Source organism: Nicotiana tomentosiformis, chromosome 9, assembly GCF_000390325.3.
Source record: "Nicotiana tomentosiformis chromosome 9, ASM39032v3, whole genome shotgun sequence".
In the NCBI taxonomy this organism is placed as follows: Eukaryota; Viridiplantae; Streptophyta; class Magnoliopsida; order Solanales; family Solanaceae; genus Nicotiana; species Nicotiana tomentosiformis.
Window position 1 is genome coordinate 90,099,353 of NC_090820.1, and position 72,089 is coordinate 90,171,441.

The 72,089-nt window shown below is 39.0% G+C and overlaps 2 protein-coding genes and 1 long non-coding RNA gene across 3 annotated transcripts; 1 reads left to right on the forward strand and 2 right to left on the reverse strand.

Moving 5' to 3' along the window:
- Window positions 1–19,794: 19,794 nt before the first annotated feature.
- Window positions 19,795–20,973, reverse strand: LOC104092424 (receptor kinase-like protein Xa21). The gene is made up of 2 exons (XM_033655154.2): window positions 20,257–20,973; window positions 19,795–20,165 (listed from the first exon to the last, which is right to left on the reverse strand). Exons 1-2 carry the CDS (start codon window positions 20,933–20,935, stop codon window positions 19,822–19,824), a joined length of 1,023 nt encoding a protein of 340 aa, XP_033511045.2. The 5' UTR covers window positions 20,936–20,973; the 3' UTR covers window positions 19,795–19,821.
- On the reverse strand, window positions 20,958–23,446 carry LOC104102198 (LRR receptor-like serine/threonine-protein kinase GSO1). Its single transcript, XM_070185307.1, has 4 exons — window positions 22,639–23,446; window positions 22,346–22,561; window positions 21,078–22,245; window positions 20,958–21,009 (listed from the first exon to the last, which is right to left on the reverse strand). Exons 1-4 carry the CDS (start codon window positions 23,444–23,446, stop codon window positions 20,958–20,960), a joined length of 2,244 nt encoding a protein of 747 aa, XP_070041408.1.
- A 44,782-nt stretch (window positions 23,447–68,228) lies between these two features.
- Window positions 68,229–68,779, forward strand: LOC108944462 (uncharacterized). Its single transcript, XR_004506039.2, has 3 exons — window positions 68,229–68,359; window positions 68,441–68,557; window positions 68,635–68,779. It is a non-coding gene; the product is annotated as an uncharacterized lncRNA (long non-coding RNA).
- Window positions 68,780–72,089: the final 3,310 nt, after the last annotated feature.

Genomic DNA, 72,089 nt, shown 5'->3' on the forward strand with positions numbered 1-72,089 from the left:
TTGTAAAGCAAATCAAGAATCCGCAATCAATACACAAAGCCTCTTACACAGGACACTGATCTCCGGTGATGCTAAAGACAATACCAGCTTACTCTAACCATCTGAATCCTTTCTTGCTCATCCGAGCTCGTGACATTCTTGTCAACACCAAACTACAACTTTAATTTTCAACTTCCAATTCTCATGCTGCTCACTACACCTAACATACCAATATGCGAGAGTATAAAAAATTTCATCATAACTCCTGAATCACTAGTAGAATAAACCCTTCATCATACAGAAACCTCTTACTTGGCTCATTTCAGAAGAACCAATGCAACGCAACTGAATTCTCAAACCACGGGAAAACAAACCTCATGTCACGATCTAAATCGCCATGACTCGTCTGGAATCAATTTGCTCAACCTAGTCCTTAGAACCAAATACCTTTCAAATCAATTGAGTTACAGTGGCTGTCAAGCCACACACGTACCGCCAGAAACCACATATATAACTTAACACACTGAGATCACGACCACAATTACAGAGTTGGAAAATCGAAGGAAAGGCCTTCTTATCAATTGATTAAGTGAGATTTGAGGTAAGTTACTTGTCTAACCTTGCGTGGGGAAAATTCCCCTTAGGATTTGGTACTATATGGTAAGTTGCATTACGTGAAGACCGGATACGTGAGGTGATGAGTGCCTACTCGGGCTTAATGTTAAAATTTTAGTTTTTTCTAAGTAGTTCCTTTTATTTCCTTAATTGAGTTACTCTAGCACGTGTAGTCATCATGTTTAACCTAATGTCATATGTCTACGTGTCTTATCTCTTACTTGATATTTGTGCAACATGCTTAGTTGAATTACCTGCTTTCTGTGATTCCGTATTTATTCTTTAACTGTAGGATTATTTGCTTGTAACCTCATTATTTCATTTGTTATGTGTTGGTTTTGTGATTTTTGTTGAGATAACTGATTGGCTGTAGCACGAGGTTTTGCCGTGCGGAGTATTATTGTGACACGAGGTTTCTGTCGTGCGGAGTGTTATTGTGGCACGAGATTTCTGTCGTGCGGTTAATATTTTCTTGCACGAGGTTTCTGCCATTCCGTTGCGAGATATTTACTTTTGGAACTACGAGTTGGTACCTTGGGAGTGCCCATATTGTTTACCTCTATTTGTTGCATTGTTATTGTTGGTGTTGTTGATCCTTAACTTGTAAGATTATGCTTCCTTACGTGTTGTAATTATCTTCTTTGATTCCGTATTGTTATCTTCTGTGAATTTCTAGTATTACACATCTCGGTCACTTCATTACATCATTATATCTTCTGCCTTATTTTTTCTATTAATTCTAGTAGGGCCCTGACCTGACCTCGCCAATACTCTACCGAGGATAGGCTTGGCACTTACTGGGTACCATTGTGGTGTACTCATACTAATCTTCTGCATATCTTTTTGTGTAGATCCAGGTTCTTCCTACCAGACCAGGTAATAGTGAGCTACACCGTGCGTGGAGACTTCAAGGTATATCTGCCTGCGTCCGTAGACCTCGGAATCCCCTCTATCCTTATTATGTTGTTTTTCTTATTCTCATTAGACTCTGATGTATAGAGATATTTGGCATTTCTCTTTTGAGCTTGTGACTTATTTCTACCGAGTTTTGGGAGTTGTAACTATTTTGAATCGCAGTTTTTATTTATTTCAGATGATGATGTTTGAGTTTTAGTTTTATATTCAGTTATTCCTCAAAATTGTTAGACTTACCTAGTCTTAGAGACTAAGTGTCGTCACGACACCCTACGGAGGGAAATTAGTGTCGTGACAAGTTGGTATTAGAGATCTAGGTTCATAGGTGTTATGAATCACAAGCAGGTTTAGTATTGTCTCACGGATCGGTACAGAGAAGTCTATATTTATCTTCGGGAGGCTATGGAACTATTAGGAAAAGCTTCACTTCTTTGATTCCTTATAGTGCGAATCTTTTGACTTCGGATTCTAAATTTCTGTCTTTCTATTCTCTCACAGATGGTGAGGACACGTACAGCTGGATCAGATGATCACACACCCGCGCCCCAGCTAGAGCCACGAGAGGCCGGGGTAGAGGCCGAGGATGTCTACGTGGTGCAGCCAGAGCACCCGTACGAGCTGCTACAGAGGAGACACCAGTAGATCCAGTGGGAGGGCAGGCACCTGAGACGCCTGTTACTGCACCTGCCCTCCAGGAGACTCTCGCCCAGTTTTTAAGCATGTTCAGCACCTTGCCTCAGGCAGGATTGATACCACTTGCACCTGCTACATCTCAGGTCAGGGGAGGAGCACAGACTTAAGCTGCCCGTACCCTAGAGCAGCGGGTCCATGTCGACCAGGTTCTAGAGTTCATACCAATACAGCCGGTAGCCCTAATTCAGCCTGAGGTTAGGGTAGCAGTTTCTGAGGAGGAGGAGCTCAGGCTCAAGAGGTACAAGAAGTACCACCCTCCTACTTTCAGTGGCTTGGCATCAGAGGATACCCAGGGTTTTCTTGAGGTGTGATACCGTATCCTCCGTCTCAAATCTTTTTTAAACATGTTTGCAAAAAAGTGTGCTACCTAAACTGAGAGTAAGGAATAACATCTATTGGATAAAAAGTGTCATCAACTTCTCTAAAACAACCGATATATTAAACGATCTATTCTCTTGCAATATATTTGATTAAAAAGTTTGGGAAAAAAAAAACTGAAGAGTGAAACAAACGTGGTAGCTATAGTACACAGCTTTTCTATCAACAAAGAATAACAACAACAACCTAGTAAAATTATACTAATAGCTATAATATTCAACTTTTCTTTCAACAAGGAAGTTGGTAAAATTAAAGACAGTACAAAATATTTTGCCATTGCCGGCACTATCACTATTAGAAATCTGGTAAAAACTGACCAACGTTGGTCGGTAATGGCCAAAAATCGACCAAAACGCGATCATTTACATGTGGACGGTATTTTTGTGGTCGGAAAGGAATACCGACCAAAGTTGGTCGGAAATTACCGATCAACTTTGGTCGGTCAATTAAATTTAAAAAATAAAATATTGCAAAACAAACCGACCAAAGTTGGTCGGTTTTTTTCGACCAAAGTTGGTCGGTATTTTAATTATGTAATAAAAAGATTCACCATCTGGGAATCGAACCGGAGTCTGTACTGTGGCAGGATACTATTCTACCACTAGACCATTGGTACATTTTATTTTAAGACTGTCTTTTATTTGATTTATACTCTTTAATTATATTTTCGCACGAAAATAACCGACCAAAGTTGGTCGGTTTTTTAAATGACCCGCCGAATTAACCGACCAATTTTGGTCGATTTTTTAAATAATAATTTTTATTTATTTTAATTGAAAAACCGACCAAAGTTGGTCGATTTCTTGAAATATAAATTTTGCGGGACTCAAAAATAATTTTCCGTATTTTTGCGCCAAAGAAAACCGACCAAAGTTGGTCGATTTCGTAAAAAAAAAGAAGCCGTACACTTCTTCTCTATATGGTCACGCGAATGTACTTTTACTATAGAGAAGAAAAGTACACTCACGGATAGTGACTTCAGGACACCTACTTTGTCACATTGTCAAACTTGCATATATGGTCTCATAAAGATATTATTAAGCTACAATATATAATAAGTGACTAATATTTTTATCTTAATAGGTTAAAAATTAAATATCGATTTTTACATTATTAGGTTACCTAAAAAGTAACCATTCCTTTTACCATTTATCAACAAGAATGGTAGTGGAGTAATAAGTATTCGTTTTTCCTTAACCAAAGATGTTTTGGGTTTGGAGTCACCTTTGTTAGGGAGCGATTTACTTCCAATATTAATTTTTCGGCACGAATCAAAATTTAATTGAGGCCATATAGATACCAAATAGCGGGCGAAAAAACAAAAAAAACAAAAACAATGACACTATACAGCCGGACTCGCATTTGCGAGACAAGGCTCGCATTTGCGGAACAGGGAAGCTAAGCATAGGGTCGCATCTGCGGACATTCACGTCGCAGAAGCGACTGCGCAAAAGCGCGAAGGAAGTCGCAAAAGCGAGAAAGATCGCATCTGCGTTCATCGCAGTGCAGAAACGGGCATCGCACTTGTGTCCCAAGCTTCGCAGAAGCGAAGCTTCTCCCCTGGCCTCAAAGATGCAGAAGCGAACACGCACCTGTGGCCAAAATTGCGCAGGTGCGATGCACCAGAACCAGACATGTGTTCTTGAACAAAAATGGTCTGAAACTCGTCCGAAACTCACCGGAGCCTCTCGGGACCTCGTCCGAATATTTCAACAAGTCCCGTAACATAATACGGACTTACATAGGGTCTCAAATCACGTCAAATAACGCCGAGATTACAATTCACACCTTGATTCAGACTTATGAGTTTCAAACTTTTCACTTTACAAAACTCGTGTCGAAACGTATTAAATGTATCCAGAATGATTTCAAATTTGGCGTACAAGTCATAAATAATATAACGGAGCTATTCCAACTCTCGAAATCTTAATCTGAGTTCGATATCGATAAAGTCAAATTCACGGTCAAACTTTGGAAATCTTTAGCCTTTAGATTTCTAGTTTCCGTTAAATGGCGATAATTCGAGGTAGGGACCTCCAAATTCGATTCTGAGCATATGCTCAAGTCCCAAATCACGATACGGACCTACCGGAACTGTCAAAATACTGATCCGCATCCGTTTTCAATGACCGAAGTCAACTCAAATGAGTTTTGAAGCTCCATTTTATATTTTAATCAATATTTCACATAAAAACTTTTCGAAAAAAATATACGGACTGCGCACGCAAGTCGAGGACTGTTGAAAGATGCTATTCGAGGTCTCAGAACACATAACTGAAAGTTTAAAATTAAAGATGACATATTGGGTCATCACATGTACTCAACACAAAATTAAAAGGAGCTCTAAAATATAATTCCCTTGTAACCCAATATAATTGAATGTATGCTTGTTGAACTTGTATAAAAATATAGCGTCTTTTTAACTAATTTGTTGATAAAACTCATCCATTTCTCAAAAAAATTCCAATTCAAAAATACTGTAATTGGACAAGTTAGATTTAGCGGTAGAAGGTTTTTTCACATATTATTACACTAGATTTATTGGCAATAGGTAAACTGGATCCATACCAAAATTACATTTAGGTCATTAAGAGAAATTTAATAAATTCTCAGATATTGACACAGTATATTAGTCATGTTGCCTAATAAGGACCTGTATCTCGGGGAAAATATAGATAGGCAGTAAAAAGAATGAAACTATATTCTATAAACAGTGTGAACACTTCCTTTTGAGTTGATTTCCTTACGAAATTAACCAATAGTGCGTTTTCACAGGATCTTATTAATTTGCATCCAATTCTACTCATTTCTCACTATATAATAATGTTGATAGTAAACAGTTAACTTGTTAAATTACAGTGCTGCAGCTAGAGAAAATATGGGGAGTCCGTTCATGTCAAAGATGATTTTCCTATTTACTTTATTTCTTTTATCAACTGGTTTGTTTTTCTTGCCCTCCTCATTATTTTTTCATTTCATTTTTTTCTTCCAATTCTTATGAGTCCTTTTCTTTTTTCTTTTAGTCATTTTATTTTTTAGGCGGGGAGTAATAGGAGAGGAGAAAAAAAAGTGGGGAAAGCGTTTGTGTGAGATTTCTAACACTACATTTAATTTAGGCAATGTAAATTGCAACCACTAGATTATAACCCGAAGGCGGATTTAGTATTTGAAATTTAAAAATTTTGATGACTCCTAATCCACAACCCATTTATGCCAAATCCTGCCATAAGCGTGCACCTGACCCTAATTATTATAACTACATTATTCAATTAATCAACCAAGGAAAATCGTATATATTCATTTCACTCTACCAGCCGAATAAAAGGATGACTCGTAATTGATCCTGACTGTTTGACCCTGGTCCTACCCGGCCCTTGTATTTTAGTTGGTCGGGGAAGCGGTAGCTTTGTGCGGGTCCTTTCTTTTCAATATAAACTACATTACAAATGCCAAAATAATTACTGCTATATTTTGGCTAGGCCAAGAGCTATTTACCTACTACTACTACTTTATCCCTACCATCACCTTTCCTTGTCTATTAGTAATATTTTTGACTAAAATGAAAAAGAAATGAGTAAGATTTCGTGCGATAATAAAATTTGCTGGTTTATATATTTAAATTGCAGAAATATAAAGATATTTTTTTTGAACGCATGAAAATGCAGATTCAATATCGTACTGGTTTATATATTTAAATTGCAGAAATATAAAGATTTTTTTTTTGAACGCATGAAAATGCAGATTCAATATCGAAGGCAGCATTTATAAGGTGCTCGAACAATGATGACTGCGCAAACATATCTTGTCCACCAGAGGATTTGTTCTACTGCCTAAATCACAGATGCGTCTGCATGCCCACTCAGGATTATCACACACAAGTTTTATCCGACTGATTTCATTAAATTTCAATTTCTTGAGCAATTATTTGGTTCAGACTAACTCATATGTTGTCATAGCCATTGCTCTATGTTCTATTTCTGCACTAAATCGAGTAACTACATTCTGTTTCTTGCTCTACCAAGATACCAAATTTCCTCCTACTAAAACATAATATCCAGGCGTAGAACGTCAATCTGAAGGTGATCCTGCCCAATCAATATCTTAGTATCCAACGATCTGCTCATGACCTCGATCCTAAAACAGTAACCCCTTGCCTGGAGCCGATTTTTAATACCGAATAATGCGAACAACTGCATCACAGTGACTATCACAGGGAGAATTCATAAACTGCTGTGAGAAAATATAATTTACCAACCAGCCGCCTATAGCTTGCAGGATCGCTAAGCGGCTCCCCCTGTCCTGGCAGATGTTTAGAATTCGGATCCATTTGAGTGTCAACAGGTCTGCAACCTATCATCCATGTCTCCTCAATAATGTCTAAAACATATTTTCTTTGATAAATAACAATACCTGAGCTAGACTGACCAACCTCAATACCTAGAAAGTACTTCAATCTACCTAGATCCTTAGTTTGGAAGTGCTGGAAGAGATGCTGCTTCATATTGATAATACCATCTTGATCATTGCCAGTAATAACAATATCATCAACATAGACTACCAGATAAATACAGAGACTTGAAGCAGAGTGCCGATAAAATACAGAGTGAATAACTTCACTACGAGTCATGCCAAACTCCTGGATAACCGTGCTGAACTTTTCAAACCAGGCTCGAGGAGACTGCTTTAGACCATAAAGTGACCGACGCAAGCGACATACAACGTCACAAGACTCCCCCTAAGCAACAAAACCAGGTGGTTACTCCGTATAAACCTCATCCTCAAGATCACCGTGAAGAAATGTATTCTTAATGTCCAGCTGATAGAGAGACCAATGACGAACCACAACCATGGATAGAAAAAGGCGGACTCATGCTACTTTAGCCACGCGAGAGAAGGTATCACTATAATCGAGCCCAAATATGTGAGTATATCCTTTGGCAACAATACGGGCCTTCAATCGATCAACCTGGCCATCTGGACTAACTTTGACTACATAAATCCAATGACAACCAACAACAAATTTACCTGAAGGAAGAAGAACAAGCTCCCAAGTACCACTTGTATGTAAAGCAGACATCTTGTCACTCATAGCATGTCTCCATCCTGGATGAGACAACGTTTCACCTGTAGACTTAGGGATAGATACCGAGGAAAAAGAAGATATATAAAATCATAATGGGGAGAGGACAGACGATGATAACTTAAACCGCCATAATGGGGATTAGGATTAAGTGTGCTTCGTATACCTTTCCGAAGTGCAATTGGTGTACTAGGAAGAGACAAGTCCGCAGTAGGAGCAGGGTCAGGTGCAGGACGAGAACTAGTTGGGCCTGATGTAAGGTGCAGATGACAACGATAAGTCAAGAGTGGTGTTCATGTGGATGAAGATCTGGGATAAACAACACTAAACTCCTCAAAGGTTGGTATGGGTGAAACTTCTGTGGTCAAAAGTGGGGGGGAGGGGGGGAGCTATAGTAAACTCCTCAAAGGTAGGTATAGGTAAGACCTCAAATATATCATGGTGGTCAGCAGAGGTAAAGAAAGGCTTAGACTCAAACAATGTGACATCAGCTAACATAAGGTACCTACGAAGATTAGGTGAATAACAACTATATCCCTTCTGAACATGAGAATAACCAAGGAAGACACACTTGAGAGCACGAGGAGCTAACTTATCTTTCCCGTGGGCTAAGTTATGAACAAAACACGTGCTCCCAAAAATACGAGGTGGAAGAGAGTATAAGGGTGACTGGGGAAACAATACTGAATGCGGAATATGATCCTTGATGGGAGATGAAGGCATCTGATTAATCAAATAACAAGTTGTGAGAACTGCATCGCCCCAAAAACGGAACAGAACACGAGATTTGTGCGAGCAGTCTCAATAAGGTGCATATTCTTTCTCTCTGCAACTCTATTTTGCTGAGGGGTATAATGACAAGATGTATGATGAATAATTCCTTGAGAAGTCAAAAACTGCTGAAACTGAGAAGATAAATATTCTAAGGCATTATTACTGCGAAAATTGCGAATAGAAACACCAAATTGGTTTTTGATTTCACCATAAAAACTTTGGAATATAGAAAATAATTCAGAACGATCATTAATTAAGAAAAGCCAAGTACATCTTGAATAATCATCAATAAAACTAAAAAAATAATAAAATCCCAAGGTTGAACTGACTCTACTAGGACCCCTTATATTAGAATGAACTAAGGAGAAAACAGACCCTGTATGACTCTCAACACTATGCGGAAAAGAGGCTCGGGTATGTTTTCTAAGCTGACATGACTCACAATCTAATGTAGACAAACTAGATAAACTAGGCACCATCTTCTAAAGTTTGGATAAACTCGGATGTCCTAAATGACTGTGAATTAGGTCTGGAGGATCTGTAACTAGACATGTTGTGGAAGGACTCAGTGAGTTAAGGTAGTAAAGCCTTTCGATTCACGTCTTGTACCAATTGTCTATCCCGTACTACGGTCATACATAATAAAAGAATCGTCAATAAAATGTATACCACAATGGAGGGCACGAGTCAAACGAGTAACGGATGCAAGAATAAAATGACAGCCAGAGGCATAAAGAACGGAATCTAAGGTGATAGAAGACAAGGGATTAGCTTGTCCAACTCCTTTTGCCTTAGTTTGACATCCATTAGTTAAAGTAACAGTGGGAAGAGACTGTGAATATACAATATTCGACAAAAGTGATATATTACCAGAGATGTGATTAGAAGCTCCTGAGTCCATGATCCATGGTCTAAGAGTACTAGACTGGAAAACAAAAATAAAAGAATTACCATCAATAGAAGTATCAGTCTGAGCAACAGAGGCTACTTATGGAGATGTCTGCTTACTTTCTCGATACTAAAGGAGCTCATTATATTCTTCTTGAGATAAAGAAAATCTATGGCTACCTGTAGTCTCAGTCTAAGCAATGTAAGCATTTTTGGGTGGACGACCATGAAAGGAATAGCACATTTCACGTGTATGTCCAAGTTTGTGACAATAAGAACACTTGGGTCTAGATCTTCTAAAACGATCTCCTTCTCGTCTATTATCCATAGTTTGAGCCCGAACATCCACTGTCTAGGATGCGAGAATAGAGGAGTCAAGTATCTGTGATGAGATCACTGGGTGACTTGGTGCTACAGCAAGGTGGAGTAATCGAGAGAATAATTCATCAACTGTGGGGACAGTCAGATTAGCTAAAATCTGGTCGCGTACTGAATCAAGATCATTAGGAAGTCCAGCGAGGGTAAGAACTAGAAACATCTTCTATCTCTGCTATTGTTGTTTTTCAACACTAGCTGAAATATTCAGCAACTTCTCAAATTCCTCCATGACTGCTTGTATATGATCCAAGTAAGTAGACATATCTAATTCCTGCTTCTTTAAGTTTTTCATCCGCGATAGCACATCATAGAAGCCAGATATTTTATTAGTGTATAAGGTACGAGCCTTTGCCCTAACCAAATAACATGTCTGGAATAGATGAAACAAAGGAATCAACTTGGAATCAATAGATCACCACAAAATGCTACATAACTGAGCATCGATCTTTACCCAAAGTGCTATCACCTTTTCATCTCCTTCGCTAGACTGTTTGATTATATGATCTTGAAAACCTTGACCTTTACACCACAACTCGACAGATAAAGCCCAAGCTAAGTAGTTTGAACTTCCCATTAAAGTTTATGAGGTAATCATAACACTAGAGTCTCCAAAACTCATGTTTCTAGACCCAAAAACATCAAATCCCAAAGACATCATTGCAAATTATTACCAAATAAGAGAAAGAATCAACTGTAATTCACTGAAACAGAGTAAAGGAATACTATAGTCGACGAAAACTTACTGTAGCTGCCGGAAAACATATTGTTCACACCGAAAAAATATAAAAATTATCAGAATTTGCTGTAACCTAGATAGGTAGACTCGGAATTCCCTTGCGAATAATCTGTCCCAAAGAAAGTTTTTCAAAAAGTGACCAAAAAAGGCGTGTGAGCACGTGGAGGGTCTTCTGACGGAGATATTTTTATGGGTTAGTCGCCGGAGGTCACTCTACTTCGTGGTGGTGTTGGGTTTTTCACAACACTGAGGAAAAATGGCTTTTTTTTTCTGCGGCAGACCTTTGTTTGCCGAAAAAGAAAGACTTCTGATTTACTGATTTCTCTTCCCGGAGTCACTAGAATTTATGCACAACAATAAATATCTCACAATTGCTCTGATACCATGTAAGAAAGCACGGAAGTAAATATATTATTGATATTAGATACTCAATACAATACAAGATGTCCTTATTTATAGCTATACTCTACAAAGAAATATTACTCATATTCCAATGTGGGACAAGACTACATGATGTACATATCTGTAAACTAACAGTATCCAAGCATTTATCATTTTCGGTTACATCTTAAAGGGAAACAACTTGTTTCTTTTAAAGGCAATACATATATTAACACAATCATTAATAATCCAATGGTTAAGAAAACAATGTTGACAGAATTTGTTCAGATGAACAGAACTAACAAAGATGCCATAAAGCTTAATTTATTATACAAAGAATTTCCTGAACACTTTGTATAGTCAACGATAGACAAAACATGGATACTACGACAACAATGTTACGCCGTTGTTCGTATAGTAACATGTCACCCGACCGAAGGAGAACGATATTATCTCAGACTACTATAGCTAAATGTAAGAGGACAAAAATCATATGTAGATCTTCGAACTATAAATGGGGAACAGTTACATTGTTACATTGTTATAACAGTTTAATTGATTGCATGTTAGAGGCGGCAAGTTAACAAATGCCATATAGTTTAAGGCTTTTATTTGCTACATTATTATTGTATTGTTATCCAGCCAATCCAAAAGAAATATAGAAACAATTTGAAGAGTCAATGTCAAAAGATTACATAGTGTTACCTAATGTTGAAAGAAAAGATATCCAATATCAAGTTTTAAATCAGATCAATGATATTTTACACTCTATGGGTCATGTATGTAAATGTATATGAGCTTATCCCAGAAGGAGTTCGACCATCTATATTGGAAAAATAAGCGATTGAGGTATTCTTTGAAAGAACCCTCAGGGTTAGTGAAGAGCTTATATTGTTACACAAAAAACTGAACACAAAACAATTGAAAGCATATAATGTGATTATTGACTGATTATTTTACAAGAAACCAGGAGCTTTTTTTTATTGATGGTCCAGGAGAAACTGGAAAAACTTTCTTATACCATGCTTTATTAGCGATTGTACGTAGTAAAGGGTACATAGCTCTAGCAACTGCTACTTCTGGCGTTTCAAAATACCTATAGACATTGATGAAAATTTCAGCTGTAACATTAGCAAACAAAGCTCAACTGCAAGTCTGATTCATGATGCAAAATTACTTGTATGGGATGAAGTATCTATGGCTAAAAACGAATGCTTTATGTTTTTGACTTTCTCTTACAAGATCTTATGGATACAAATATTCTATTTGGGGAAACAGTTGTTGTTTTTGGAGGTGACTTTAGACAAACTGTCACGACCCCAAAATCACACCTGTTGTGATGGCGCCTATCTCGATACTAGGCAAGCCAACAACCTCAATAAATCACAGTTTCTTTTAAGATTAAAAATATAATATCTAAATTTAATAAAAAACCCCATACATACTGATATAAATATACTCCCAAAACCTGGTGTCACCGAGTACATGAGCATATATACATTACAAGTCTGGGAAATCCGGTCTATAATAATCCGAGGCCAAATACAATAAATAAAAGGATAGGGAAGGAGATACAGCGTCTGTAAAACATAGCAACTACCTTTGAATCTCCGAAAAATCAACTGCGTGAAAGAATAAACACTCACTGTGTCCGGGATCACCTGGATCTGCACACGAAGTACAGGGTATAGTATGAGTACAACCAACTCAGTAAGTAACAATAATAAATAAGGAACTGAAAGTAGTGACGAGCTTCTCAGCTAAGTCCAAATACATTACTTTCCAACATAAAAAGGGTAGGCATGTTCTCAAGTTTAACATTTAAAATTTCACATCAATTCTCATATCAAATTTGACTGAAACAAAAAAAAATGTTTTTCCGAAATTTCCAAAATAGTGATATATGACAGCTGAAATGCAACAAATAATGAAATCAATGCATCGTCTTAGAGTAACAGTCACTCAGTCCTCCTATTCACTCCAACCTCACAGTAACTCTTTCCTCACAATCACTCGCACTCGGCACTCCTCATAGTCTAACCATACCAATTTTACCAAAATCCGACCTCAACTCGATCCTCAAATCCTCAAATTAAACCAAGAGGATTTTCTAAATTTTTAAACATAATTCACACATTAAATGTTAAAAACAACCATGGATTTGGGTAATTTGACCAATAATGAGTTAAGAACACTTACCCCGTTGTTTTCCTTAAAAATCTCCCAAAGATCGCCTCTTCCCGAGCTCCAATCCATCAAAAATGGAAAATGGGACGAAGTCCCATTTTTAGAACTTAAACTTTATGTCCAGACCTCTCTTCTTCGCGAACGCGACAGGCCCCTCGCGTTCGCGAAGCACAAAATGGTGCTGCCCAACATTGCTCTTCGCGAACGCGAGACACTGCTCGTGAACGTGATGCTTCACCGAGCTCTTCTTTGCCAACGTGATCTCCCCTTCGTGAATGAAAAGGCAGAAACCCACGCCCACTCTTTTTCCATTCGCGAACGAGATACCCAATCACGAACGTGATGAACAACCTCGCATGACCCCAACTCCTCTTCACGAACGTGAGACCCTCTCACGAACGCGAAGGGAAAATCTTGCCTGCCTCAGATTCCGCTTTGCGAATGCAAGGACCCACTCGCGAATGCGAAGAAGGAAACTAGAAAAATACACCAGCAGTATTCAGCGACCAAGCCATGTCCAAAAATGACCTGTCACCCATCCGAAACTCACCCGAGGCCCCCGTGATCTCAACCAAACATACTATCAAGTACCATAACATCATACAAACTTAGTCGAACCCTCAAATCACCTCAAACAACGCTAAAACCACGAATCATACCCCAATTCAAGCCTAATGAACTTTGAAATTTTAAGTTTTCACAAACGATGTCGGAACCTATCAAATCAAGTCCGATTAACCTCAAATTATTTTTGTACACAAGTCATTAATGACATAACAGACCTATTCAAATTTTCAGAATCGGATATCGACCTCGATAACAAAATGTCAACCCCCCGGTCAAACATCCCAAAAATTTGACTTTCGCCATTTCAAGCCTAATTCCACTACGGACATCAAAATAATTTTTCGGACACGCTTCTAAGTCTAAAATCGCCATACAGAGCTATTGGAATCATCAGAATTAAATTATGAGGTCGTTTACATATAAGTCAATATCTGATTAACTTTTCCAACTTAAGTTTTTAATTATGAGACTAAGTGTCTCATTTCACTCCGAAATCCTTTCGGACTCGAACCAACTAACCATTGATAAATCATAAAATAACTGTAAATCATAAATTGAGCAGTAAACGGGAGAACGGGGTTGTAATACTCAAAACGACCGACCGTGTCGTTACATTTTCCCCTCTTAAACAAACGATCATCCTCGAACAAGTTTAGAATCACACCTGGTGTAACGACCCGATCGATCATTTTGCGCTCTAGCATGTCGTTCGGCGGTTTGAGGCCATGAGAAGCTTCAATTCAGGCATTATGACTTGTACGTGTGGTCGGAATTGAGTTTCAGGAAAGTTCAGAGTTAATTTGGAAAGAAAATTCTAATTTCGGAAGTTTTAAGTTGGAGGAATTGACTAAGGTATGATTTTTGAGTAAACGACCTCAAAATCGGGATTTGAAGGTTCCAACAGGTTTGTATGATGATTTTGGACTTGGGCGTATGTTCGGATCGGGTTTTATATGACTCGAGAGCGTTTCGGCACCTATTATGAAAACCTAGCATTTTTGAAAGAATTTCATAAATTTGGGTTGAAGTGCATTTCAATCTTATCGATGTCCGTTTGAGATTCTGAGTCTAGGAATAGCTCTGTATTGGGAGCTCGTCCAGATGTGGATTTGGAGGTCATTTTGGGGTCAATTGGCAAAAGTTAGAAATTTGAAGATTTTTGATAAGTTTGACCGGGAGAGGACCTTTTGATATCGGGGTTGGATTCCAATTCCGAAAGTTGGAGTAGGTTAGTAATGTCAATTATGACTTGTATACAAAATTTGAGGTCAGTCGGACATGGTTTGATAGGTTTCGACATCGATTGTAGAAGTTGAAGTTACGAAGTTCATTAAGTTTGAATTGGAGGGTGATTCATGTTTTTAGCATTGTTTGATGTGATTTAAAGGAACGACTAAGTTTGTATGACGTTTTAGGACTTGTTGGTATGTTTGTTTGGGGTCCCAGGGGCCTCGGGTGAGTTTCAGATGCTTAACTAATCGAGTTTTGAACTAAGGGAATGTTGGGATTTTCTGGTTGCTGGTAGAATCGCACTTGCGGAAATATGGCTGCAGGTGTGATGCCGCAAAAGCAACAGGGCAAGTGCAGAAGCGAAGGTTAGCCAAAAGTCCTGGGGCCATAGAAGCGGGCATAAACGCGCAGGTGCGCGAGCGCAGATGAGCATGAGGATCGCGGAAGCGGAAGCACAAATGCGCTGCATGGGGCGCAGATGCGGAGACTGTTGGACCGAGCTTGAACCACACCTGCGATGGAATTTCTGCAGGTGCGGAGCCGCAGGAGTGGCTATTGGACCGTTTGAGCTGTTGGAAAGGCTTTGGAACCGGTTAAGGAATTTCGGAGCGAGGTAAGTCTCCTTTCTAATCTTGTAAGATGGAATTAACCCCATAGGTAAATTGAATTAAAATTTTCTTCTATTTGTGGAGTCTACGTACGCACGAGGTGACGAGAGTCCTTACGTAGCTACTAAATTTGCTATTGTCCGGGTAGTCTAGGACGCATACCATGCTATACTTATAATATTGTATCCTACTTGTTAATTTAATTGCTTAAATCATATTGGAACTTCATAAAGGAATTTTAACAGGTTAAACTTCATTTTATTTTATCTTTAATGAGAATTGGTATTTCCTGGAATAATTTCCCTTAATAAATCTTGAATTGGTTGTTGTAAATGTATTTTCTCTTTTGTGGAGTTGGCCGAACGCCTCAGTAGCAGATAGATGCATCTATGGTTCGTGATGTTCGACCCTCGGTATTGCACAATTTAAATATTATGTTGGATCGGGCCGTACGACCTCGGCATAATTTGCGCATGATAAATCTTTGGAACCAATTATAATTGATATTGCTTCTTTGGCTTGAGATATAAATTGTTGAATGACGAGAATAAGTTTGGAAAGGTTTCCTATTAATAAAAGAATTGTCCACTCACTTCTTGCTATTGAGTTTACAGCTGTTTCATACAATCCATGCTTAAGTATAATATCGGTATTTACTGTTAGCCCATAGTAAGTGTCGGAGTCGACCCCTCGTCACTACTTCTTCGAGGTTAGACGGGATACTTACTGGGTACGCGTCGATTTATGTACTCATACTACACTTGCTGCACATTTTTGTGCAGGTACATATATGTCTAGTGGCCTTGTGGGCACAGAGTCGCGGTTATTGCGAGGACTTAGGTGAGCTACATTCTATACTATGATCCGCAGCCAGCAGAGTCTCCTTTAGAATTATTTATATCTTTCCTGTCTAATTTGTATTCCGAACAGATGTACTTTATTTTACTCCCTAGTTAATGCTCATGCACTTGTGACACCGGGTTTTGGGAGTGGTTATGGGTTGTTAAGTATTTTAGTTGCTGAAATATTATCATTTACTCCATAAGTCCTATCTTTTACTATTTAGTTGAAGGAAATTATGATTTGAAAATACTAAAATGAGTATTAAGTTAATTAATTATCGTTGGCTTGCCTGGCAGTGATGTTAAGCGCCATCACGACCTTTAAAGAATTTTGGGTCGTGACAACATAGTATCAGAGCACTAGGTTCACGTAGGTATCATGATTCATGAGCAAGTCTAGTAGAGTCTTGCGGATCGGTACAGAGATGTCTGTACTTATCTTCGAGAGGCTACAGGGCTATTAGGAGAACTTCCTTTTCTTGATCCCTCATCGTGCGATTTGATTCCTTTGAGGATTATGCCTTTATTTCTTTCCTATTCAATCTTATGCAATGCGAAGCGCTTGTTATCAATTGGGAATAGAGGAATTTTAATGGCACTACAGATGTAGTGCATGATGTTTCTCCCTGCATATTCGATTGGGCTAATGTCGTCGCCATGCGGAAGGATGTTCTTTTGTTCCAGCTCAATATCAGTATTTTCTATGATTTCGAGACTATGAACAGGTTGCTACGATATCTATGAGTTGTTATAGCACAACATTGATGTAATGGTAGGATACCTATCTACGTGTCGGGGTAGTGAATGATTCGAAAGGAGGTTTTACTCAGTGCATGATTCAGAGATTCAATATTTTATTTCCGGCGGAGGAAAGGCAATCACACTACGAATGCTCAGGTTTGGGTCAATGGGGTAACAAGACTTGCTATTTTTGAGCATGGTGGAATTCTCATCTGTGATGTGGCGTCGTTGTCCTTGTTGAATGCATTAAGGATCATCGGTGGTATGGTCTATCAAATTGCCTTTCGGGGTAGGGTATTGTGGAATGGTGCTTGAGAAACGTTGTCAGAGATAGCAGAGTATAGAAATTTAAGAATCGAATGGGTATTTCTAATGTTGATGGCTCGAGATGGATGATCTTCTAGGAGGCTTAGAGTTGGTGGTAATTTATTAGTTCAAAACCTACAGGGATGAATTCGGATGTGAGGCAACAATTGGGCAGCGAAGGACGAGGAAGGACATGTGGGAGGTGTTTTGCGATGGTTGAAATGCGAGAAGGTCAAGTATAAAATGCAAAAGTCGAGAAGTCGCTCAAGGGAGAGGGTTTGACCAAAGTGGGAGAGTAGTAGAGTAGCATATGGGTTCTGTGGTAGGATAACTGCACACCTTGAGGTAAGTTTAGAGTGATTTGGGGTTCATGGTGGGCAGTGGCTAGATCTACGGACTAATTTGGAATATTGGCTACTACACTAAGGAAGATTGGATACGACAAGAAGGAGTTGCTCGATATGAATAGAGATGTAACATGACTTCGGATTGGAATGTATCGTCGCACCTGTAGTTGAAGTCAATAGGGAGTGAACAGACTTATACAGCTGGTGGAGGGGCACGGGCTAAGAATGGTTTATTGGTTTTGTAATAATTGTACTCGGTACAATGTCGTTGAAAGAGGCCGGCATGGAATTTCCATAGGTGGGATATCTCTTGTGAGCAGGTTAATGGTTGCGTGGTGTTGATGAAGCTTCTACGAAGAATTTTACTGACTATCCGGTAAGAGGTCAAATATGTAAATGCGGCTAGTGATTTAGAATGTTCATGAAATGGTTAACAGGAAGATTTCGAGGAATTAGGCGGGTCGATTGTGCAAGGTCATATCAGTAAGGAAGAAGGAATCTTGGTAGGTTCCAGGGTTATGTAATGGTAACTTCAAGCTAAGTGGGAGAGCCCCACCGCCTATGACTGGATTGAATAGTTGTCTACTTGTGAGGTTTCTGGTTATCGGCATATTGGTCGGTTATTACGATTAAGGAAAGAGAACATCAGTGGTGATTTGAGCAAAGGATTTGAGGAATGTGTGCTATAATTGGCCTTATCGATTCATGTTCAGGTTTTGGGAAGACTCAGGATTTACGCTTCGTGTAGATGTGATATACAAGAAAGGTGATTCAGCCGGGTGCTTCTTTGAGAGGGCGTTCATGTGCTAGCATATCCTTGGAGTTTGACCATATTTTGGAACAAGTTAGAGTGGGTGACTCTCAACAATGGTCCTAGTCTTGTATGGTTAAGGATTTCGAGTCCGTAGTATGGTTAAGTATCGAGCTTTTACAATGGACTATGAAATGGGACTTGGACCGTTCTATGTTATCATTGGGTATGCGGTACAATATTGGAGGAAGGGAATAAGTAGCTTCAGATTCACGCAAGGTCTTACAGAACGGGTGTACCAGTTGGTGATGCTATGGTGCGCGTAAGGAGAATATGAGATGGTTTATGGGTGTTGAGACGATGTGGTCTCGTGGATTGGGTCACTCGATATGAGTGTTGTTGGGTTTCATTACGTTAATGAATGGAGCTTTTATTATTTCTAGGGCAAGTTGAGAATAAATTGGAAGAAGACAGATTGGCTAATAATGGTTGAAACATTACTAGAGTTGAGTCGATCCCATATTTAATTTCCCTATTCATTGTTTTCATTATTTCTTGCCATTTATATTTGAGAAAGTGTATGAAATCGGTTGTTGTTCCCCTAAAATATAAATTTAATTGATTTAACCTCTTAAACTAATTTGAGATTAAACATGTACAAATTCAATAATTAAAGGGAATTGCGATAGGGGATGTTATTAGAGTTGTTCAAAATTGAGAAGATTAACCAATAAGACTATGTGGTGAGTATATGGACTTCTTATCCTACTGACTATAAGGAAATAATTTTGTCATGAGAAAGGAAGTAATTATGAAGGAATATTTACTCAAAAAATATAAAACAAAATAAAGTTTCTCTCTTTGGAAGGAAATTAAGGAGGCCAAATAATAATATTTCTGTTCTTAATTGGTTGATTCAGAAAACCTTGAAGTAAGGAGGCTGTTTTTTCAATTATACCATTTTTGTTTTTTTTGCTATTGCCATTAATTTATTTGTTGTCTTACTGTTATATTTCTGCTAATAACTCGTAAGGAATTTTTGTTAATTATTTTTCAAATGTATCATGTAAATGTCTTTCCCATGTCAAATATTTATATTATTACTTGTCTATTTGTATTCACGGAGTTCCTCTAACAAGTTAAACAATACACCACCAAAGGTTGTGGTAAAGTGATAAGTGTTCATGTATCTTTAATCAGGGGTTTCAGAATCGAGCCCCAGGTACAGAGTCGCTTTTGGTAGGGAGCGCTTTACCCCTAAAAGTGAGACTTCTAAAAGCGAATTCCACTTAGTCAGGCCACAAAGCGGATACTAAACACGAGTAATAAACCAAAAGAAACATAAACAATATTAAAAGTTTTGCTTTATTGTTTATAAAATTTGTGTTACTACCAATATTCACATATTAGTTTCTAAGAACATTCTCAACATGCAAGAAGTTGAATCTTGATCTTCTTTAGCATCCCTACAACATCTTCCATGTCGATCCTTCTTGTAGCAGATTCAACACAACAATCTTGTGCCACTTTCATGATCGATGCCACACAATCTAGCTTCTTGTTTAAGTGATTATCCTGTGGTGTTACTAAGGTGGCATCTACAACACCCATTATTGCCTTTGGAAGTGAATAACTCACCCATTGCTTCAAGCTAAGATCCCCATCGAACATTTCATCATTAGGCTTTCTCCTTGTAAACGTTTCCATCAATATGATCCCGTAACTATATACATCACATTTTGTTGACACCAGTCCATCCAGTCCATGCTCTACACTCAAACAAATTAAAATATTAACATTTATATTGGAGGAAATAGGAAAGAAAATCAATGTTCAAAGTATAAAAAAAAAAAAAACTACCTGGTGCAATATAACCCAATGTTGCTAAGGTTTTAGTGTATAAATCACTCTCATTGTCACCAAGAAGTTTTGAAATACCAAAGTCGCTTCGGTGGGCAACCATATTCTCATCCAGCAAGACGTTACTAGGCTTTAGATCACAATGAATCACATGAGAGGAGCAGCCATGATGGAGATATTCCAATGCACATGCCACATCTATCATTATGTTCAGTCTCTGCATGATGTCTAAGAAGTAGTTGTGTGAATACAACCACTTATCGAGGCTTCCGTTGGGCATGTACTCGAGTACTAAAGCTTTAAAATCAATGTTGGAACAACTAGTGATGACTTTTGTGAGATTCCTATGGCGGAGGTTGCGCAAAACTTCACATTCTGTATCAAAACTCTTGAATGCTGCTTCCAATTGAAGATTGAATACCTTAACTGCAATAGGAGTCCCACTTCTGAGTATGCCTTTGTAGATAGAGCCAAAACTCCCAGAACCAATCAGATTGCTCTCACTAAGCGAATCAGTTGCTTGGAGCAATTCATAATATGAAATTCTTCCTCTTGTTGCAATAGACAATGAATCAGCTTGTTGAGGAGCACTATTACCTTTCCTATACCTTATCCATACAAGCACAAAGGTAATAGGAACAAATGATAGTGCAATTCCCAGTAGAAGAAATATAAGCATTTTTTTCCTATTTGATCTATGCTTAGAATAAATAGGGCACGGTGAGACACCAAATCTTCGAGAGCCACACAACGCTGTATTAAAAAGGAAAAATTGACTTGAGAGGTTTTTAAAAGGACCTCCTGAGGGGATTTCACCATACAATTTGTTGACAGAAACATTGAAGTACTTCAAGTTTTTAAGTTTCTCCAAAGACTTGGGAATGATTCCTGATATATTATTATGAGAAAAGTCTATGAATTCCAAACCTACCATGTTGCTCATTGAGTCGGGTATAGATCCTTGCAACTTGTTGTGTCTCAAAGAAAGGTTCACCAGATTTTGCAAGCCTCCGATTTCTCTAGGAATGCTATTTGAAAATTGATTCATTGACAGATCTATCCGTATTGCAACCTTTAGATTTCCGATTTCTGGAGGTAAAGAACCACCCATGTTGTTTGACAATAAGTCAAGAATCATTAGATCTTTAAGGTTCCCTAAGCTTGTTGGTATATTTGAACTCAATTTATTGAAACCCAGATATATCTCCCTAAGGGAAGTAACGTTCCCTAAACAATTAGGAAGTGGTCCTGAAAGTTGATTGTGACCCAAGTAAATAGCACCCAAATGATGAAATTTACATAGATTATCTCCCGTAATTCCTGTAAGTTTGTTATTACTCAACTTGAGACGCTGAAGGTTTCTTAAGTTGCCAATTGATCTGGGAATTGATCCAACCAAGTCATTTCCAGAAATATCAAATTCAAATAAGCTGCTTAAGTTCCCAACTTCATTTGGAATTCTTCCTTTAATTTTGCAATCTCTGGCCGAAACTTTTGTAAGAGATGTGGAAAGGTTACCTACGGAAGGTGGAAGCATGCCTTTTAGAGGGTTCAAAGATACAGAAAGAAATTTTAAATCTCTGCAGTTTGTTAAGTAAGTCAGGAAGCTTAGTGATGAGTCGCTTATTAAATTATTTCCTTGCAAGGTTAGGTACCGTCGATGAGTCAAATATCCAAGAGTAATAGGAATCAAGCCAGTGAGTTTGTTATATGAAAGCTCTAGAATAATAAGTTTTGAACAATTGGAGATTGAATGAGGAATAGTCCCAACAAGATTGGTCAAAGCACTCAGATAAAGACTTTCAATATTGGGTAAGATCGAGCCTAAATTTGATGGGAGGGTTCCTGATAGATTGTTGGCTGAAAGATCAACCAATCGCAAGCTTGATATGTTAAAGATCTCCATTGCAAGCGAACCACTAAAATTATTAGACTCAAGAGCAACTTCCTCCAAGTAAACGAGATTGCTTATCTCTTTGGGTATTTCACCTGGCAACACATGAAGAAAGAAGGATTATTACTAATGAGTTTAACTAGTTAGTTCAATCTAGTTTAAGTTGTATTTTTTGCTATCACTTTGAATACGTACCAGTAAACATATTTTCAGTAAGATGTAGAACCTGCAGCTTGGTTAAGTTACCAATCTCTCGTGGTAAGGATCCCTTGAGATTGTTCTTTCGAAGAGTAAAATATTGCAGTGAGGAGATATTGAATATGGAGATTGGGACATAGCCAGTAATCTGGTTCAACTCCATGCCTAACAACGCCAAGTTAATAAGATTTCCAATTTCTTGAGGAATTATCCCTGCAGTTCATGTATAATAAATATTTTATTGAAATAATTAGAAACAATAAAACTAGCATTCATAAGATAACACATACCAGTGAAATGGTTAGATCCGAGATACAAGAACTGCAAATTACTTAGACTTCCAATTCCACTATGTATTGGACCATCAAACTCATTTTCTGATAATGACAATATTTGAAGTTTTGAGCAATTTGACAAGCATGTAGGCATATGACCCTGAAGCTTGTTACCAGATAAATCAAGCTCTTTGAGTAATGAAAGACCATTGCATAAATCATTAGGAAGACTTCCTGATAAGCTATTGTTTGTAAATCCAATGGCTTCAATTCTGGAAATATTGAAAACTGACAATGGTATAGAACCTGTTAGCCGATTATCTTCTATCCCCAAAAGGTTCAAGTTGTGAAGATTGCCAATCCCCTCTGGGATGTTTCCTTGAAGGAAATTGTGAGAGATAGTTAAGGTCTCTAACCTTGAGGCATTTGAGAGAGTCAGCGGGATAGAACCTATGAGTTTGTTTCCGGTCAAGTCTAAAATCCTCAGATTTTCAAGATTTCCAATCTCCTTTGGGATTTGTCCCTCTAAGGAGTTGAGTGTCAAACTCAATGTTTCGAGTTTCGAAAGATTAAAAAATGAAGAAGGGATGGATCCAGTGAAACTATTATTCCTAAGAGTTACAACTTGAAGTTGGTGTAAAACACCAAACCAAGAAGGAACCTCCCCGCTAAAGTTGTTAGAATTTAAATTAAGAAACCTTAGTCGACGCAAACGTGTCATTTCTTGAGGCAAATTGCCATAGAAATTGTTGCTTCCCAAGTCAAGATAAACAAGAAATGTGAGGTTTCCAAAATCTTGTGGAATTCTGCCCGTAAGATCCATATTGGAAATATTCAAGGACTTCACTCTGTGATGGCGAGAACCACAAGTGACTCCGACCCAATGGCAAATAATAGTATCAGGCGACCAACTTTCATCCAAGAAATGAGAAGGGTCTGAAATGATTTGGATTTTAAAGAAAGTAAAGCTAATTGATCAGTGGAAATGTTGGTATGAGTCATGGCTGAACTGGCCATAACATAGTAGAGCAACAAGAGTGTTGAGATAAAAGAGGTGAATGCTTTCTTCATAATTGCATAAAATAGTAGGAAATGATATGGCTAGTAACGATGTGGTTTGTTTGAGGCTTTAAATAGCCATGAGATCTTGCTTTTTGGTCTTCATGATATTTAAAATGTCTTTTAGGAGATTCTTTTTCCATTTAAATCACTTTTTCTTTTTCTTTTTCTTTTTTTTAAAAAGGCTAGTTTTCTTCATTCATTCGGCATAGCAGTATTAATACAACTAATTTGGAGCTAAAAACAAATAAGAATCTAATTCTGTTAAGATTTTGCATAATTATATTTTAAATATTTATTTAACCTTTTCACAATTGCATAAAAAAAATTCGAAATTTTTACTTGTTCCAGAGTATGTTTTTATGAATTTTTATTATTCAAAAGATTACATAACATTAATTTAGGGAAATTTTTCAGGTTTATGTGGGCCAAAGAGACTTGACATACTGAAGAACACAAAAATCAACCAACTCTTGCAACCGTAAATGTGGGGGCGAAATTACTCTAATCTGTCCAAAGACTTTCCAAGTCAACCACGTCTTGCTTTCATTTTTCCAAATTGGATTGTTAATGTTGCAGTAGCATTCCTTGAACATTGGAATCTCGTTATGCATTACCCGTTTATCTCATTTTATGTGGCATGTCTTTTTTAGTATGCCGAAAAAGAATGATATATTTTTATACTGAAAAATTAATTTAATTTAAAACTTTCGATCTTCCCCTTGATGACATAGTTTTATAGACAACAAAATGTGGTGACATGTTTAAAACCAAAAATTTCAAAAAATCTTCTTTCCTTTTTTAAAACTCTAAATCCAATTAAACACCTTCATATAAAATGTGACGGAGCAAGTAACAGAGTAAAGTGATTTACGGAGAAGAATAAGTTAAAGAATGCTCATTCGGAATTAATGGAGGATTCAGTTAACTGTAACGACAAATGAGCAAAGAATGAATATAGATTAAAACAAAATCTCTACTTGAATATATAGCATAACCAAAGTATAAATAGGTTATTAGTCAACTCCGAGAGAGCATCAGAAAACATTAGTTTTAGATTTACTAGTCTTATGATACGTGTGTTATGCGTGTACATTATCTCACTGAGTAAATTTTTTTTAAATCATATAAATTTTGACAATAAGATGTTTGGTGGCTAACTTCGGTGCTCAAATTATTAAGCTTTCTTTATTATACCAGAGAGTATTTATTACATTTTCGATCCCAATTTGGTTGTCCTATTCTATTTTTTTCGATTATTATGAGAAAATAAAAGAATACGAATTTCTCTTTGAAATAATCTTTTTTAATGAAAACAAGGACTTCTATAGAAGTCATGAATGCCCGGTTATGTTTCCTTCTTCTATAGTTTGTTAAGAATATTTTAGTTATGTAAAGATTTCAGTTTCTAAATATTACTAGTTCTTACATAATTTATTAAAATTTTAGTTAATTTAAAAATTCTAAATAATAGAAAAATAATAAAATAACAATGACTATTTTGTCTAGTGTAAACTCTAATTTAAAGGGGTAAAAAAGACGAATGACATTTCGCTAACGGGGTGCTACTTTTGTCCGGTGCTACTTTTGATGAGGTTGTCGACATTGCTCGTCAGATTGAGATGATTCGCAGTCAGGAGAGGGTTGAGGGGGAGGCCAAGAGGCCTCATGGATAGGAAGGATTTAGCGGTGCTACTTCTGGGGATCAGTTCCAGCACGGTAGAGGTCGTCCTTGCAGACATGTTCAGACGGCTCGTCCAGTTCACTGTGGTGCATCATCTGGCCATGGTTCTCATAACTAACAGTAGTTTTGTTCATCTCTCGGTGCCCTCCCAGCGCAGAGTTCGTCCCGTGCTCCATCGGGTCAGGGTTCATCTATGCCAGGTCCTTCTGCCGGTTATCCCGGTGCTCGGGGCTCCCTTCAGTCCCCTGCACCAACACCGGGGAGTTGCTATGAGTGTGGGGAGTTTGGTCACATGAGGAGAGAGTGCCCGTATAGTGGGAGGTCCTGCTCCGCAGAGGAGCCAGTCTTTGTCATCAGCACCAGCTCCTCCACCACCCGCTCGACCGGCCCGGGTGGAGCCCAGTCAGCTAGGGGTCGCCCGAGAGGGGGAGGCAGATCAGGGAGTGGCCAAGCCCATTTCTATGCCCTCCTTGTCGATCATATGCCATTGCTTCAGATGTTGTGATTATAGGTATTGTCTCAGTTTGCCACAGAGATGCCGCTGTATTATTTGACCCTGGTTCCACTAATTCATATGTTTTCTCGTATTTCGCTCATTTTCTGGATATGCCCCGTGAGTGTTTAGTTTCCTATGATCATGTATCTACTCCTGTGGGTGATACTATTATTGTATACCATGTATATCGGTCATGTGTGGTGACTATTAGGGGTTTGGAGACCATAGTGGATCTTTTACTGCTCAGTATGGTCGATTTTGATGTGATATTGGGTATGGATTGGTTGACTCCATGTCATGTTGTTTTAGATTGTCACGCTAAGACTGTGGCGTTAGCAATGCCGGGGTTGCCGAGAGTTGAGTGGAGAGGTTCTATAGACTATGTTCACAGTAGAGTGATTTCACCTTGAAGGCTCAGCGGATGGTTGAGAAGGGTTGTCTATCCTATTTGGCTTTTGTGAGGGATGCTAGTGTAGAGACTTCTGCCATTGATTCTGTTCCGGTGGTGCGTGATTTTCCTGACGTGTTTCTTGCAAACTTGTCGGGCATGCCGCCTGACAGGGATATTGACTTCAGTATTGATTGGGTTCTGGGCACTCAACCCATTTCTATTTCACCGTATCGTATGACACCAGAGGAGTTGAAGGAACAGCTTTAGGAACTCCTTGATAAGGGGTTTATTCGGCATAGCGTGTCACCTTGGGGTGCACCGGTTCTATTTATAAAGAAGAAAGATGGTTCTGTGAGAATGTGCATTGATTACAGGCAGTTTAACAAGGTCACAGTCAAGAACAAGTATCCTTTGCCGCATATTGATGATTTGTTTGATCATCTTCACGGAGCGATGGTGTTCTCCAAGATTGATTTGAGGTCAGGGTATCACCAGCTGAAGATTCGGGACTCGGATATTCTTAAGACAACTTTCAGGACCCGATATGGCCATTATAAGTTCCTCGTGATGTCTTTTGGGCTGACTAATGCCCCAGCAGCATTCATGCAATTGATAAACAATGTGTTTCAGCCTTATTTGGACTCGTTCGTTATTGTATTCATTGATGATACCCTGGTGTACTCTCGTAGCCAGGAGGAGCATGCCCAGCATCTGAGGATTGTGTTACAGAGATTGAGGGAGGAGAAGCTTTATGCAAAGTTCTCCAAGTGTGAGTTTTGGCTCGGTTCAGTGGCGTTCTTGGGGAACGTGGTGTCCAACGAGGGTATTCAGGTGAATTCGAAGAAGATAGAGGCAGTGCAGAGTTGGCCCAGACTGTCCTCAGCCACGGAGATTAGGAGCTTTCTTGGTTTGGCGGGTTATTACCATCATTTTGTGGAGGGTTTTTCATCTATTGCATCGCCCTTGACGAAATTGACCCAAAAGGGTGCTCCATTCAGGTAACCGGATGAGTGCTAGGAGAGCTTTCAGAAGCTCAAGACTGCTTTGACCACGGCCCCAGTTCAAGTTCTGCCATCAGCTTCTGGTTCTTACACAATGTATTATGATACCTTGCGGATAGGTTTTGGATGTGTTCTGATACAGGGGGTAGAGTGATTGCTTTTGCTTCACGCCAGTTGAAGACCCATGAGAAGAACTATCATGTCTATGATCTTGAGTTAGCAACTATTGTTCACACCTTGAAGATTTGGCAGTACTATCTGTATGGGGTTCATTGTGAGATCTACACTGATCACCGGAGTTTACAACATCTGTTCAAGCAGAAGGATCTTAACTTGCGTTAGCGGTGGTGGTTGGAACTTCTCAAGGACTATGATATCACCATTTTGTACCATCTCGGGAAGGCCAATATAGTGGCCGATGCCTTGAGTCACCGGGCGGAGAGTTTGGGGAGTTTAGCATATCTTCCAGCAGTAAAGAGACCCTTATCATTAGATGTTCAGGCCCTAGCTAGCCAGCTTGTCAGATTGGATATTTCAGAGCCGAGTCGGGTATTGGCTTGTGTGGTCTCTAGGTTTCCTCTTTATGATCGTATCAGGGAGCGTCAGTATGATGACCCCTATCTGGTCGTCCTTCAAGACAGGGTTTGGCGAGGTGATGCTAGAGATATGACTATTGGTGATGATGACGTGTTGAGGATGTAGGGCCGGATATATGTGCCCAATGTGGATGGGCTTCGGGAGTTGATTCTTGTGGAGGCCCACAGCTCGCGGTATTCCATTCATCCGGGTGCTGCGAATTTGTACCAATATTTGAGACAACACTATTGGTGGAGGAGGATGAAGAAAGATATAGTTGGGTTTGTGGCTCAGTGTCTCAACTGTCAGCAGGTTAAGTGTGGGCATCAGAGATAGAGTGTCTTGCTTCAGAGGTTAGAGATCCCAGAGTGGAAGTGGGAGCGAATCACCATGGATTTCGTAGTTGGGCTCCCACGGACTTCGAGGAAATTTGATGCTATTTGGGTGATTGTGGATCAGCTGACCAAGTCCGCGCACTTCATTCCAGTTGGTACCACTTATTCTTCAGAGCGATTGGCTGAGATTTACATCCTAGAGATTGTTCTCCTTCATGGTGTCCCAGTTTCCATCATTTCAGATAGAGGCACACAGTTTACACCGCAGTTTTGGAGGGCCGTGCAGCGAGAGTTAGGTACTCAGGTTGAGTTGAGCACAGCCTTTCACCCTCAGACAGACGGACAGTCCGAGCGCACTATCCAGATATTGGAGGACATGTCATGAGCTTGTGTCATTGATTTTGGGGTTCATGGGACCAGTTTCTACCGCTCGCAGAGTTTGCATATAACAACAATTACCAGTCGAGCATTCAGATGGCTCCGTACGAGGCTTTATATGGGAGGTGGGTGTAGATCTCCGGTGGGATGGTTTGAGCCAGATGAGGCTAGGCTCCTGGGTACAGACTTGGTCCAGGATGCATTAGACAAGGTGAAATTATTCAGGAGCGGTTTCGCACGGCGCAGTTTAGGCAGGAGAGCTATGCTGACAGGCAGGTCCATGATGTGTCTTTCATGGTCGGGGAGAAGGTTCTGCTGAAGGTATCACCCATGAAGGGTGTAATGAAGTTTGGGAAGAGAGGCAAGTTGAGCCCTCGGTTCATTAGGCCTTTTGAGGTACTTCAGAGGATCGGGGAGGTGGCTTACAAGCTTGCCTTGCTACCTAGCTTGTCGAGTGTGCATCCAGTATTTCATGTTTCTATGCTCCGGAAGTATATTGACGATCCGTCCAATGTTTTGGATTTCAGCAAGTTCAATTGGATGGTGATATGACTTATGATGTGGAGCCGGTGGCCATTATGGAGCGGCAGGTTCGGAAGTTGAGGTCAAAGGATATAGCTTCAATGAAGGTGCAATGGAGAGGTCAGCCTGAGGAGGAGGCCACTTGGGAGACCGAGCGGGAGTTGCGGAGCAGATATCCACACCTATTTGAGACTCCAGGTATGTTTCTAGACCCGTTCGAGGACGAACGTTTCTTTAAGAGGGGAAGGATGTAACGACTGACTGGTCGTTTCGAGAGTTATAGCCCCGTTTCCCCTATTTCTGTTTCTTTTGTGCTTTACAGCTGTATTATGTCTTACCTAGTTGGTTGGTTCGGGTCCGGAGTGGTTTTGGAGTGAATTGAGACACTTAGTCTCTTAAGTTGGAAAAGTCGATCGGTTATTGACTTGTGGGAAAACGACCTCGGATTTAAATTTTTATGGTTCTATTAGCTCCCGTTAGGTGATTTTGGACTTAGAAGCGCGTCTGGAATGTGATTTAGAAGTCCGTAGTAAAATTAGGCTTGAATTGGCGAAAGTTAATTTTGGCGATTTTGGCCGGCAGTGGAAATTTTGATATCGGGATCGGTTTGGATTTTTGCAAGTTGGAATAGGTTCGTGGTGTCATTTTTGACTTGTGTGTAAAATTTGAAGTCAATCAGATGTGGTTTGGTAGGTTTCGACGTCGTTTGTGGAATTTGAAAGTTTAGAAGTTCTTTAGGCTTGAATCAGGGTGTAATTGGTGTTTGATGTTGTCTTCAGTGATTCAAATGTTCGACTAAGTTCGCATGGGGTTATATGACTTGTTGGTATGATTGGTTGAGGTCCCGTAGGCCTCGGGGTGATTTCGGGTGGTTAACGGCTTGATGAGAGTTGAGGAATTGCAGCTGAAGATGCTGGTACTGGTGTAACCGCACCTGCGGAGTAGGAACTGCAAGTGCGAGCCCGCAGAAGCGAAGGAGGAACCGCAGATGCGGCTAAAGAGGATCTGGGTAGAGGTCGCAGGTGCGATGGAATTCCCACATCTGTGATGGTCGCAGAAGCGAATTTAGCATGTGCATCCTTGGACCGCAGGTGCGATATGGTTCCCGCACCCGCGAAGAGCGCATATGCAGTAACTTGATCGCAGGAGCGGAGGCAGTATTTAGTGATTTTTCCGTAGAAGCGGGGCTTTTCCTGTAGGTGCGGCTCCGCAGATGCGGAAATGGAGTCGTAGGTGGGAGAAGTCTGGGCAGAACCTATAAATAGAACACTTCGAGATGTTTCACCATTTTCATCATTTTTTAGTTCGGATTTTGTGGATTTTGAGAGCGATTTTGGAGTAATCACTGAGGTAAGTTTCTTCTGCCTATTTATCTTCAATAATGGTGCTTCCCCACTGATTGTACACCTAGTTGGTAAGTGTTTGAGGTGAGATTTGAGAGATTAGGGCTTGGGAATTGGAGAGTGAATTTTGGAGTTTTGGATGGGCAATTGAGGTAGGATTTTGATAAATTTAGTATGGTTATACTTGTGAGTGAATGAGATTTCGGGTTTTGCGACTTTTGTCGGGTTTCGAGATGTGGGCCCGGGGGGCCGGGTTGAGCCGATTTCAGATTTTGGACTATATTTTATTAGTTTTCTTGTGAAATTGATCCTTTTAGCCAATATTGATTATCTTGTACTGTTTGCGGCTAGATTCGGGGCATTTGGAGTCTGATTCGAGAGGCAAAGACATTTCGGAGTAGGATTTCTACGCGGTTGAGGTAAGTAACAGTCTTAAATTTGGTTTTGAGGGTATGAAACCCCGAGAATTGGTATGATGTGAATATTTAGAAGTGACGCACATGCTAGGTGACAGGCGTGTGAGCGTGCACCGTGAAGGATTGTGACTTGGTCCGTCCCATGAGACTGTAAAGTCGAATAGCCATTCTTATTACTTGTGTTTCCTTGTCTTTGATCAATTGACTTCCTTTCATGTTAGAAACTATGCTTAGGCCATATGATATCACTGTTGGGACCCGCAGCGATCGTATACTTGTTGAATTGACTGTTAATTATTATCTTGTACTCAGTCACAATCTTACATGTATGTTATATCTCCATTCCCTCTTATTTCTTGTTGATACTTGTTGTATTCTCTGTTTGGGATAATTATTATGATATTCTGTGAGCCTGAGGGGCTGGAGAGGTTAGTGACTGAGATTGGGCCTGAGTGCCGAGCTGCGAGCCCTGAGCTATATGGATCGGGTTGCATGCCGCAACAAGCCTTCGGGCTATATATATATATATATATTATTGGATCGGGTTGCATGCCGCAATAATATTGGATCGGGTTGCACGCCGCAACAATATTGACCGGGCTGCATGCCGCAGCAATATAGCACTTGGGCTGAAGGAGCCCCTCCGGAGTCTGTACATCCCCAGTGATCACAAGTACCTATTGAGAGTATATATTGAGGGCTGAAAGCCGAGAGTATGAGCTGTTGAGATGAGTTGAGTGATTGCTGCCTTGAGAGGTTATACTTGCTTTTATTTATTGTTGTACTTAGTTGTTATCTGTTGTTGTTGTGAAAATTCTGGAAGATTCATATCTGTTTTACTTGAGCTCGAACTGATTTGATTTATACCACCGGATTTGAAAGCATGTTCACTTTTTACTGAAAATGTTTGAAATGATCTGTATTTTTATAGTTCGTCACTGCTTCTCAGTTCCTTACTTAATTCTGTTACTTGCTGAGTTGGTTGTACTCATGCTACACCCTGCACTTCATGTGCAGATCCAGGTGTGTACGATTTTGGCGGTCGCTGAGTTCGTGCGCGAGCTGATTATCAGAGACTTACGAGGTAGTTGTCGGCGTCTGCAGTTCTTGTTTCTCCTTTCTTATTATATTTCCTCTCTTTTATTAGCATTTGGCACAGACTGTAGTAGACTCTGCTTCTAGATTGGTTGTTAGATGCTCATGACTTAGTGACACCCCGATGTTGGGCTATTATTCCGCACTTGTATTTTGAGTTTTTACCCCGTTATTATGAAAACCTTCAGTTAGTTTAATTGTTTTAGCTTACTTCTGTTATATATTGAAAGCATATTGAGAATGTCGGCTTGCCTAGTTTCACGATAGACGCCATCATGACTGATTAGGTATTTGGATCGTGACAGCTACCTATTATTTCCATAAAGCTTGACTTCTTAAACAATATATAAAGTAAATATTTTTTTTTTTTAAAAATCTGGAATGGTGCAGAGGATTCGTGCCAAAATGTATATTTAGGATATGTGTGCTACCACAAGTAGAATCAAATCTGGACACATTTTTCTTCATTCATTCTGTCATATCAGTATTAGTACAACTAAATTGGAATTTTTGAAAATCTTACTTGTTTCAGAGCATATTTTTATTTTTAAAGAAAATTACACATGTCTTTGTTGGGAAATTTTCCAGGTTATGGAAAATGGAGAAGACCAAATCAACAGTCTTGCAACCGTAAATGTGGTGGCAAAATTTTCCCTCTAATCTATGTGCTTTCTTTTCTATGTGCTTCTTCAGGAAAGGGGCAGGGTCAGTTTTTAAGACGGGCGGGGCGGTCAAAGCTACGAGATTTTCAAAACTATATGGCGTTGCAGAGCTCAACTTAGGTAATAAGTAACCAAATCTTTTATTCAATTTAGCACATTTTTACATAGGATGGCAATGTAAATAAAAGAGGTGAAAGCTTTTCCTAGAGGTGAAAGTATTTATGGAAGGTCGGGGAAAAGGCCGCACCCCAAGGGATATGAAGTAGACAACCTACCCCCTAATAAAAGCATTAATGACTGCTTTTACGGCTCGAACCCGTAACCTAGGAGTATCAATGGATCTTTAAAAACTGATTAAATCGACTAGACCGAACCATACGGAACCGATTATTAAGTTTCTTTTAATAAAATCGTCGATTTTTATATAAACTTATAACCGTAACGATGGTAAGTTTATAATTTTATAAAAGTAAACCAAAAATATACCGAACCGTACTGAATAAATATATATGAAAAATATAGTTAATATCCTAGTGAAAGACTTGGGATTATAGTTCAAAACTAACAAAGCATTGATGTTTTTTTTCTTGGATCTTGGGATTATAGAAATGGCTACAAGTGACCAAATAATTAATATTCAAAGTCCCAATTATCACCAAACCTATTCTACTACTCATATCGAAACTAAATTAGTTCCAACATCTTGAGTAGTAAGCCACTAGATATACTAGCGATCTTCAGTAGCAAGTCACAAAGTATTAAATATCTTTCCTCTCGTATGATTTAGATTTCTCCTGTTGGATACTAATCTTCTAATAAGCTCTATTCTTGAGTCTCAACTTGATTAGTATCTTTTCACTCGTATGATTTATATTTCTCTTGTCTTCGCTTAATTTATCTTACGCTACTATAGAATAGTGGGATGAATCGCTATTCTCGACATCTTTCATGTTCCTTTGGTCATCACTTTTAAAATAGTAAAAATGTCTACAGAGTTTTGCTAAAGTCCTATGCAAGTACACATTTATTGCATTGTTCCTTCGACTAGCGACTCTTGCATGACGTTTTTTAAAAAAAATATTAAAAATTTAATTGAACTGTACCGATACCGAAGAGAAACCGAGATGATTGGAACGATTTCAAAAAGTCTAATTTTGGTTATACAAAATGAAATAACAGAAAAATTGGAATGATACAAATTTTATAAAATAACCGGCCGAACTGAACCATTGACAACCATACCGTAATCTATATGTCATATTGAGACAACTTTACCATTGCTACAAGGCTCCCCTCTAATTCCTGACCAAGGAATTTTCCCAAGTTTTTTGGGAAATTTTCCAGGTTATGTGGGCCCCGAGGACTAGACCAATTGGAAAAGACCAAAAATCAACCGAGTCTTGCAACCGTAAATGTGGTGGCAAAATTATTCCTATAATCTTTTGAATAATGTGATCACTTGGAATTTCGTTTTTCCAAACTGGGTCTTAAATGTTGCAGTAGCATCCTTTGAACATTTGAATCTAGCTATGTGTTTTTTTCTTTTACGTGGCACATTTTATTTTTTAGTTTGTTTCAAAAAGAAATACTATATTTTATATTTATAAATAGTATAACATAAGTTTTTTATTTTACTCTTAATGATATAGTTTATAGCTATCAAAATGTCATGACATATTTAACATCATAAGTTTCAAAAAAAAATTGTTTCTTTCTTAAATTCCAAACTCACTTAAACATCTTCACATAAAATACGATTGAGAAAGTAATAGAGTAAAGTGATTTACGAAGAAGAAAAACGTAACACTACTCATCTGGAATTAATGGAGGAAACTGTTCACTGAAACGGCACTTAAGCAATATTTGGCATATTTTCATATGTTTAATTTAATGTTAATTTATCCTCATTCTTATTGTCTTTGATGAGTTTTATGCGCTAAATATGCCCAATGATGTTAAAGTATTAATTTTCTACTAATGGGATGTAAATTTGATGCTTTAGGAGCAAAATGATGCAGTTGAAAACAATGCGAGAGTTGTGTTGGAGGCAAAAACTAAGCGAGCAAAACATATATTGCTTGTCTCACACTGCTTGATCATCAGTTCAATTTTACGTGTGAATCTTGAATTGAAGTTGAAAAAGAGAATTCTTGACTGTAACAAGTTTACACTACTAGAAAATCAAGAATTTCCGACGGAATCCGTCGGAATTTTCAAAAAATATCTCCTATGTATTTTTCAAATTTTTCCGACTAAATCGGTCGCAACTTTTGACGAAATATTTAGTTTGACTTGTTTGACTTCATGTCCGACCTATTTGTTCGGTACTTTTAAAAAGAAAAATTTTAAATGACTATTCCGACCAATTCGGTCCCTCTCCCCCGTCCCCAAGAACAAAACCTCTCTTTTCTTCCTCCTTCTTCTCTCATCCTCCTCCCCCCCCCCCCCCCTCTCTTTCTCTCTCTCTCTCTCGTCCTTCTCCCACGTTCCCAAGAACATAATTTAAATGTATGTTTGCTCTCTTTCTCTCTCTCTCTCTCTCTCTCTCTCTCGTTTCCTCCTCCCTTCTCCCTCTCCTTCCTCCTCCCTCCTCCCTCCTCCCTTCTTCCCTTAATTTATTAATTTTTTATCCGTTTTGCAGCAGTGGTTGGCAGCGACAGAAGCTCCTCAGATGACATCTTCGGCAATTTTTTCGTTGAGGTAAGTGTAGGACTCAACCGGTCGTTTTTAGTATTGCAATCCTGTTCCCCTATTTACTGCTCAATTTGTGCTTTACAATTTTTACGTGACTTGCCGGGGTAATTGGTTCGGGTCCGGTGAGGTTTCGAAATGAATTGAGACATTTAGTCTCGAAGATGAAAACTTAAGTTGAAAAGGTTGACCGGATGATTGACTTATGTGTAAACGACCCCAGAATAGAGTTTTGATGATTCCAATAGTTCCGTATGGTGATTTTGGACTTAGGAACGTGTACGAAAAATTATTTGGAAGTCCGTAGTTAAATTAGGCTTGAAATGGCAAAAATAAAAATTTAAGTTGAAAGTTTGACCGTGGAGTTGACTTTTTGATATCGGAGTCGGAATCTGATTCTGGAAATTTGAATAGCTTTGTTATGTCATTTATGACTTGTGTGCAAAATTTGAGGTCAACTGGACTTGATTTGATAAGTTTCGGCATTGATTGTAAAAGTTGTAAATTGTTAGTTTTGAATAGGCTTGGATTGGGGTGCGATTCGTGTTTTAGTGTTGTTCAATATAATTTGAGGCATGGACTAAGTTTGTGTCATATTATGGGACTTGTTAGTATACTTGGTTGGGGTCACATGGGCTCTGATGAGTTTTGGAAGAATTTTTGGAACAGTTTGGTGTTTTGAGCATAAGCATGTAATAATCCAAAGGTCCATTTTTAGTTCTAGAGATCGAAATTCAATTTTGAGACTTCCGGAATTTTGATAATGAATTATATGAGTGATCTGAAAAGTTTGGTCTAATTTCATAAAGTCGCGATTGAGATTTTAGCACAAAACATGAGTTAATTATTTAGCGAGCGAAATTGGCATCGCATTGAGAAAATGAGCTCTGAATTGAATTTCGATAGAATGACTAGGTTCGTATTATTATTATTATTATTATTATTATTATTATTATTATTATTATTATTATTATTTGTGACTCATAGGAACAAGAATCGTCGAATTCCGAGTTCGTATGATGGAGTTAGAGCCTTTTTAGTGAAAACATAACTGCTGGTGCAAGCAAGTTATGGTGTGGACTTTTAGTGACGGAAATTAGACTTTTAGTGATGGAAAATGGACTTTTAATGACGGATGGGCATAAACTTAAGGACCAAAAAAATTGTCATTTCTTTCATTTCGTTTTGGATTTTTGGAGCACGGTTCTTGGGCGATTTTGAGGATTTCTTCACGACTTCGACTTGGGTAAGTGTCCTATATCCAAAAGTGATTATATTTCATAAATCCATTGTTATATTCATCATTTATTTTGGATTTAAATGGAAGAAATCAAGATTTTTGTAAAACTTTTCAAGAATAAAAATTTTAGATTTGGAGGTTGAATTGTTATCAGAATTTTATAAATTTGGTATGGTTGGACTCGTAATTGAATGCGTTGTTGGATATTGTGAGTTTCGTCGGATTCAGAGACGTGGGCGCCACGGGCGATTTTTGAGTTAAATTTTATATTTTGTTGGAAAATTAGTATTTTCATATGGAAGTAATTCCTATAATTAGTATTGATTGTGGGTAGATCTGAGGTGTTCGGAGGCCGATTCGCAAGGCAAAGACATAGCAGAAAAAAGAATTACACAGTTCGAGGTTAGTAACAGTTCTAAATTTAGTCTTGAGGGTATGAAACCCCGGATTATATGTTATGTGATCGGTTTTGAGGTAACTCACATGCTAGGTGACACGCGTTTGGGCGTGCAATTGTGACTTGGTCAAATTTCATGAAATTGTGTAGTTGAATAATCTGTTGTTATCTGTGTATTCTCCATGTAGTAGAGAAATTGAACAACAAATCATATTTAGATTATATGTTGGCACTGTAGGGACCCACATAGGCCGTGTACATGTTGAACTATCTGTTTAATTATTTTTTGTACTCAATCACAGTTTACTTGTTTATTTTATCTCAGTCTCTATTGTTCAGCATTGATGCATCATATCATTGTTATTTGGGTTGATTTTATGATTATTGAGAGCCCGAGAGACTAGAGAGATTTATGACTGAGTGAGGCAGAGGGCCTGATTATGAGATATTATATTATAGCACGTGAGTTGTCGGTGCAGCACATGAGTTGTCTGTGCGGATCCATATATTATACTATAGCACGTGAGTTATCCGTGCAACACGTGAGTTGTCCGTGCAGATCCATATATTATACTATAGCACGTGAGTTATCCGTGCGGATCCAGATATTATACTATAGCATGTGAGTAGTCCGTGCGGATTATAGCGCGTGGGTTGTAGGAGCCCCTCCGGAGTCTATACACAACCCCAGTGAGCGTAGGTACTTACTAAGTGCGAGTGATGAGTGCTGAGTGAATGAAATGGCTGAGTGTCTGTGGTCCTGAGAGGATGCATTTGATTTCATTACCGTTGCACTTCACTTGTCATATATCATTGTTTATTTGGAAATTTTTGAGAGATATTATCTTATGATTCAATTGAACTTGAAATGAAATTACTGTTTTGGCCTTAAATGTTGAACTTGAAAGCATGTCTACCTTATTATGTTGGAAATTACTGTAATTATACTCAGCTGTGAAGCTCGTCACTACTTTCAGTTCTTTATTAAGTATTGTTACTTGCTGAATTGGTTGTACTCATACTACACCCTGCACATCGTGTGCAGATCCAGGTACTTCTGGACACGACAATTGCTAGTTCTCGGAGTTTATCTGTTGGAGATTATCGAGGTAGCTGCTTGGCGTCCGCATACTTTGACTCTCTTTCCTTTTAGTTTTTATACTATTCTATATTTTCAGACAGTATTTTTAGCAGTCAGACTTTGTTATCATTTAGATACTCATGTACTCAGTGACACCGGGTTTTGAGAATGTATTTTATGTTAGTGATTTGTGAGATTTTCTATGAAATTCAAATATTATATTTTCAAACTTAAAAGAAATTATAGTTTATTGAGGTTGTCGGCTTGCCTAGTATTGAGATAGGCGCCATCACGATATGTTAGGATTTTTTGGGTCGTGACAAGTTGGAATTAGAGCCCAGGCTTACATAGGTCTCATGAGTCATGAGCAGATGTGATGACCCAAAATATCATCTTTAATTTAAACATTCATTACTGTATTCTAAGACCTCGAAAAGCACTATTCGTCATTCCTCTACTTACATGAGCAGTCTGTCTAAGTTCTGGGAAAGTTTTTATATGAAAAATTGACTAAAATATTAAATGGAGCTTTAAAATTCAATTAAGTTACCTTGGTCAATATTTTGAGCAAACATGACTGGATCAGTGTTTTGACAGTTACGATAGATTCGTATCGTGATTTGGGACTTGGGCGCATGCCCAGAATCGAATTAGGAGGTCCCTAACTCGAGTTATTGCTTGTTGTCGAAATTTTGAAGTTTAAAGGCTTAATGACTTTAAAGAATTGACCAATATTTGACTTTGTTAATACCAGATCCGTATTTTGGTTCCGAAACCTAGTATAGGTCCATTACTATATTTATGAATGGTCTGTCAAATTTGGTGAGGAACGGAGTTGGTTTGACTTGATTCGGACGTCCGGTTGTTAAAATAGAAATTCTAAAGTTTTCTTAAAACATTCATTTGATTTGGTGTCCGATTCATAGTTCTAGATGTCAAATTGGTGTTTTGATCGCGCGAGCGAGTTCGTATGAGGTTTTTAGACTTGTGTGCATATTTAATTTGGAGCCCCGAGGGCTCAGATGAGTTTCGGATTGCCTAGAGACCTTAGTTCTTTGAAAAATCTTATTTTTTGGGACTCCTGCTGGTTTCTAGTGTCATGTGCTTCGCGAACGCGAATCCTTTATCGCGAACGCGAAGAGGATTTTGGGACAGGAGAATTTTCTTCATCGTGAACGCGATAGCTGGGTCGCGAACGCGAAGCAATGGGGGGCCTTACTCTTCGCGAACGCGACCAGCTTCCCGCGAATGCGTAAGCTTGTGAATTGGGGGAGGGGAACTAAGTAATACTCTTCGCGAACGCGGCACAGGGCTCGCGAACGCGTAGGCTGGTGAGTGAAAGCCTTCGCGAACGCGAAGGGTATCTCGCGAACACGAAGGCCACTTAGGCTGTTGCATATCGCAAACGCGACAGTCCCTTCGCGAACGCAAAGAAGGCGTGACACCCAGTGATTAAAACAGACCCAAACGGGATTTTTTCCATTTTTTACAAAACCTCAATTAGAACTCGGTTTAGGGGCGATTTCAAAGGCGTTTTTCACGATTTCGAATTGGGTAAGTTTTCTTTATCATATAGTGATTATGTTTCATAAATCCATATCTATATTCATCATTTATTTCGGATTTAGATGGAAGAAATTGTATTTTTTGTAAAACTTTCCAAAAACAAAAATTTAAGATTTGAAGGTCTATTTGACATCGGAATTTGGTAATTTTTGTATGGTTGAACTCGTATCGGAATAAGTGTTCAGATGTTTTGAGTTTTTCTGGGAGACGTGGGTCCCACAGTCAATTATTAAAATAAATTTTAGATTTTAATCCGAAAAATTAGTAAATTCATACGGAATTAATTTCTATGATTTGTATTGAGTATATTGAGTTGTTTATGACTAGATTTGAGGATTTTGGACATGAATTCGCGAGGCAAAGGTTTATTGGAGTCTTGAATTTGGTTACAAAGCGAGGTAAGTGTCGTGGTTAACCTTGACTTGAGGGAATAGAACCTTTGAATTATTTGTTACGTGAATTTCATGTACAACGATGTATAGGCAAGGTGACGAGTGCCTATACTTTGTCAAATTAATTGTTTGCATAATTTGTCAAATTAATTATGTGCATAATTATTTAAAAATCATAAATTATTTTAAGACACGAATTAATTGTTATAAAATTATTTCTCTGATATTCCTTGTCAATTATTAATTCTTGAATTCATGCAATAATTGTTACATGATTATTTGATTTATGTGTCTTAATTTCTACTTGACATTTAGCATATTAAATATGAAATTGCCTATTTTCTCCCTGATTTTCCACAATTAATTGCTACTTGTCATTACTTGTTTCCTGAATAAATTATAAGCATTGTATACTTTGTTGTCTAATAATTTCTTATTGAATATGATATTTATTAGAGTATTTTTATTACAATCAAGAGTTGTTAATTTTATATTGCTGGAGCGGGTTACACGCTTTCCGTAAATGAAAATAAATATATTGAGGGATCGGGTTGCACGCCATAACAGATTGTATTTTAAGTTTATATTGTTGGAGCGGGTTGCACGCCGTAACGGAAATATTGAAGAATTATATTGTTGAAGCGGGTTGCACGCTGCAACGAAAATTGATTGAAATAGTAATTAGTTATGACTGCCAAGTTGGTTTCAACTGTTGGAATGAGTTACATGTTTTATTTCTTTTATTGTTGTTATTACCATTATTGCGTACAAGATAATGTAAGTGACATGCCTTAGCCTCGTTACTACTTCATCGAGGGTAGGCTCGGCACTTACAAAGTACATAGGGTCGGTTGTACTCATACTATACTCTACACTTCTTGTGCAGATTTCGGAGTTGGTCCCAGCGGCGTACTGCAGATTTGCTAGGATTAATCTACTAGTGGAGACTTGAGGTATAGCTGCACGACGTTCGCAACTCTGAAGTCCTCTTTTACTTTATTTTAGTTGTGTGCTTTATTTCAGACAACTTTATTTTGTTCAGACCCTTGTTTGTATTATTCTAGAAACTCGTGCACTTGTGACACCAGTTCTGGGATGGTATTAAGACATCGCTAGTATTATGGACTATTCAATTTATTTCAGACTTTATTTCCACATTTGTTTCTTTGTTATTAATTAATTTAAAATTATGTTAAAATGGCTAATTATATTCTAACGTTGGCTTGCCTAGCAAGTGAAATGTTAGGCGCCATGACGGTCCAGAAGGTGAGAATTTTGGGTCATGACAGTAGGTTTAGTAGAGTCTTTCAGATCGGTGACGTCTGTACTTATTTTCGAGAGGCTGCCGAACCCTTAGGAAAATTTCACTTTTTGTATTCTATCATGCGGAATTGATTTAGCTTGAAACATAACTCTTTGAATTCCTTCCACGTATTCTTGTGCGTATGTGAGCGCTCAGTATCAGCTGTGCATCGTTGGCTTGTGATTCCATGAGCGAGGTTCTAAATGTGTATTCTATCTTTTCTGTTCTATTGTTTCTTTCATTCAGACTGTTGTATTTCTTCAGACTATTACTTGTAGTAAATTCTCTAATGTTGGCTTGCCTAGCAAGTGAAATATTAGGTACCATCACGGTCCCTTCGGTGGAAAATTTCGGGTCGTGACAGAGACCATGGTCACGAACGCGGAGCACTGGGGGGTATGCTCTTCGCTAACGCGACCACTTAATCGTGAACGTGTAGTGTTAGAAAGGCGGTGGCTGGGAAATGGACTTACTCTACGCGAACGCGAGCCCAGGATCGCGAACGTGTAGAGTAATTCGCGATCACGTAAGCCATCTAGGCAGTGCCCTTCGTGAATGCGTAAGGTGTCTCGCTAACGCGATGAACGCCTGACGCCTAGTCATTTAAATTTCTAAAAGACGGGATTTCACCCATTTTTTACCATCTTTCCATTTGAGCTCGGCCTAGAGGCAATTTTGAAGAGAAAATTCATCACCAATTCATAGCTTAGTATACTTTAACTCATTTTCTTCCATTTCTAGCATCACCCATTAACTTCTAGCCTTAATCTTTGTTCATCTATGGTAGATATGGATTTAGGAAGAATTGGGTTTTTTTTTGAAAATTCGGGATTTAGACCTCAATTTGGGATCGTATTTCGAAACTAATTACATAATTGGGATCGGGAGTGAATGGATAAATGGGTTTTGGTCCGAATCTCGAGTTTTGACCAAGCAACCCGGGTTGATTTTTTTTTTACTTTTTGGGAAAAGTCTAAAAATCCTAACTTTATGTATTGTAATTAATCCCCTTAGCATTATTTGATGATATCGAGTCGATTTTGGTTAGATACGATTGATTTGGAGGCGGATTCTAGAAAAGGCCCCGGTAGAGCTCTGAGTTGGGTTGTTTTTTTTTTTTTTTTTGACTTTTTGGGAAAAGTCTAAAAATCCTAACTTTATGTATTGTAATTAATTTCCTTAGCATTATTTGACGATATCGAGTCGATTTTGGTTAGATACGATTGATTTGGAGGCGGATTCTAGAGAAAAGGCCCCGGTAGAGCTCTGGGTTGATTGCGAAGTGAGGTAAGCGTCGTGGTTAACTTTGACTTGAGGGATTAAGATTTGTTTGCCTATTTGCTACGTGTTTAAATGTGTGGGTACAACGTATATATGAGGTGACGAGCACTTATGCTTTATTGCTGGGTTAAAAACACCGTTGCTAGGCAAGCTAACCTTAAACAATCTAGTGATTTCCCAATTAGTAAGTTTTTCAAGTAATTAACTTTCCTTATTTTAAAAGATGTGATAAATAACAGATTTAGAATAATTAAAATGAAAGTAGCTAAATGCAATCATAACTGTAGAAATAAATTTAAAACCACAAGTCTAGTAGTGTGTGCCAATACCTGATATCACAAATGTATGTGCTGCTTGTAGAATATACAAAAGAGTACTACACAACTGTCTGAAACAAAATAGATAGAAAAATAAGGCAACAGGAAGACTTCGGCTGCTATTGAACGGGCTCGGAAGACAGCTCACTGCAAGTCTCTCAGTAGAAATCAAGTGTGCGCACCGGACTGATATCCAGAAGCACCTACCTCAGACCCTGCACATCAAGTGTAGAAGTGTAGCGTGAGTACATAAACAACATGTACCCAGTAAGTATCTAGTCTAACCTCGAAGAAGTAGTGATGAGGGGTCGACTTTGACATTTACTGTGGGCCAACAATGAAAATATATACAACTTTTAATTAAACATAAGATATATAAATGACAATAGAACTCAAATGCAATAATTTAAATAGCCAATACTTTCATCGAATAGAAATTACCAATCCAACTTCTCTCCATTAATCATTTTACCCTATCAAACCAACGAAGCAATATCAAACATATTGGAGTTTCCAGTATCATTTTGCACGAGTTATGCCGAGGACGTACGACCCGATCCAAAATACATATAAATATAATGTGTGCACTGTCGAGGGTCGCACAACGCGAACCATAGATGCATCTATTAAACTGCCAAGGCGAACGACCTGCTCCCATGAGAGTAGTGGAAAAATCACCTAGTTTGCGGAATATACTTGCGACACGGCTAAATATAATTTATCAAGTTAGTCATAACATCCCTCAATTCTTTTCAAAATAAAGAAACTTCAACTTGAAACCTTTGAAATCTAAAACAAAATCCTTAACTTAACCTTATTCGATACAATTAACAATTAAAGTCAGATGTCGGAGTCCACAGAGCATGGTGTGAACCTAAAACTACACAGACTTGAGTAGGAATAGTAGCTACGTACATACTCTCATCAGTTCGTGCGTACGTAGCCCCCACAAATAATAACACATATTAATTAAATTCACCTATGGGGTAAATTCCCTCTTACAAGGTTAGAAAAGAGACTTACCTCGTCTCAAGGCCTACTTTCCGGTCCAAGATTTTGATCAAACCTTCCATTTGGAGCCAAACGACTCGTAACTAGTCAAATGTTATTTAAAATAATTAATACATGCTTAAAAGTTCATATCCCAACTATCAAAGTGATTTCCCAAGCCTATTTGCGAAATTCCTAAAATTCACCCCACGTGCCCGGATTCTGGAAAAGTTTGAAAAACGTTGTTACCCATAACCTCATGAACTCACATATGTGATTTTCACTAAATTCCATAATTAATTTCGTGGTTAAATCTCATTTTTATCAAAAATCTAGGTTTTCACCTAAGCCCATAATTTTCATTCATTTACATGTTATAATCTACCCATAAACTATGTATTTAACACACATTTTATAGAAATTACTTACCTCAATTAGTTGATGAAAATCCCCTCTCTAACCAGCTCCAAAATCGCCCCCAAGAGTGTAAGGAATGAGCAAAAATGCTCAAACCCCGATTTAAAACACCCACTACCTTCAGCGATTCTCGCACCTGCGGTGCCTAGGCCGCATTTTCGGTACGGCATCTACGACGCTTGGGCCGCTTCTGCAGAGTTCCTCAAGCCAGCGAAGGCCGCTTCTGCAGAGGGGAGAGCTGCACCTGCGGAGTCCCCTTCTGCGTCAAGGGCGCCACTCCTTCGGAGAAAGCCGCTTCTGCGGACGCGGGCATCACACCTGTACACTCGCAGGTGTGCCAGAGTTCTCGCTCCTGCGGATCCTGGGCAGCCTTGGCTTGCTCGCCCCTGCGGCTGGAAAGCGTAGGTGCGATTATGACAGCAGCTGGGAGTTTCAGCCTTGGCTCCCAATTTCCAACTTGGTCCGAGCCTCGTCCGATTGACACTCGGTCCCCGCTCGAACATTCCAACAAGTTTGGAATCATAAAACAGACTCGCTCGAACTCTCAGAACGCCTGAAACAACATTAAAACTAAGAATCACACCCCAAAACTAGTTAAATCAAACTTATAAGCCAAGCCGTACTTAAACCACTCGGAATGACACCAAATTTTACGTGCAAGTCTTAAATTACATTACAGAACTAGTCCCAGTCTCGGAATTCTATTTGGAGCTCGATAACACAAAACCCACTCCAAAGCAAATTTAAAGAACTAAAACCTTCAAAGAACCAACTTTCACTATTAGGCGCCAAGACGCTCCTGGGTCATCCAAAATCCGATCCGAACATACGCCCAAGTCCAAAATCATCATACGAACCTATTGGAACTGTCAAATCCCGATTCTGAGGTCGTTTACGCAAAATGTTGACCAAAGTCAAACTTAGCCTTTTAAGGCCAACTTAAGGAACCAAGTGTTCTGATTTCAACCCGAACCCTTCCAAATCCCGAAACAACCATCCCCGCAAGTTATAAAATAGTAAAGCACGTGCAGGAAGTCTTATTTAGGGGAACGGGGTTCTAGAAAACAAAATGACCGATTGGGTCGTTATATTCTCCACCTCTTAAATAAATGTTTGTCCTCGAACGGGTCTAGAATCATACCCGGAGTGCTGAATAGGTGTGGATATCTTCTCTGCATGTCCTCCTCGGACTCCCAAGTCACCTCCTCGACAGGTTGGCTCATCCACTGAACCTTTACCGCGGAAATCCTCTTGGATCTCACCTGGCGAACCTGCCTGTCAACAATGGCAACTGGCTCCTCCTCATAACCCAGGCTCTCATCTAACTGAATCGTGTTAAAGTACAACACATGTGATAGGTCGGTATGATACTTCTGGAGCATAGACACGTGGAAGACCGGATGAACTCCCGATAGACTGGGAGGCAAGGCAAGCTCATAAGCAACCTCTCCAACTCGTCTCAACACCTCAAATGGCCCTATAAACCTTAGGCTCAACTTGCCCTTCTTCCTAAATCTCATGATCCCCTTCATCGATGAGACTTTTAAGAGAACCTTCTCGCCTACCATAAATGATAAGTCACGCGCCTTCTGGTCCGCGTAACTCTTCTATCTGGACTGTGCTATGTGAAGTCGTTCCTAAATAAACTTTACCTTTTCCAAGGCATCCTTCACCAAATCAGTACCATATAACTTAGCTTCACCGGGCTCAAACCACCCGATGGGGGAATGACATCATCGACCATATAAGGCCTCAAATAGAGCCATCTCGATGATGAACTGGTAATTGTTGTTGTATGCAAACTCGTCCAAAGGCAAGAACCGATCCCACTGTCACCCAAAGTCAATCACACATGGTCTGGGCATGTCCTCCAAGATTTGAACTACTCGCTCCGACTGCTCGTTGGTCTATGGATGAAATGCGGTGCTGATCTCTACACGGGTCCCCAACTTACTCTGTACTGCTCTCCAGAATTGCGAAGTAAACTGAGGACCTATGTCTGATATGAAGGAAACATGCACACCATGCAGCCGAACTATCTTCTGGATATAAATCCGGGCCAATCTCTCTGAAGTATACAGAGTCATCACAGGAATAAAATATGCCGACTTGGTCAATCAGTCTACAATGACCCAAATTACATCAAACCTCCGCAAGGTACGCGGCAACCCAACTACGAAGTCCGTAGTAATGCACTCCCACTTCCAATCAGGTATAGTCATCTGCTGGAGTAGGCCTCCTGGCCTCTGGTGCTCATACTTAACCTACTGACAATTTAGGCATCTGTCTACATACTCATCTATGTGTTTCTTCATCCGCCACCACCAATAATGCTGCCTCAGGTCGCGGTATATCTTCGTAGCACCTAGATGAATGGAATATCGAGAACTGTGCGCCTCCTCTAGAATCTTCTCCCTCAAGCCATCAACATTTGGAACACATAGACAACCCTGGAGTCGCAAAACACCATCCTCCCCAATAGAAACCTCCTTGGCATTACCCTGTAGTATTGTCTCTCTAAGAACCATCAAGTGTGGATCATCAAACTGTCGAACATTGATCTGTTTCAATAGTGAAGACTAGGCAATGACGCATGCAAGAACTAGACTAGGCTCTGAAATATCCAACCTCACGAGTCTGTTAGCCAACGACTGAATGTCCAAGGCTAGTGGTCTCTTCTCCGCTGAAATGAATTACAAGCTACCCATACTCTTTGCCTTCCTTCTCAAGGCATCTGGGACCACGTTCGCCTTTCCAGGATGATAAAGAATGGTGATGTCATAATCCTTTAGTAACTCGAGCCATCTACATTGCCTCAAATAGAGATCCCTTTGCTTGAGCAAATGCTGCAAACTACGATGATTAGTGTAAACCTAACAAGACACCCCATAAAGGTAATGCCTCCAGATCTTAAGAGCATGAACAATCGCGACCAACTCCAAATCGTGCACAGGATAATTCTTCTCATAGGGCTTCAGCTGACATGAAGCATATGCAATAACTCGCCCCTCTTGCATCAATGTACAACCCAAACCAATGCGTGAAGTGTCGCAATACACTGTATACATCCCAGAACCGGAAGGCAACACTATAACTGGTGTTGTAGTCAAAGCTATCTTGAGCTTCTGGAAGCTAGTCTCACAATCATTGGACCAACAAAACTGAGCACCCTTCTGGATCAATCTAGTCAAAGGTGCTGCAATAGATGAGAAGCCTTCCACAAACCGGCTGTAATAACATGCTAACCCAAGAAGCTCCTGATCTCAGTCGCTGAAGTAGGACAAGGGTATTCCGATCTGCCTGATACAACATGCCCCAGGAATGCTACAGAATCTAGCAAAAACTTACAATTGGAGAACTTAGCATATAACTTCTGTTCCCGCAAGATCTAAAGTGCCACTCTCAAATGCTGCTCGTGATCCTCCATACTACATGAGTAAGTCAAAATGTCATCAATGAAGACAATGGAAAACAAATCAATGTAAGGCCTGAACACCATGTTCATCAAATCCATAAACGCCGCTAGGGCATTAGTCAAACTGAAGGACATCACTAGAAACTCATAATGGCCATATCTAGTACGGAAGGCAGTCTTCGGAACATCCGAGTCCCTAATCTTCAACTGATGGTACCCCGATCTCATGTCGATCTTAGAGAACACCCTAGCACCCTGTAACTGGTCAAACAAATCATCAATAAGCGTCAATGGATACTTGTTCTTAATGGTGACTTTGTTAAACTGGCGGTAATCTATGCACATCCGCATAGTCCCATCTATCTTCTTCACAAATAACACTAGTGCACCCTAAGGAGATACACTCGGTCTGACGAACCCCTTTGCTAGCAACTCCTCAAACTGTTCCTTCAACTCCTTCACCCCTTTCGGAGCCATATGGTATGATGAAATAGATATAGGCTGGGTACCTGGAGCCAAATCAATGCAGAAATCGATATCACAATCTGGCGGCATGCCTGGAAGATCGAAGGAAACATATCGGAGAACTCCCAGACTACTAGTACTGAATATTTCGCCGGAGACTTTGTGGTAGTGTCCCGAACATAAGCTAAATAAGCCAAATAACCCTTCTGTACCATGTGTCGAGCCTTCATAAAGGAGATGATCCGACTAAGTGTGCTGATAGATGAACCCTTCCACTCCAATCTGGGCAACCCGAGCATCGTCAAGTAACAGTCTTGGCATGGCAGTCAAGGATGGCGCGATATGGAGATAACTAGTCCATGCCCAGGATAACCTCGAAGTCGGCCATATCGAGTAACAAGAGATCTACTCTAGTCTCATAACCACAGAATGTGACCATACAGGACCGATAAATCTGATCCACAATAACAGATTCATCTATATGAGTGGACAAATAAATAGGAGTGCCCAAAGGCTCACGAGGAATATCCAAAAAATGAGCAAACAAGGAAGACACATATGAATAGGTGCACTCTGGATCAAATAATACCGAAGCATCCCTATCGCAAATAGAAATAGAACCTGTGATCACGGCATCTGAGGCCGCTACATCTGGTCTGGCCGAAAAAGTATAGAATCTGGTTGGAGCGCCACCTGGCTGACCTCCACCTGCCTGGCCTCCACCTCTAGGACGACCCCTACCCACCTACCCTACTCCTCTGGGCAGCCGGACGACTGGTGCGGTTGGTGGTGTTGTAATCATAGGCTGATGACCCGACTGCAGTGCCTTGCCCCGATGTCTGGGACAAAATCTCTTCATGTGGTTAGTATCTCTGCACTTGTAACAACCTCTCGGCACAATAGACTGCTGCCCTGAAGTCTGACCCTGGTGGCCTTAATACCCACCGGAAGAACCCTGAATAGCTGGTGGGCGGCAGGAACTCTCTGGCATGGCACTGAAATAGGGTCGCACTGGAGCACCCCGAGGAGGCAGCGGTGCTGGATATGTAGGCCTGCTCGGCTAGCCTCTCCCAAACTGACCTCTGCCCCCAGATGGAGCACCACTAAATCCTCTCGAATGACAGAACCTCTTGTCCCGCGGCATTTGCTCTCTATCTCGCTGACGATAACCCTCAATCCTTTGAGCTATCTCAACAACCAACTGGTAAAAGGTCCATATCTCGACCTCTCGGGCCATAGAGGACCGAATACCGGAGTGCAACCCCGCAACGAACCTCCGTACTCCCTCTGTCTCAGTGGGTAGTATCATCAATGCATGGTGAGATAACTCAAAGAATATCGCCTCATAATCAGTCACCGATATCTAGTCCTACTAGAGCTGCTCTAATTGGGATCGCAACTCTTCCCTTTGAGAGGGTGGAATATACCTATCCAAGAAGAGGCGTGTAAACTGATCCCAAGTCATGGGAGGAGAACCTGCCGGTCTGCCGAGAAGATGTTACTGCCACCATCTACGGGCCTACCCTCCAACTAGAAAGTAGTGAAATCTACCCCATGGGACTCTAATATACTCATGTTATGCACTTTTGTCTCTGCACCTATCAATGAAATCCTGGGGGTCCATATGTCGCTTACCTCCGATAACAAAAGGGTAAAGCCTGGTCCATCTATCTAGTAGCTTCTGCGGCTCGTCGACCACAGCTGGTCTAGGCTCAGGTACAACTGCTGCAACTGGCTGGGCTCCGCCCATGGGTAGTGCACCCGGGGTCTGATATACGGTCGCTGTATGTCCCGGAGCCTGGGTAGTAAGGGTCTGTGCTCCCCCTCCAGACCTGAGACATGGCTGGGTCTGCTGGAAATAAACCAGCCTGGGTCATAGTATCCATGAGCCGCAACATATGGCCCATAACCTCCTGAAAGCCCGGTGCTGACATGAAATCTACCGGGGCATGGCTCCGCTGCAGGCACCTCCCCCTGCTCCTCAATAAGTGGATCCTCTACTAGATCTGCTGGTGGTAGAGCTGGGGAAACTCTGGGACGTTCTCACCCACTACCTCGGGCGGGTGCCCTCCCCTAGCCTCTGCCTCGGCCCCTAGCAATAGGTGGAGCATCCCCTCTCGGGTCAGGAATGCCTGTCGTGCGCGTTCTCACCATATGTGAGAGAATAAGAGGAAGAAAACTATTACACCATCAACTGCACGATAGGAGATGAATAAAGAGTAGTTTTATAACACCCTATAGCCTCTCGAAGATAAGTACGGACGTCTCCGCACCGATCCGGAAGACTCTATTAGATTTGCCTATAACTTGTGAGACTTACGTGAACCTACTGCTCTGATACCAGGTTGTAACGAGCCAATTCTATTTTTGGCTGTGATGGCGCCCGACACCCTTGCAAGGCAAGCCAACCTTAAACAATCTAGTGATTTCCCAATTAGTAAGTTTTTCAAGTAATTAACTTTCCTTAATTTAAAAGATGTGATAAATAACAGATTTAGAATAATTAAAATGAAAGTAGCTAAATGCAATCATAACCATAGAAATAAAGTCAAAACCATAAGTCTAGTAATGTGTGCCAAGACCTGGTGTCACAAGTGTATGGGCTACTAGTAGAATATACAAAAGAGTACTACACAGTTGTCTGAAACAAAATAGATAGAAAAATAAGGCAACAAGAAGACTTCGGCTGCTGATGAACGGGCTCGAAAGATAGCTCACCGCAAGTCTTCCAGTAGAAATCAAGTGTAGCGCGCCAGACTGATATCCAGAAAGACCTACCTCAGACCCTGCACATCAAGTGCAGAAGTGTAGCATGAGTATATAAACAACATGTACCCAGTAAGTATCTAGTCTAACCTCAAAGAAGTAGTGATGAGGGGTCGACTTTGATATTTACTACGGGCCAATAATGAAAATATATACAACTGCTAATTAAACATAAGATATATAAATGACAATAGAACTTAATGCAAGAATTTAAATAGCCAATCCTTTCATCGAATAGCAATTACCAACCCAATTTCTCTCCTTTAATCTTTTTACCCCATCAAACCAACAAAGCAATATCAAACATATTGGAGGTTCCAGTATCATTTCGCACGAGTTGTGCCGATACGTACGGCCCGATCCAAAATACATATAATTATAATGTGTGCGTTGCCGAGGGTCGAACGACGCGAACCCCGCTCGCGGAATATACTTGGGACGCGGTTAAATTTAATTTATCCAGTTAATAATAACATCCCTCAATTCTTTTCAAAATAAAGAAAATTCAACTTGAAACCTTTGAAATCTAAAATAAATCCTTAACTTAGCTTCATTCGATACAATTAACAATTAAAGTCAGATGTCGGTGTCCATAGAGCATGGTGTGAACCTAAAACTACCCGGACATGAGCAGGAATAGTATATACATACAAAATATCATCACTTCGTGCGTACGTATCCCCCCATAAATAACAACACATATTAATTAAATTCTTATATGGGGTAAATTGCCTCTTACAAGGTTAGAAAAGAGACTTACCTCATCTCAAGGCCTACTTTCCAGTCCAAGATTGTGCCCAAACCTTTAATTTGGCATCAAACGACTCGTAACTAGTCAAATGTTATTTAAAATAATTAATACATGCTTACAAGTTCATATCCCAACTATCAAAGTGATTTCCCAAGCCTATTTGCAAAATTCCTAAAATTTATCCCCCAAGCCCACGTGCCCGGATTTCTGAAATTTTGAAGAAAGTTGTTACCCATAACCTCATGAACTCACATATGTGATTTTCACTAAATTCCATAATCCATTTCGTGGTTAAATCTCATTTTTATCAAAAACCTAGGTTTTCACCTAAGCCCATAATTTTTACTGATTTACATGTTATAATCTACCAATAAACTATGTATTTAATACACTTTGTATAAAATTACTTAACTCAATTAGTTGATGAAAATCCCCTCTCTAACCAGCTCCAAAATCGCCCCCAAGAGTGTAAGAAATGAGCAAAAATGCTCAAACCCCAATTTAAAACACCCACTGCCTTCAGTGATTCTCGCACCTGCGGTGCCTTGGCCGCATTTGCGGTACCGCATCTGCGGTGCTTGGGCCGCTTCTGTGGAGTTCCTCAAGCCAGCGAAGGTAGCTTCTGTCGAGGGGAGAGCCGCACCTGCGGAGTCCTCTTCTGCATCAAGGGTACCGTTCCTTCGGAGAAAGTCGCTTCTGCGGACGCGGGCATCGCACCTGCGCGCTCGCAGGTGTGCCAAACTTCTCGCTCCTGTGGATCCCGGGTAGCCTTTGCTTGCTCGCACCTGTGGCTGGCCAAGCGTAGGTGCAATTATGACAGCAGTTGGGAGTTTCAGCGTTGCCTCCCAATTTCCAATTTGGTCCGAGCCTCATCTAATTGACACTCCGGGACCCGGCCGAACATACCAACAAGTTTGGAATCATAAAACGAACTCGTTGGAACTCTCGGAACGCCCGAAACAACATTAAAACCAAGAGTCACACCCCAAAACTAGTTGAATCAAACTCATGAACTTCAAGTTCTTCAATTACTCCTAATGCGCCGAACCGTACTTAAACCACTCGGAATGATACCAAATTTTGCGTGCAAGTCTTTAATGACATTACTGAACTATTCCCTGACTCAGAATTCTATTTGGACCTCAATAACGCCAAAACCCGCTCCAAACCAAATTTAAAGAACTTCTAAAACCTTCAAAGAACCAACTTTTACTATTAGGCGCCAAGACACTCCCGGGTCATCCAATACCCGATCCGAACATACGTCCAAGTCCAAAATCATCATACGAACCTATTGGAACATCAAATCTCGATTACGAGGTCATTTACTCAAAATGTTGACCGAAGTCAAACTTAGCCTTTTAAGGCCAACTTAAGGAACCAAGTGTTCCTATTTCAACCCGAACCCTTCCAAATCTCGAACCAACCATCCCCGCAAGTCATAAAACAGTAAAAACACATGTGGGAAGTCTTATTTATAGGAATGAGGTTCTAGAAAATAAAATGACCGATCGGGTCGTTACATGGTAGTTTAGTCTTGAAGGGAAGATCACGAATTTTGGACAGAATGGTTAGTTTCAGTTATTTAGACGAATGTTATAATTGCTCGATAATTCCGGATAATGGTGCGCATTTCAGAAGAGGCATTGTGTTTTGACTTACAGATGTTCATCGGTATGGCAATACTCATATGGTTGATAGACTGCTGATATTCAAATTATTGCTATGTGGCATGGAAGAATTATGAAAGTATTCCTCGTGGGATGATCGTGCATGAAAGATGTGTTAGTCATTCGAATGCTAGAATTGGGATCAATTATGATGATTCATGTGTCCTATGAATTTAGAGACTGGGAGTTCTTAGAAGCATATTATTTCAGGGTTGCGACCTGTTTGAAGGGAGTATTTTATTTAAACTCTGTGGAGGCACTAGTTGCGTTAATTATTTGTGATAGCTACGCGCCATAAGTGTGCATATAGGTGAGGTTTGAGCCCATGTGCAGGCATCAGGGCAAGTATTCATACTCGGAAGAATGCTTAGGCGATGATATGCCTAGAGTTGACTGTAAAGCATAAAGTTATAATATTTCTCGTATTCTTACCTTTGTGAAGAACTATCTGCGCTATACTTGAGGTTATAGAGAGGTTAATTTCCTGAGAAAACATGGTAGTTACTATTTCTGCGTTAACTTGCCAATTTGAGTTGTGATAACAGACTTTGCACATGCCTACACTATGGCGTGTTATTTATACTAGTCCGGGAGAATGATAATCTTATTTCATTATCATATACATTTGTACTTGTTTAATTGCTCCTGTATGATATGCTGGGATTGGAGTCTTGTGACCATGCCAGGTGATTTATATTATAGGCACGTGAGTTGTCTGTGCCGTGTGTGGGAATTTTATTTTTATGATTATTTATGTGATTCATTAATTTCCATCCTCTACAATTGTGCACATGGGCATACGATTATCCTCTTCACAAAATTTGAGGAGTTGGTTGTAACATTGCGGTTGTGGTGGTTCTTGTTGAACTTGCATTACAGTTCTCTTCTTTGAGACATCTCCCATATTTGGGTACACAGATTGTGCTATTGTGGCTTGAGTTATATTGATGTGGCGTATTTGTGGGATAGTTGTGTTTAATAATATAAGGTCATTGGACCTATAATTAATACTATCAGGTTTGATTACGGTATGTTCGGGAGGATAATATTGAAAGTCGGCTTAGAAGGTGATTATGGTTTTGGTTGGGGCGATAAAGCTCCATGACTTGTTGATCTGATAAGGGGTCATGAAATTTATGCGGGTTTCTTTCTTTATCAGTAGTGTACGAAGTGTTTGGAACAAGGTTTTGTTTGATATGGGGTTTAATAACAGTACCGGGTTGGTTTTGGAGTAGTTATTGTGATTTGGAATAGTGCTACAGGCAAGCAAGTTGTGTAGTATGTTATGTGATTGTATACGTGGTTATGGTTATGGTTGGATGCAGCTTGTTCATATTTATATAGTGTGTAGATGTGAGACTCGGGTCATGTAAGAAATTGTGGATGTTGGAGATTGGGTTCTAAGCTTTATGGACTAAGGTTAAAGTAATGATCTTCAATTATGTTGTGTTGTGAGGCCTATATGGAATAGGGTGGCATGGTATCACCCCCGGGTATGTGCGTGGTAAGATGGAATAGTGATGTAATGGCTTGGAAACAACTCTTGGCACGTTCGAGGAGGAACATATGTTTATGTGGGGGAAAATGGAACGACCCGGCCAGTCGTTTTGAGTATTGCAGCCCCGTTCTCCCATTTACTTCTCAATTTGTTCTTTATAATTGTTATGCGACTTGCCGGGATAATTGGTTTGGATCCGATGGGGTTTCGGAATGAATTGAGACATTCAGTCTCGAAGATGAAAACTTAAGTTGAAAAGGTTGACCGGATGATTGACTTATGTGTAAACGACCCCGAAATAGAGTTATGATGATTCCAACAGCTCTGTATGGTGATTTTGGACTTAGGAGCGTGTCTGAAAAATTAATTGGACGTCCGTATTTAAATTTGGCTTGAAATGACAAAAATAGAAATTTGAGTGGGAAGTTTGACCGGGGTGTTAACTTTTTGATATCTGTGTCGGAATCTGATTCTGAAAATTTGAATAGCTTTGTTATATCATTTATGACTTGTGTGTAAAATTTGATGTCAACCGGACTTGATTTGATAGGTTTCAACATTGAATGTAGAAATTGGAAATTTTTTGTTTTGATTAGTCTTGAATTGTGTGTGATTCGTGTTTTATTGTTGTTCAATATAATTTGAGGCATGGACTAAGTTTGTGTCATATTATGGGACTTGTTAGTATACTTGGTTGGGGTCCAATGGGCTCGGATGAGTTTAGGAAGAGTTTTTGGAAGAGTTTGGTATTTTGAGAATAAGCATGTAATGATCCAATTGTCCATTTTTAGTTCTAGAAATCGAAATTCGTTTTGGAGACTTTCGAGATTTTGGTAATGAGTTATATGAGTGATTTGGAAAGTGTAGTCTAATTTCGTCAAATCGCGATTTGAGTTTTAGCGCAAAACATGGGTTAATTATTTAACGAGCAAAATTGGCATCACATTGAGCAAATGAGCTCCGAATTGAGTTTTGATTGAACGATTTGGTTCGTATTATTATTTGTGACTCATAGGAACATGAATCGTCGAATTCTGAGTTCGTATGATTTAGTTAGAGCCTTTTTAGTGAAAAAACATAACTGCTGGTGCAAGCAAGTTCTGTGTGAACTTTTAGTGACGGAAATTGAACTTTTAGTGACGGAAAATGGACTTTTAGTGACGGATGGGCAGAAACTTAAGGACAAAACAATGGTCATTTCCTTCATTTCGTTTTGGATTTTTGGAGCACGGTTCTTAGGCGATTTTGAGGATTTCTACACGACTTCGACTTGGGTAAGTGTCTTATATCCAAAAGTGATTATATTTCATAGATCCATCGTTATATTCATCATTTATTTCGGATTTAAATGGAAGAAATCAAGATTTTTGCAAAACTTTTCAAGAACGAAAAATTTTAGATTTGGAGGTCGAGTTGTTATCGAAATTCGATAAAATTGGTATGGTTGGACTCGTAATTGAATGGGTTGTCGGATTTTATCAGTTTCGTCGAAGTCTGAGACATGGGCCCCAAGAGCAATTTTTGAATTAAATTTCGGATTTTATTGAAATATTAGTATTTTCATATGAAATTAATTCCCATAATTAGTATTGACTGAATGGAATTAACTGTAGCTAATTTTGAGGCGTTCAGAGGCCGATTCGCGAGGCAAAGGCATAGAAGAATAAATAATTACATAGTTCGAGGTAAGTAACAATTCTAAATTTGGTCCTGAGGGTATGTGTCACGACCCAAAATCTCACCCGTCGTGATGGCGCCTATCTCAATACTAGGCAAGCCGACAATATCAATAAACAACATATGTTTTAAATTTGAAAACATAATGATTAAAATTCAGCGGAGGAAATCTCACAAGTACAAATATAAACACTCCCAAAACCCGATGTCACTGAGTACATGAGAATCTAATATGAATACAAGTCTGAAAAATACGGCTCATAATAGTCTGAGACCAAATGCAGTAAATAAAAAGATAAGGAAGGAGAGGCAAGGTCTGTGAAATATGGCAGCTACCTCAAAATCTCTGGAAATAATTCAACTGCGCGAAATAATCAACACCCGCTATGTCCGAAAATACGTGAATCTGCACACGAAGTGCAGGGTGTAGTATGAGTACAACCAACTCAGTAAGTAACAATAATAAATAAGGAACTGAAGATAGTGACGAGCTACACAATTATAGTTCACTTTCAGTAATTCCAGCAAGAATAGACATGCTTTCAAATCCAACAGTTTAAGTCAAATCAATTTTATATAGTTCAAGTTAATGTAATCCGGATAAAAACAAAATCTTTCAGAGAATTTCACAACAATGATAGATAGAAACTAAGTGCAACAATAAATGAAAAGCAAGTACAACCTCTCAGGACAACAATCACTCACTGGACTCCCAGCCCTCAGAACTCACACTCAATGGGTACCCACGCTCATTGGGGGTGTACAGACTCCGGAGGGGCTCCTACAACCCAAGAGCTATAATATGCACGGACAACTCACATGCTACATGGGCAACTCACGTGCTATAGTATCAATATCTGGATCCGCACGGACAACTCACGTGCTGCACAGAAAACTCACGTGCTATAGTATAATATCTGGATCCGCACGAACAACTCATGTGCTAAAGTATAATATCTCACAATCAGGCCCTCGACCTTGCTCAGTCATAAATCTCTCCAGTCTCTCTGTCACGACCCGAAATTTCCCACCGATGAGACCGTGATGGCGCCTAACATTTCACTTGCTAGGCAAGCAAACGTTAGAAAATCGTTAAACCAATTCCTTATTTCCATTCAGTAGATAACAATAATTAACTAAGATGAAATATAATAAGTGCGGAATATCATAAAATTTTATTAATTACTACCACCCGGATCTGGAGTCACAATTCACGAGCGTACTAGAATTTACTACAAGTAATAACCTGAAAGAAATACAACTGTCTGAATGAAAGAAAATAGTAGGACATAAAAGATAGACGGGGACTTCAAGGTCTGTGAACGTCGACAAATCTACCTTGAGTCTCCGGACAACGGACAAATAGCAAATCACGATCAACCTGAGCTGGTATCAAAATCTGCACAGAAAGTGCAGAGTGCAGCATCAGTACAACCGACCCCATGTACTGGTAAGTGTCAAGCCTAACCTCGGCGAAGTAGTGATGAGGCTAGGACAAGACTCCCACATATAAGCTAAACAGTATAATCATGCTAGAGGCAACAACAGTAAGTAAAGCAATAATGCAGAAATAATGGGAAGGGAATATACCGTGGGGGAATACAACATAAAGAGTGAGAATAATGAAAAGATAGAATTAAACAGAAAATCCTTAAACAAATTGAGCAAATTAAACAGCAAGGAAAACTACACGACATCACCCTTCGTGCTTTACACTCTTCCTCACAATATAATTAAATTATGCATGATATTACCCTTCGTGCTTTGCACTCTTCCTCACAATATAATTAAATTATGCACGACATCACCATTCGTGTTTTACACTCTTTGTCCCAAATTACAGAATCAATAACAATGGATAGATAAGAGTATCACAAAGAAACCAATATTTTTCCCATAATCAATAGCACAATGTAACCTCAACCTCGAATCAATGTTCAAAAGTTACCAAATCTCAGTGAAACCAAATATGAGTCACCCAACATTTCAAATAACACGCTAAGCATGGATAGTAGAATTTAAGGCTACAAAATAGACAAGAATAGAATTTCACTCGCATGCTATGACTTGACAACGACGCATAGATGCTCGTCACCTCACCTATACATTGCATTTAACAACCAATCACGTAGCAAATGAACACATAATACCTATTCCCTCAAGCCAAAGTTAGAAACGAAACTTACCTCGCTCGGAAGGCCACTTAATTCTCAATCACCGCTTTTCCTTTGGAATTCACCTCTAAACCACTCGTATCTATTCAAAAATGACTCAATAACATCAAATATTGCTAAAGGAATCAATTATATTTCATAAATTAAATTTCCCGAATTTTCCTCCAAAAAGTCGAAAATCGACCCCGAGCCCGCTTGGTCAAAACCCGAGGTTCGGACCAAAATTCATTAACCCATTCACCCCAGAGCCCGAATATGTAATTGGTTTTTGAATCCGACCTCAAATCGAGGTCTAAATCCCAAATTTCCGAAATCCCTAGTTTCTACCCTAACCCCTAATTCTATCATGAACACTCTAGATTTTAGGTGGAATTCTTGTAAAGTAAAGTAAAAGATTGAAAGAAATGAGTTAAGGAACACTTACCTATGATTTGGGGAAGAAAATGTCCTTGAAAAGTTTCCCTAGACCTCCTATCCTATTGAAAACGAGAAGAAAAATGGCTGGAGTCCAAATTAAATGAACTCACTGCCCAGCGACCTTCGCACCTACGGTGCTTTGGTCACATTTGCGCATCCGCATGTGCAGACAGGATGTGCGCTTCTGCGAAAAAAGGCTGGGCTAACTGGGGCCACACCTGCGGATAGGGTTCCGCTTCTGCAGTCCCGCTCCTGTGGAGAAATGCCCGCATCCGCAGAAAAATGAAGTCCAGGCCTGGGTCGCACCTGCGGGGCTATCGCTTGTACCTGCGACCAAAGGGTCGCAGGTGCGGGCACACCAGATTTAGTGCACCAGCAGCCTTGTTGAGGTTTGAACTCAACTCGCGCATCGCCCGAATGGCACCCGAGCCCTCGGGGCTCCAAACCAAACATGCACACAAGTCCAAAAATATCATACGAACTTGCTCGTGCGATCAAATCGCCAAAATAACACCTAGAACTACGAATTTAGCACCAAATCAAATTAAATTCTCAAGAACACTTTAAAATTCCTATCTTCTCAACTGGACGTCCGAATCACGTCAAATCAACTTCGTTTCTAACCGAATTTCACAGACAAGTATTAAATATCATAATGAACCTATACCGGGCTCCGGATCCAAAATACGGACCCGATACTAAAAATGCCAAATATCAATCAATTCTTAAAAATAAATAATTTCCAAACTTTTAATTTTCATAAAAAATTCATAACTCAAGCTAGGGACCTCCAAATTCGATTCCGAGCATACGCCCAGGTCCCATAATTCAATACGGACGTACCGGGACCATCAAAGCACAGATCCGGGCCTGTTTACCAAAAATGTTGACTGAAGTCAACTAAAATCAACTTTTAAGTTAAAAATTCTTATCTTCATTAGTTTTCAACATAAAAGCTTTCCGGAAACCTGTCCAGACTGTGCACGCAAATTGAGGAGGGTAAAAATAAGATTTTTAAGGCTTAAGAGCGTAAATTCGAGTTCTAAAACATAAGATGACCTTTTGGGTCATCACACTCTCGGGCTCTCAACAATCATTAAATCAGCCCAAACAAAAATGATATGATGCATCAATAATGAACAATAAATACTAGGATAAAATAATCAAGTAAACTGTGACTGAATACAAAACAGCAATTAAGCAGATAGTTCAACATGTACACGAGCTTTGTGGGTCCCAACAGTACCGACATATAGCCTAAACATGGTTTATAACATGACTTACAGTCAAATTTCCACAACACATAGAGAGCACATAGCTAACAACAAGTTATTCAACTTTACAGTTTCCACGGGACGGACTAAGTCACAATACCCTCGTGCACGCCCACACGCCCGTGACCAATCATGTGTGTCACCTCCAAAATAATCACATGATACAAAGTCCAGGGTTTCATACCCTGAGGACCAGATTTATAGCTGTTACTTACCTAAACCGCGTAATTCTTTATTCCGCTATGCCCTTGCCACGTTAATTGGTCTCCAAAAGCCTCGTATCTAGCCACAATTAATTCGATTCAGTCAATACCAATTATTGTAATTAATTCCATAAGGAAATACAAATATTTTCAATAAAAATCCGAAAATAACTCAAACATCGCCCGTGGAGCCCACGTCTCGGAACCCAACAAAAGTTACAAAACCTGGAATCCCATTCAACCATGAGTCTAACCATACAAATTTTACCATAATCCGACATCAACTCGACCTCCAAATCATCGAATTTTATTTCCAAATCACTAAGTTCAAACCCCCGATTTACACCTCAAAAATATGCAATCTAGTCGGATTATTCAATGATAACTCAATATTATGGAGTAGAAATGATTACAAGGGACTTACCTCAAATTTTCCTCGAATTCTCTCTCAAAATCAACTCAAAAACCATGCTTGAAGGTCCAAAAAATGGCAAAACTCGGAACCCCTTCGAAATGTATATTGTCCAGGGATTCCGCACCTACGACTCACTTAGCCGCTTCTGCGGTCTCGCACGTTCGAGAATTCAACTGCTTTTGCGGTTTCGCCAAGCCTCCACTGGAGCCGCTTCTGCGAGCTAGGAGCCACTTCTGCGGAAAGCTCGCTTCTACGATGTCTGGTGTGCACGTGCGGCTTCGCACCTGCGATCAAACCTCCGCAAGTGCGAAAATGCGAGAAGCAAAAATTCCAGCAGTGATTTTAAGTCCGAATTTGATCCATTAACCATCCAATTCTCATCCGAGGCATCCCGAGACCTCAACCAAATATACCAACAAGTCCTAAAATATCATACTAACTTAGTTGAACCTTCAAATCACCTCAAACAACGCTAAAACCATGAATCATATCCCAATTCAAGCCCAATGAACTTTGAAATTTTCAGTTTCTACAAACAACGCCGAAACCTATCAAATCACGTTCGATTGACCTCAAATTTTGCACACAAGTCATAAATGACATATTAAAATTTTCAGAATCGGATTTCGACCCCAATATAAAAAAGTCAACCCCCTGATCAAACTTTTCAAAAATTCGACTTTCGCTATTTTAAGCCTAATTCCACTACGGACCTCCAGATAATTTTCCAGATACGCTCCTAAGTCCAAAATTACCATATGGAGTTATCGGAATCAACCAAATTCAAATCCGAGGTCGTTTACATATAAGTCCATATCCGGTTAACTTTTCTAACTTAAATTTTTAATTATGAGACTAAGTATCTCGTTTCACTCCCAATTCCTTTCGGACCCGAACCAACTAATCCGGTAAGTCATAAAATAACTATAAAGCATAAATTGAGCAGTAATTGGGAAAACAGGGTTATAATACTCGAAACAACCACCCGGGTCGTTACAATATGAAACCTTGGATTATATATTATGTGATCGGTTTTGAGGTAACATACATGCTAGGTGACGGGCGTGTGAGCATGCACCTTATAAATTGTGACTTGGTCAAATTCCATGAAATTGTATAGTTGAATAATCTGTTGTTATATGTATATTCTCCATGTAGTAGAGAAATTGAACCACAAATCATGTTTAGATTATATGTTGGCACTGTAGGGACCCATAGAGGTCGTGTACATGTTGAACTATCTGTTTAATTCTTGTTTGTACTCAGTTACAATTTACTTGTTTATTTTATCTAAATCTCTATTGTTCATCATTGATGCACCATATCATTGTTGTTTGGGTTGATAGAGCCTAAGAGACTAGAGGGATTTATGGCTGAGTGAGGCCGAGGGCCTGATTATGAGATATTATATTACAGCACGTGAGTTGTCCGTGCAACACGTGAGTTGTCCGTGTGGATTCATATATTATACTATAGCATATGAGTTGTTCGTGCAGCACGTGAGTTGTCCGTGCAACACGTGAGTTGTTCGTGTGGATTCATATATTATACTATAGCATATGAGTTGTTCGTGCAGCACGTGAGTTGTCCGTATAGATATATATATATATTATACTATGGCACGTGAGTTGTCCGTGTAGATCCATATATTATACTATAGCACGTGAGTTGTCCGTACATCATGTGAGTTGTCAGTGCGGATCCAGATATTATACTATAGCATGTGAGTTATTCGTGCATCATGTGAGTTATCTGTGCGGATCCAGATATTGATACTATCGCACGTGAGTTGTCCGTGCGGATTATAGCGCTTGGGGTGTAGGAGCCCCTCCGGAGTCTGTACACACCCCCAATGAGCGCAGGTACCTACTAAGTGCGATTGTTGAGTGTTGTGTGCTGAGTGAATGGAATGACTGAGTGACTGTGGTCCTGAGAGGATGCATTTGATTTCATTACTGTTGCACATCAAGTGTCATATATCATTGTTTTTATTTTTGGAAATTTCTAAGAGATATTATCTTATGATTCAGTTGAACTTGACATGAAATTACTGTTTTGACATTAAATGTTGAACTTGAAAGCATGCCTACCTTATTATGTTGGAAATTACTGTAATTGGACCCAGTTGTGAAGTTCGTCACTACTTTTAGTTTTTTATTTACTATTGTTACTTGGTGAGTTAGTTGTACTCTTACTACACCCTGCACCTTGTGTGCAGAGCCAGGTACTTCTGGACACAGCAGTTGCTAGTTCTTAGAGTTTATCTGTTGGAGATTATCGAGGTAGCTGCTTGGCGTCCGCAAACCTTGACTCTCTTTCCTTTCAGTTTTTGTACTGTTCTATATTTTCAGACAGTATTTTTAGTAGTCAGACTTTGTTATCATTTAGATGCTCATGTACGTAGTGACACCAGATTTTGGGAATGTATTTTATGTCAGTGATTTGTGAGATTTTCTGTGAAATTCAATAAAAAAAATTAAAGTTTATTGATTTGTCGGCTTGCCTAGTATTGAGATAGGCGCCATCACGACAGGTTAGAATTTTTGGGTCGTGACAGTAAGTATTTCATTGACATATATATCTTGTTTCCATTATTAAATTTATAATAATTTTCTATATATGAACATCCTAGCTAGTTGAAGTAGGTATGGTTGAAATTTAGGGATTTTAGTTTTTTAATGATACTTAATATAAAAATAAAAGAGAGAAGAATATGTTAATTTAGGTATGGTTGAAATTTTGGGTTAAACAAGAATCTGTTAAGAAATCCTAAATGTAATTTTGAATTTGTTAAGAATATGTTGAATTTTAAAATATTCAGTGTTAGAGTATTGCATATGTAAAAATATGAAGTTTGTGCGATTGTAAACTCATGCATTTTTAAGTATGTCGTTTGTATCAAGTTTGCAGCTCTCGTTTGTATTAATTGGAGTCAATTCATTATTCAGTCTTAGCAGTCTTTCTGATTTTTAGTGATATTATCTATAGTTCTAAACTTGAAAAACTAAAAGAGTGTTTTCAGCTTTTTGGTCGAATTTTACACTACTATGAACATGTCATTTCTTTTTATTTTATGTCTTTTTTTGCAGACCAAACAGTTACTACCTCTCACATGAATACAGTTGCAATGAAAGAATTATATTACACTCTGGCTAATGTTACTGAGCAGAAATGAAGGAAGCTGAAAGAAGAGAAAACAAAGATAGGAAATAAGAGAAAATAATTAGTGTTTGATTAACTTAATTATTTTTGAAATAAAAAAGGTGACAGGTTGGCATAAAGTAATTGAGAAATCAACGATAGGAAAAGAATGAAAACGAACTTTCACTTTCACTTCCAACGGTAATTATATTAACTAGTTATAGCTTAAAGCTTTGGTGTAAATTTTGTTGTACTAGGTTCATTGTTGCTTGTTAGTTTTATTATTAGAATGACATTAAATTTAGTTTTTTTTCAATTTGAACATTAAGATTAATTTGTAAATTTGAGAAATCATTAGTTAATTTGGATTATTTGAACATTAAGAAGCTATTCAAATTTAATTATTATAGTTAAAGACTTATATTTTTTAGAATAGGGATTAATGTGATATTTCGAGTGTTATTAAATATTAATTTAAAAAATAAGATATATCAATTAAAGTGCTTTGACACAATGATATGTATATATCTAAAACGAACCTTTGAAAGTGTATAACTTTGTAACTAGTTTAAATAAATCAAATTGTTTTAAATATTTCATTTCTAGATTTCTATTTGTGTAGATGGAATTTGTACATCTTAGATAGGAATCATAATAGGAATATAATAGGAATTATCCTAATCGTGCGAGGTTGAGGGATGAATTTATTGAAGGAGTTGTTGAATTTATTGCTAATGCCCAAATACTTGATGATTTTCTTATTGGAGGAAGGATTAGGTTCCCTTGTGTGAAATATAAGTGTGTTAAGTTATTGAAAACAGACGAAGTGAAAGTTCATCTCTACAAGAAAGGGTACACATGGGCAAGATGTTGTTTATCCCAAGTTTTCAGAGTGGTTTAAAGAATTTGTAAGTATTACTTAGTATTTAACATGATTTTTATTATATGTAAATAACTTATATGTATTTTTAAAATTCTAAATTATATTTAATTATATATATAGGTTCATGATGTCACGACCCAAACCGATGGGCCGCGACGAGCACTCGGTACCTTACTCAACCGAGTACCAACATAATGTATCTTTCTTATTACATCATCATAGGTAAGTGGGCCAGAAGGGGCGTCATGAGATAACCAGAGCAAACATGAGGGAATACCCGACATAGAACGAACCAACCTGATATAGAAACTCATACCTGTGACATACGTGTCTATAAGGCTAATGTGATCCATTATATACTTAAAATATAGGCCCACAAGGCCATACAAGTATTCGTATACATGACATTTATCTACAAGCCTCTAAGAGTACATACTTATCATAAAGGTTGGGACAGGTCCCCGCCATACCAAACAATACACGTCTAAATTATACTGACCAAACAAGCAACTCCGGAGCAAATGGAGCGCACCAACATCTTCCGCTGAGCTGATAGCCTACTTGGAGGACTCTCGACCTATCTATCGGGACCTGCGGGCATGAAACGCAGCGTCCCCAGGCAAAAGGGATGTCAGTACAAATAATGTACCGAGTATGTAAGGAATGAAAATCAGTAAATAATAGACATGAGAGAAACGTGGAGTAAAAGACTCAATATGTAAGCCTGAACAACTCTGTAAATCATTAATATTTACAATGTCATGCACATGCGTATAATGTCATACCATGCTTAGGTATATGCGTTCATAATATCATCAAACCTCTGAAGGCATCCCATCATATCATCTCGGCTACTGTGAGCAAATCATCAACGTATACCAGCTGATTAGGTGGTGGTGCGTATATAACGCCAAAACCTTTTCCCACATCCCATATACATATAATATACGCATATATAATTCCATCAGGTTATGGGTCAATGTATATGTATAAATTCATGAAATGCATAAGAAATATGTTAATAAGATTTCTCGGAATGTCATAAAATCAATATGCCTTTCGGATAAACTTTATCAAATAAGTATTTTTCTGAGACCCATGAACAGAAGATATAATAATAATTCACATGGGGAATCAAGAATATAGACACCCCTAGTACTTCTAAGAATAGAATCATTTATGAAAATTGTGCGTTTACTCATTTCGTTTGTATTGTATGGATCACGCCAAAAAAAATAAAGGATTGCCATGTTTATGATGAGTAAATTTAAGGTCTTTAGTAGATCATGTGTGTACTAAGATGTGTAAGCCTCTTGATAAGGAGCCTTAGGGCAATAATATCTATCCACCCCTATGGTGAAAGGCAATGAGAGATTCAGAAGATAGATACAAATTTCAACAAGCAAAAGAAGCAAGATGAAAAAGGGTACGAGGTACCAAACTAATGAAGATTATTGCAGGGGAATATAAGCCTTTTGAGTTAACTTCAACAATAACAGAGGTATGTACAATTGGCCACACCTACCTCATTTATTCCCTATGGGCACTAACAGAAGTAGTATAAGAGAAGGTATGATATCAGGATCTACCTAGGGTTAGGGTAACACAAAATGGTGGATGGATTGTTACGTTAGCTGACATTTCCGAAGGAGATTGTAAATGTGCTAATATATCTCCTTGTGATACACCCAGGTGGATCAGTCTAATCATTTTAGATATTCCCCGATGAGATGTGAGCCCTGGCTGCAGTATTACATAGAAGGTCAAGTTATCAGTGGTAGATTATAGATCAATATTGAGGTGAATCAAAAATGGATAGATAAAAGTTATAAAGTATGAGATGATATTAGGCCGTCATTCTTAAGATTATATCAGTAATGAAGAAGCATTAAAGGACTTAGATTTATGCATATAGGATAAGCAATGAGAGGAACCTGGAGTTTGGTAGCAAACCTCAGTAACGATAGATCAAAGTAAGAGTTATGGAAATAAAGTCATACGGATGGATAAACGGATATATGAAATAAGATATAGCAATATTCGTAAGTTCGACAAAGTACCGAGCGAAGAACTTCAGTATACCTATAGATGCCTAGAGGGCCATCTTGTCAAGCTCTGATACCACTTTTAACACACTTTATACACCTTACTATCATGGTCACGTGGTACCTTGTATGAGTACTAGTCCATAAATACCGGGTATTATAGCTCGGACCATATTTTATCCCAAATTGTCAAAATCTAAACGAAACTCATTTTCTTCGATTCGCTTACCCTCTCACCTTCACGAATTTACTTATCACTTGTTTGAAATAACATAATGCTTATAATCTCATTCCCGAACTTACGTCGATTAACTTACGATGAAACTTTATGTACGGAAACATGGGGTGTAACACATGATCCAGATAATGTCATTAATGACCCATTTTTACGTGGTATAGCTTGGGGACCTGACCCTAGAGTCAGAATGATGTCTAAATACTTGGTCAATGGGTACAAGTTTCATACAGAAGAATGGTCTAATGGATAGAAAACCAACAATAGTGGGGTGTGGGTGAAAGGTGATGGAGTATACGGTAGGTTGGCCGAAGAAAACGTTGGTACTTTTTCGATGCAAATTGTATGATCCAACACCGAATAGAGGTACAAAGGTGCACGCCCAGTACAAAATAGTTGAAATTAAACCCATGGGGCAGCATAGACTTTATGATCCCTTTATCATTGCACAAAAGGTAAAACAAGTGTATTATGCTCCTTATCCTTTGAGAAAGAATACATCTGCATGTACTTTTAGATATGTTAACATTAAGGGATATTTATTTATAATTAAAACCTTTAAAACTTTAAGATGTTTATTTATTATATATAGGTTAACTTTAATGTAGGTTTTTGCCATCCTTTCAGTCTACACATTTGGTTATGGATTCTATGAAGCCATTTTATCATGAGCCGTGGAATTCTTGGAGATAGATACCGTACAACATAAAAGAGCACATGTGGAATCAATTAAGGGTAAAAATTTCTTATATTTATTTAATAATTATCATCTTCATTTAGTGTTACTTTTTTATATTGCAGACAAAGTGTACATGGCATCCTCAGCATTAAAAAAAAAATATTTTCGAGAAGAAGGCTACTAAGCGGATTAAAGATACTTTGTTCACTGCTCGGAATTCTTGTAAAATTCATGGGTGGTTAAGAGAAGATGTTTGGGATAAAGTTCTTGAGAAATGGAATACCGCAGAATAGAAGAAGAAGAGTGAACAAGCAAAGGCAAACTTTGCCTCCAATAAAGGTGGCTCGTTGCACGCAGGAGGTTCGATTAGTTTTGCGGCCCATAAACTAAGATTGGTAATTATTATAAATGTTTTCTTAGTTTTACATATAGAATTTTATGATTGTAATGTCTAACTCATACTTTTTGTTGTGAAGGAAAAGGAAAGAGGGCGAGATATGAGTCACGCTGAGGTCTTCGAGGAGACGCATAAGAAAAAGAAGAAGGATGGTGCAAGAGAACACTGGGTGGAAACGCGTGCGTCAGACACATATGTAAAATACTAACTTTATAATTATTTATGATTTATTAATATTAGTTTGTTTATATAATAGTTATGTTTTCATTTCAGGAAGATTATCTCAAAAGGGTGGAAGAATGGCAACAAACGCAGCCTCCTTCAACTCAACCAACACCTAATGATATGGCTTCATTGTGGACAGAGGCAACAGGTGGAGTAAACAAAGGAAGAGTCTACGGACTTGGAGTACGTCGACCTACAGGTCATCCAAACCCACTCTTAGTCAATTCTTCTTCTTCTAAAAATCAAGAACATATGGAAGATATGAGAAAAAAAATTCGTGATATGTAGCAACAGTTGGACTCCCAATTCGGAATATTTATTAATATGCAAAAAATCATGAGAAAACATGGGCATGATCTATCTCATGATGAGGATGAACAAACTAAATCTGATGTGAAGTAGTTTAGGTGTGGTGTTTTGGTTGATTGGTAAACTTGATTGTGAGAGACAACTTTATGTTTTGTTTTTAAACTTGAATGTGGGCTACTATTTGGATGTTTTTGTGCCCAAAATTATTAGGCTTAATGGATTTGTTGGTTTAGATTATGTTAATGGTTGGTATTGTTGGTTTAGATTGTGTTAATGGTTGGTATTCTTAGTTTAGATTGTGTTAATGGTTGGCATTCTTGGTTTAGATGTTTGTTAATGGTTAGTATTATTGGTTTAGATGTTATATTTGTTGATTGGTTGTTGGCATTGTTGTATTGTAATAGTTTGACAGGTGGTGTAGCTCGAAATTGAGCAGAATTCTGCTCAGTTTTACAGAAAATTCCTACTTATTGCCTACGGAAACACTCTGACAGCTGCCCAGATTTTACCAAAACACCTAGATTTCCGACTGAATCGACCGGAAATTTAAAAACATTTAATATTTAATAGTTTTCGACGGATATCATCGGAAATTAAATAAATTTTATTTTTTAATTATTAATTTTCGACGGTTTCGGTCAAAAATTATATATTTTTATTATCTAATTTTAAATGAATAATTATTTTTATTTATATTATTATGACCGATTCGGTCGGTAACATTTCGACCATTTTTGTCGAAAATTTGAAAATATTTGGTCGTTTGACCTTTTTGAACATTCCGACTACTTTGGTCAGAAATCACTGACGAATTTAGTTGGAAATTATTTTCCGACCAACGTTTTTCTGACCGACCAATTTTGGTCGGAAATTCATGATTTCCGACCGTTTAGACGGTCGGATTTCCGACCAATATAGACATTAGATTGTTCCCGATAACGTTTCTTACGTAAAAGATTGTTCCTTGTAGTTGAATTGCAAGCACTAAAGCATGTGTCATGTACTACCTATTGTTGCCATAAATCTTGCCTTGACTTATTAGAAATATATAAAGTAAATTAACTATAAAAGAAAAAAAAACTCTTAACTTGTGTGTAGGGTTCATGTCGAAATATACAATTAGGATGTGGTACCATGAGTACAGTCAAACCTCTTTATAATAACCGTGTTAGTTCCAATATTTTTTGGAGGCTTAGCGAAGTGCTAATATAGAGGACAAATATTATAACATAACATAAGAAATTGATTCCGATAAAAACTTGACTTTTATAGTGAATGACTGATATATAGGGATGTTGTTATAGAGACGTTATCACAACGCAAAACACATTATAGGTCGTGATGGGCCCCAATATCGCCGTTAGGCAAGCGTGTAACGCTCCAGCCTATCATTTTGAGAATATTAGCCCTGATCCCCTATTGATTTCTCTATCTGTTATATTTTGTGGTTATGTGACTTGCTAGGGTGCTTCGTATCGGGTTCGGGAGAGTTTTAGAGTGGAATGGGACACATAGTCCCTAAATTAAAAGTTTAAGTTGTAGGAGTTGACCATAGTTTGACTTGTGTGAAGACGATTCTGGATTGGAGTGTTGGCGATTCTAATGGCTCTGTATGGTGATTTGAAGGTCCGTATGTCATTTAGGCGCTAATTGGAGAAATTTGGAAGATTTTGAAATGTTTGACCAGGAGTGGACTTTCTGATATCGGGTTCAAATTCCGATTCTGAAAGTTGGAGTAGGTCTGTCGTGTCATTTGTGACTTGTGTGCAAAATTTGAGGTCAGTCGGACGTGATATGATAGGTTTCGACATCCAATGTAGAAGTTAGAAGTTCAAACGTTCATTAGGCTTGAATCGATGCGTGATTCATGGTTTTAGTGTTGTTTGATGTGGTTTGAAGGCTCGACTAAGTTTGTATGATGTTTTGGGACTTGTTGGTATGTTTGGTTGAGGTCCCGAGGGCCTCGATTGATTTTCGGATGGTTAACAGATCAATTTTGGACTTAGAGGTTGGTTGAAGTTTTCTGATGTCTGTGTGTCTGGTTTCCTCTTTCGCGATCACAAAGAATGGTACGTGATCATGAAGGATTGTTGCTGGCAGGTGGTGATTTATTCTTCGCGTACGAGATATTAGACCCGCGTTCGTGTAGCTTTGAGAGTCTCACGTCATAGCGGACGCGAGAAGGTTCACACGTTCGCGTAGAGAAGTGGTCAGTTGGGGCATCAGGCTTTAAGCCTACACGATCGCGTAGTTGTGCACGCGTTCGCAAAGAGTCAGGTCGGGTAAGCATCGTGTTCGCAATTGTGTATTCACATTCACGTAGACTATTTTGGAGGCTATGATTATTTGTTCTTCGCGATCACGACGTAGGTTCCGCGATCGCAATGCATAGCGTCTGGGCAGAAACATAAATATTTCAAAACGAGGGTTTGAGTTCATTTTGACAATTTGATTTTGGGAGCTCGGTGGGAGGCGATTCTTGGAGATATTTTCAAGGGAGTGATTGGGGTAAGTGGTTCTTACTTAGTTTTGGTTAAATTCCATGTTTATATCTTTGATTTCATCATTTATTTAGTGATTTGGATTGAAAATTGGGGAAATGGAGGAAAGTCCTTAGATCGGATTTTGGGGATTTGATCGAGATTTTGATATCAGATTTGTGAAATTCTTGTATGATTGGACTAGATATCGAATGGGTGTTTAGATTTTATAATTTTGGTCGGGTTCCGAGACGTGGGCCATGGTCGACCTTTTGGAGCAATTTTTCCAATTCTTTCAAAAACCATTATTTCATTATTTAAACTAGCTTCCTATAGTTATATTTATAGTATGAAATTGTTTTGTCTAGATTCGAGTCATTCGGAGTTGAAAAATCAAGGGAAATGCCTTCTAATTGATTGATTGAGTGTGGTTTGAGGTAAGTGACTTGTCTAACCTTGTTGGGGGAGGGGGGGAGGGGAAATTCCCCTTAGGATATGGTATTTTGGTGATAATTTGTGATATGGGAAGGGCGTGTACGCAAGGTGACGAGTGTGTACATGGGCTAAATTTTGAAATTCCAGTTTTTGCTACGTAGTTTCCTTTTTATGCCTTAATTGAGTTACTGTAGCACGTTATAGTCATTATGTTTGTCCTAATTTCACATGTCTACTTGTCTTATTTCCTATATGCAACTTGTATCACATGTTTAGTTG

Coding starts and splice junctions, on each gene's coding strand:
- LOC104092424 (XM_033655154.2), bottom strand. CDS start 20,935: ATGCTTATATTTCTTCTACTGGGAATTGCACTATCATTTGTTCCTATT. Junction 20,166..20,256: donor ATTGGGTTATATTGCACCAG/GTAGTTTTTTTT, acceptor GTTTGAGTGTAG/AGCATGGACTGGATGGACTG.
- LOC104102198 (XM_070185307.1), bottom strand. CDS start 23,446: ATGGATCTTACGGGCAGAATTCCACAAGATTTTGGAAACCTCACATTT. Junction 22,246..22,345: donor TACTGAAAATATGTTTACTG/GTACGTATTCAA, acceptor ATGTGTTGCCAG/GTGAAATACCCAAAGAGATA. Junction 21,010..21,077: donor AATGTTTCTGTCAACAAATT/GTATGGTGAAAT, acceptor TTTTTAATACAG/CGTTGTGTGGCTCTCGAAGA.